At 35.0% G+C, this 64,369-nt stretch overlaps 1 protein-coding gene across 1 annotated transcript; it reads left to right on the top strand.

The window, feature by feature from the left end:
* The first annotated feature begins 12,450 nt into the window (after window positions 1-12,450).
* LOC111695760 (fat-like cadherin-related tumor suppressor homolog) lies at window positions 12,451-55,116 on the top strand. The gene is made up of 12 exons (XM_023465191.1): window positions 12,451-13,649; window positions 16,095-16,224; window positions 20,167-20,739; window positions 25,683-26,207; window positions 35,231-39,315; window positions 41,973-45,424; window positions 45,616-46,043; window positions 48,712-48,838; window positions 50,156-50,369; window positions 50,997-51,154; window positions 51,240-53,273; window positions 53,497-55,116. Exons 1-12 carry the CDS (start codon window positions 12,529-12,531, stop codon window positions 54,891-54,893), a joined length of 14,244 nt encoding a protein of 4,747 aa, XP_023320959.1. The 5' UTR covers window positions 12,451-12,528; the 3' UTR covers window positions 54,894-55,116.
* Window positions 55,117-64,369: the final 9,253 nt, after the last annotated feature.

Genomic DNA, 64,369 nt, shown 5'->3' with positions numbered 1-64,369 from the left:
TTAAGGGTTATAACTTGACGGACAACATCCTTCAAAATCCCCCTGGGTTGAGGGAAATCTGATGGATTGAGACAGACTCATCTGATTTCTAGATATTTATATATTAATGTCTCTTCTCTACATATGTATAGTAAACAAAACTGCACTATATATTTCGTATATAAATATATTTTAGTTAGGTCAATGTTTTTCATCCTAGGAAGGGTTAAAGAAGAGCTAGGATGCATTGGTTAAAGCACTGAGAAAGGTTTGAATCCCCACCTATCCTCCAAGCTATAGTTAGATACACATGCACAGAACCAGGTGATGTTGAGTGGAGGAGAAGTGAGGGATACGACTCATAAACCTACCCCTGGGGGGATCCTATATTTTAGTCGTTATCTCGACCCATTTATTTTTGTCACAAATCTTTATGAGGCGTGGATAAATGTTCTACTTGATCTAGTAATACTGGATACATAGATAATATACAGGGTACATGGATATGTAAATCATACATAATACACAGATATAATTCTGGCCACCAGGCCGATTTATATTTATTTTTTTAAGGTAAACTCTTTTCAGATTAATGTTTAGAAAATTGTTCGATGCATGGTTTTATTTCGAATAATTGGAATCGGAATGTCAACCTCTTTTTTGATTTTCGGGTTCTAGATTTTTGTTAAATTTGATGGTAAAGAAAAAAAAACTTCCTAGAACTAAAATTTTCTATTTCTACTTCTTTGCAACTTGATGTTGTATATCTTTAACATGTCTAAATATGTACTGTGCTCGATCAAATAGTTTTTTAAATATGAAGCTTTATAGCATCCAGTTGAAAAGATATATAGGGGTTAGAAAATTTGAAAATATAAAAAGATTAGGGATTATAAAATTATAATATGGAGGCAAATGTTCAATTCCGTTGTAGTTTCTATTTGACTTGACACCAATGGGGGTTTATAATTTCACACCCGAAAAGTTTCCTCTGCATGGGTCAAGAATGTCTCCTGGCCTATCTGGAGTTCATGCAAATTATACTCTACCCTATCTCTCAATCTTCACCAAAAGATGACTCCTTGTGATTAAAAATTCTGTAAAAACTGAACACTACTTCTTAAGTTCAGCTTCCCTAAAAATATAAGTTCAGTTGCAAAACTTAGAAAGTTGACGCTGTAATGAATTTGAATGAGTTTAGCTAGGAAAAGTAAATATTTTTCCACCAATATTTTGACTAAAATAATTATTTCCTTCACGAACAAAAAAAAATACAATGAAAGTCAATAATTTATCTGTAGACTCTGAAGTAACCCTCCTTCCATTTATAGAATGTACGATTCACAACAATAGCCTTTAAAGCTTCAGATTCAGGTTGAAAGGGTACCGTTGGGAAGTCCCCCCTAAAAATGGGGGTCCCCTAAAATTACAATAGTAGTCCCTTTAAATTTTAAAAGTCGCGATTTTAAAACAAAAAAGTTATGGTAAAAAAGCCTTTTTAAAAGAAAGTTTTATATCAAACTAAAATCAACCAAGTCTAAATTCGAATGTTTTTAAATTTTTAATATTTCTGATTTTTTTATATAGATTTTTTTGTAGAGAATGAATTATCCAATTGTTTGTACATGGGTATAAAAAAATCTTCATTTATTCTAATTACATGAGTGCTTGTTGCGAAATAAATATAAACTATACCATGTTTGTACAGGATTTGAAAGTGTTCTAAATACTATAAAGCAATTAAAGAAACAGGTTCTAAAAATTAGGTAAATCTTTAGTACATCGACCACACCCTCCATAAACTGAAAATAGAAATACTTTTATTACAAGTTCAAATAAATTTATTTCAAGTTAAAGGAAAATCAGAAAAATCTGTCAAAATGCATTTTTCTCTTGTCTACTAAGGATTAGAATGCGTAGATCTAAAAGAGAGGAACAGAAAACAGATGTATGATCAGCTAAAAAGAAGATACAACAGTCAGAGAAAAAAATTCATTGCTCTTTTTAAAATTTTGTTTTAAAAAATTATTTAAGAATAAATGTTAAAAAATGTATTTCAAGTTAATGGTTCTAAATTGGATTGTAAATATTTCATGAATATTTTCATATCCCCATAAAGAAAATAAGTCGAAAGGATTTGAGTCTTTGTACAAGCTGATTTTAATACCCTATATCTTTGCAACCTAATGTCGTAGACCCTGATATTGAAATCTATAAATTCTGTTAAATAAACTAAGTTTAAATATAAAAAGGTTGCAAAGATATAGGGACTGTAAAATTTGAGTTGGTGGCAAAGAGTCGATTCCTTATCAAACCTACTTGTTAAAACAGAAATTTGCACATATCAGACAGTTTTAACAAACATTTATTATTACAAGAGACTAAAATCTGTTAAAAATTAAGAATTTTTCAGATAATGTATACATGTATGTAAACTAGTTTTCAGATACACCCTGTATAATGTATGCATGTATGTAAATTAGTTTTCAGATACACCCTGTATAATGTATACGTGTATGTAAACTAGTTTTCAGATACACCCTGTATAATGTATACATGTATCTAAATTAGTTTTCAGATACACCCTGTATAATGTATACATGTATGTAAACTAGTTTTCAGATACACCCTGTATAATGTATACATGTATGTAAACTAGTTTAAACATTTTTTTGTTAAACTTCCTTTCACAGCAGGGCAAAAACATGGAGGAAAGGATTTGCATAAAAAGCGTAGAATTGAAACTATCCTGTACAACCTACACTCTGCTCCTTATATACATACAATTTATCATTGTACATAATTTTACAATTATGTAAACATAAAAAGCCCTCTTAATATAATTTGATGAATCCAAAAGCATCATTTAATAGTGTTGTACACCGACCTGTAATAAATAATGATGATAACGCTAAAAATTTCTTCATGTTGCTCAGAATTATGCGTAAATTGAAGGTTTTAAATTACTTCAAATCTTGCAGTAGGATTTTAAACCAAAGGAAAATGATGTCTTGGAGAAAATAAGGATAAAATAATAACACAGCGCTATTTATTCTTTCACTTAATTATAATCAAAAGTAATTTAGTGTTAGAAAATAAAAACTATCAAAATTGGTGGTTTGGGAAACTGACTATTTATGATGATTTGTTATTCAGGTTAAGTAAAAACGCCCTCCACCCCCACAATTCGTCTTAGGTTAGTATGAAAATGACCATCTTTAGATTTAATTAGTAAGCTTTACACCATTAATTTTCAGATGGTAATTTAAAGAATGCAAGTTTGAAGCATTTAAAAAGAAGGTCACTTTAATTAGATTATTTGTTTAAACTTCTAAAAAAATCTTTTTGGTTTGACTTTAAGATTACTAATGCCAAATACTGCATAAAAATCCTGATGAAAAATAAGCAAAACAAACCCGTACACTACTTTGTATTTACCATGTACACATTTTACAATGTACATACACGTAGGCTGAATGATCAGCAAAATATAAGTTCACCGTCATTGGTAAGAGTTCTTAAATCCTTTTCTTACCACCGACTTATCTTTAATAAGCTTGCTGAAACTGGAAGAAATGTAGATAGATAGATAAAAAGGTTGGTATGATACCAATTTCATTTTCAGAAACTTTTTCTCCCCAGTCCTAATCCCAAATAGAGCACACATCATGCATCTTTACATTCTTATGGAATAAATATAAGAAATAAGAGACCCTTGTCTACTTATAAGGTGAATAGGTTTCTTTTAATAGAACAAAACATCAGAGATTGGACACGTTTTATATATTTAGTAGATCCGCTCTTACACAGTAGATCCGCTCTTAAATCCCAGGTTCTGATTTCCGATCCCTGGCTCCAGTTTCTAGGGTCCTGGTTACAGGGTTCTGGTTTTAAGTTCCTTTTTTATCCACGGTTGCCTATATATTAGGTTCCGAGTTCCACGTGGTATGCTCTTGGTTCTTTGTTTCTTGCTCCAAAATCCTACCGTTTTCCCGATTTTTTTTAGTGTCAAGCATTATTATTACACCGTATTTTAAATTTTAAAGTTGTTTGAATTTTAAGCAGCGTTAGAAACGCCTAGTAAGTCTCATTATTTCCTATTATTATTCTCTTCACTATTTCATTGCATTCTACAAAATTTTGGCTCTGATTGAAGATTTGCGATAGTTAACAATTAGCAAAGAGCAATAAAAGCAAAATGTAAGAGAATACAATTTTAAAATATTTTGTAATCTTCAGATTTCTAGTCAAGCTTCTTCAAAGTTTAAAATAGTATCAAAAGCGGATCAAAAGCGATCCTAATAAAAGTTTTATTTGATCCTTGTTTATTGTTTTCTAAAGGCCTGGTTCATTCTTTCTTGTACTTCTTCCTTGTTCCTTGTTTCTGCTTCTGAAATCTTTTCTGGTTTCTAAAATCTGGTTCCAATTTTCGAATATCTGGTTCCAGTTTTCCAATATCAGGTTCTGGTTCCAGTTTTCAAATATCAGGTTTCGAATTTCTGGTTCCAGTTTTCAAATATCAGGTTTCTAATTTTTCGTTTCAAATTTCTAATCTCTGGTTTCATGTTTCTAATTTCTGGTTCCACGTTTTTAATTTATGATGCCTGTGGCCGAATTTAAAGAATTTGAGCGGCGGTTTAAATTTAAGCCGCGGTTTAAATATGGTTGGTTCCACTTAAAAATTGTATCAAATGTTTCAAGATTTAAGCCGACGCTTAATTTAAATCGGGTTTTGGCGGATTTAAACCGCGGCTTAAATTCTTTAAATTCCCTCTCTGGTTTCTAATATCTGGTTCCAAATTTCTAATATCTGGTTCCAGGTTTCTAATTTCTGATTCCAGGTTTCTAATATCTGGTTCCAAATTAATAATTCTGGTTCCAGGTTTAAAATTTCTGGTTCTTTGATTGACTTTAAACATCTAAGATATCTCTCATTTTTTTATTATATCACTCTCTAAAAATTTGATTTTTATTGCATTCTACAAAATTTTGGCTCTGATGGAAGAATAATGAGCGTTAGAAATTAGCAAAGTGCAAAAAAGCAAAATGTCAGAGAATACGACTTTTGAATATTTTGAAATCTTCAGATTTTCAAGTCAAGCTTCTTCAAAGTCAAAAATAGTATCAAAAGCGGATCAAAAGCGATCCTAACAAATGTTTTATTCCAATCTGATCCTTGCTCCTTTTTTCATAAGGCCTGGTTCATTCTTTCTGTTCCTTGTGCCTTGTTTCTGATTCTGGTTCCTTGTTCTTGAGCCTGGTTTCTAATTTCTTGTTCCAGGTTTCCAATCTCTGGCTGCAGGTTTCTAATATATGGTTCCTGGTTTCTAATTTCTGGTTCCAGGTTTCTAATTTCTAGTTCCAGGTTTCCAATCTCTGGCTGCAGGTTTCTAATATATGGTTCCTGGTTTCTAATTTCTGGTTCCAGGTTTCCAATCTCTGGCTGCAGGTTTCTAATATATGGTTTAAGGTTTCTAATTTCTGTGCCCAGGTTTCTAATTTATGGTTCCAGGTTAAAATTGGTTTTTATTTTATGGTTCCAGGTATTGAATTTCTGGTCCCATAATAATGAATAATGAAATTCATTAAATATATCCCCCCCAACACCTAGTTCCTGCTCCAGCAGCTACTGAAATAAGAATGTTAATAGTTATGTTTTGGATTGATCATCAGACTAATGAGATTTTTATGCTTATCAGGTAAAAAACATTTTCTTATGTTATTATGACTACCCCGTCTCCCCCCCCCTCTCCCTAATCTTCTCCTTCTCTTTTTTATATCTTAAATTTAGGGCAGTCAGGGCAGCACATGCCTCTGTTCATAAAAAAAAACTTGACCTCCCTTAACCCCCCTTCCTTACCTATCCGTGTCATGTATTTCCCTAGTGATTGCGTTCATATATATCATGAACGTATATAAGAATAAAGAAAAAATTATGTATAAATACATGTAAACTGTACAAAATGAAATATATTAGATTCTATGCATTATTTTGGACCTTCAGGGTACCGTAAATAAATGTGCTTTTTTGATTTATATAGAATATTAGCTTGGAAACCAAAGCTTTATACTTTGCACTTTCTACCGAATTCCCACTGAAAATTTGAGGCAAATCGGTTTAGTATAATAATATATAAATTTTAATATAATGTTCTAGCCCTTTGATATCAGAAAAGATAAGGAAACAAAAAAATCTTTTAGAAAATATAATTTTGAAGAAAACTTTTTAAGGAAAATTTTCTTTAAATATGTTCGAAAACATAGATTTAATGACATTCCATATTCATTTTGAAATTGGTTTTCAGTTAGACACGTTGTAAGGGAGTTAGTTAGAAGTGATGCCCTTTCCCCCCCGTTTCATCAAAACACTGCAATAAAATTACTATACTGCTATAAACGAATTATACCCATATGTTAGCAAAAAGGTGTTTAGAATCTGAACAGGCCCAATTTAAACATTATCCATTTTTTCGCATTAGAGTATACCTTCTGGAAATATTCCAATATTTTTCTTTTGCTTTTTTTATTACAAGGACTGTAAACGTTATTTATAGACTGGTATGTCCTTTTCTTGAAGGTACCCCTCAAACCTTTTTCTGAGCAAACATTACGTTTTTTTCTTTTAAAATTATTTCTCTTTGCGTTTCTCAATCAAGGTGACTTCTAGATTAACGGAAAAGGAAAATAAATTTGAATATTTACGATAATTAAAAGAACGAAATCATACTTATTGTAAATCCGATAAAGAATAAAAGGCACTGCTGGGAATCAGACATGTAACATTTTTTTTTGAATTGAGAGTCATTTGAAACAAAGTTGACAATCGCTTAAAGGGAGTGACCGGCAATGTATGGTGGTTGAACTGAATATGTAGTATTGTGGACAAATTTTTTAGGATTCATTTTAGACATATAAAAAGGTTTATACTGCATACTCAGTTCAACCACCATACATTGCCGGCCACTCCCTTTAATGAGATTGTAATTGTAATTTGGCGGGCCTTCATTTAAGGTTAATTTGAGATTTCTTTATCTGAAATTAACCTTAAATTTAATCTTTGATTTCTTTATCTGATAGACTACGGTGGATATTTGTATTAGTAAGGTTTACTAAATGGAGCGAAGATCGTTTCTGAGAATATAGAGGCCGTGAATCGTTTCTGAGAATATAGAGGCCGTGAATCGTTTCTGAGAATATAGAGGCCGTGAATCGTTTGACAATTTTCAAACAAAGGCTCACGTAAAATTACCTTGACAGTCCCTTTAAATTTGTTGCAGTTGTCATATTATCCCTTTTTTGCTCTGCTACACTAAGATGAAGGAACAATAAGATTCTTCAATCCTGCTCCAGGTGTCCCACTGAGCTGAGAGGTTCAGGTTTAAGTTGATTGATGCAACCTCTACTAACCTGTTACAAAACAATGTGTTTTTCAATCTAATCTGTATCTCAGCTCAGTGTTTTCTCATCTCTCTCTCCCTCTCTCTTACTTGTTTCTCTTCTCGGTGTTTTAAGATTTTTTGAAAATATCTTGCAATTCAAACTATATTATGATAAAAAATGAAAAGGTGAAAATATGAAGTGCATCATGCGAATACTCCCTTCATATTAACTCAGTAGATTATTTTTTGTCAATTCGCTTCCATATTACATTAAAACCTCTCAAATTCAAGGCAACCGTTTACTTCGTAAAAATGATTCCTAAAAACAATGTGAAATTTCTTGAAAATTTCTGTTAAGACGATTTCCGAAAATTTTTTTGAGGAAAATTTTGACCGGCCATCTTCTTTGGAATCATATGTTCAAGTTAGACAAAAAGGCCAAATATATAATTGTAAATAATTCAATTGCTGCTCTCTGAAATATTTTCTCTATGGTTTGCAACCACAACACTTATGGTTGGATAGTATTGAGAGATCCACCTGAACAGTAGTCTTATCCTTACCAATCCTTCCGAACCAAAACAAAAACAATTTGTTTGTCAGGAAATATCTAATTCCCCAGATTTATTGAAATATTCGTATTTTCTCAAGTTTCAATGAGTTCTTTTATATCCAGAGACATAAATGTTTACAAATTGAGTCTGTTTTCACTAGAGATTCAGAGTGCTCCGCACCAAATATTTCAATTTATAACTTTAATCTGTAATGTCTTATAAAACATTGTCTCTAGACCTAAAACGGCCATGCACGGCATTTCAATTTGTTTTCTTCGTCTAACGCATTAACACAGTTGCCTAAATAGGATTGTATGCTGGCCAAAGTGGTCGAAAAAACCCGAGATAATGTTAATTATTATTAATTTCTCGAAAAAAGCAGTTTTATCCAATTTTATCGTTTAAAAAAAAGATTTGAGATTTATTTCACGTTGTTATTTCATTTTTTGCTTACTAATTTCAATCTAGGAACATAAATAGTACAACATCCCGCCATAGCAATAAAGGAATTGAGTCTTTGTCACAAAATCTACTTTTCTAATCTCTATATCTTTGCAACCCAATGTCGTAGACCTTAGATATTTCAAACTATGAATTCTAATAGATCAAACAATCTAAGTTTGAAATATCAAAGGTTTACACCACCAGGTCGCGAAGATAAACGGATAAGAAAATTTGAGTTTGCAGCAAAGACTCAGTTTCTTTGGGGATTCATGGGTCGGTTATATTTTTTCCAAAGGCTGTTATATTATGAAACATTTGAATTTAGACAAAACAATTAATTTTTTAAAGTTAAATTGCACTGTTTACATGATCGATAATTACGGTGTCAAATATATTGATGTTTTCTGTGGTAAAAACCGTTTTCTCCAGCAATAGAAAATATTGATTTTGCATAAAAAGCTGATAAATACATTTTATAATAGTCGATGCATGCATTTATTTTTAATGATGGAAGCTGGGGTTAAACACCAAACAATTTAACGGGGTTCATACAGAGATCACAATAATCTCAAAAGAAGATGATTCACATGGTGAGTATACTGTCTACAGTATCTATCTTCCTGAAAGATGGAATTTTAAATGAATCGGAGTAGACAGAGGATAGGTAAATCAGAGATGTACAGAGATTTAGTCATGCAGAGATAAAGAGAAATATTATAGAGATACTGATATTTTCAAATAGAGATACAAATACAGATGTAATAAAATAAAAGTTTTTGTTGGCTTTTCTCTTGTGAGAGATACAGAAGAAATACATATCTCATCATTATTCAATTTTTTAAACTTTGGACATTTTTGGAATCTATGGAACCTTTCCTATCGATATAATAGTCAAATTTAAAAATGTCCTAACTTCTTCATTTTTTGTGCTGCAATACCACAATAATTGATATCATTGGTTAAAAAAATTTCCAACATTTGAAACTTAAATTTTGTCTTAAAGGGCGTTGTTTGGGACACCCTGTCCATAGAGATACAGAGATGTTCATACTACATCGTACTATATAGAGATACAGAGATGTTCATACTACATCGTACTACATAGAGATACAGAGATGTTCATACTACATCGTACATACAGAGGTAAGGGATATGAATATGTAGAGATTAAACAAAACTGTACGAGCTACAATATTCTTCTCCATCCCATTTGTATTGTAAACCTCCTTCAATTTTTTTTCTTTTAGAAACGAAGTTCTTACCACAAAATCAAATTTTTTAATACCTATATCTTTGCAACTTGATTATGTAATCCTTTGATATTTCAAACTTGACTATATAATCTAACAGAATTAATAATTTGAAGTATAAAAAGTCTACGACATCCGGTTCCATAGATATAGGGATTAAAAATCAGAGTTTGAGACAATGACTCGAAGTTCCTTTCTCCTGTTTCTGTAACAAAATCCGTTATGTTTCAATCTTTGAACTGTGTCTGGTTCTCTTCCTTAAAACAATTATGTCTCCACCTAAAAATGTTGTCCTACATTTTTTTACACTTGCACAAAACATCTGTTAATTATATTATATTATTTTTCCCTCGTTTTCTTGTTTATTTTCCCTCTCCCAGCGCGTTATATTCTCGTTATCTTCCTCTCTAGAAAATGAACATATATGTAAATTGTTGAGACCGCAGTGAACAACATCATTAAGGATAATCTTTGTTGTCTAGTGGGACGGATATAGCTGGAGAAGGAGGATTTCTATACCGGTGATTGAACCAATTTAGCCCTTGGAATAATGTCGGTTATCCTTTCTCTTCCCTGTACCAACCACCCACCCTTTCCTCTTCTAGGTTTCTAATAATAGATCACTTTGTATATCTACCCTATAGTTTACTCTTAAAGTCTTTACTAACCAGATTCAGAGTTCATATTTTAAACAGATCATCAACAGAAAATGGAGATAATGGAGAATATATGAAAGATAATAATTTTTAATCTGATTCAACAAAAATTAGTTAAAATGCAGAATAGTTCAAGGTTCAGCGCACATGCTCTTATATATGACATTTTTACAGATTCATGATTTTTTTTCAATAGGGCTAAACATTCATTATGTCTCACATAAATAAATGTTAGGGTCTAAACTCTTAACTAAGGAAACTGTGCCATTTTTGGACCAATTTTAATCAATTCGATTATCTTTTATGTGTAGTAGTTATTTCGAAAACCTTATGATATATAATTTATAATATATATCTACATAGTACATTGTACATCTATTTCTAGAATATATATATGAGAGTTGGGAGTTTATAAATCTTGATATGACTTAATGAAATTTCTCTTAGTTCTTTCATGATAATCAGAACAGTAAATGTTTCAGCTTACTCACTCTACCAGATTCCAGATTCAGCTTCAAGGGGTTCAATACATTTCTCGGAGAGAGTAGGGTGGCCCTGAAAAAAACCCTGTAAGGTGGTCTTTTTCTTCAGAATAGATATATATATGAAACTAAGAAAATATAAAATATTTTCTTTTTTGACCATTATTTCGCGTGCCGCCAGAAAAAACTTGATTTTTTGTTTTTGGCCATTTTTTAAGTTGAGAGTGAAAATTTTCGCCAAATTTTCAGTTTTATATAATTTTGGAAATCACCTTGGCAACTTAAAAAATGTGTTTTTCATTTTTTCTGTTTTCTGTTTTCTGTTTTCATTTTTTTGTTTTCTGTTTTCAGTTTTCTGTTTTCTGTTTTCTAAAAGAGTCAAAATTAATGACTAAAGACTAAAAAACTAGATTTTTAAATTTTAAGGAACAAAATTAAAGGATTAGAACAGGAATTTAGGAACAATTAAAAGATTGTTCAGGAATTAGGAACAAAAATAAAGGATTAGGACAGGAATTTAGGAACAATTAAAAGATTGTTCAGGAATTAGGAACAAAAATAAAGGATTAGGACAGGAATTTAGGAACAATTAAAAGATTGTTTAGGAATTAGGAACAAAAATAAAGGATTCGGACAGGGATTTAAGACAATAAAAAGATTGTTCAGGAATTAGGAACAAAAATAAAAGATTAGGACAGGGATTTAGGAACAATAAACAGATTGTTCAGGAATTAGGAACAAAAATATAGGATTAGGACAGGGATTTAAGGTGGGTCGGACACAGGAACAGGAACAATAATAGGAACATTAGCAATTTAAGAACAAAAAGAAATTACTAGCTATACTTAAATGCATGAAAATTAGGAACAATATTACAATTTTGATAGATGAGTATTGATTAAGGAACATTACTAGATATCAACAATATTATAACTTAAGTCTAGTTTCTTACAAATTTCTGATTCTAAATTTATCGTTAACAATAACATTTATCAAATTGGGAACATTTTTTGCCTCAAAATCTCAGTCAGGGGGGGGGGGCGAATGTCCCCCCGCCCCCCCCCCATTGTATCCGCCCCTGGTCCATCAACCTTCCCTGGGGTCACGTGAGTTCCAGTTTTGTCATTTTGGATACAAACAACAGACAAGACAATATTTTTTCTTTTTTTGCTTGTATGCAATGATTATAAAACTTATTTGATATTTATGTATATTGTATATATAGGCAATATATTTTATATATTTATAAACATTTTGTTACATTTACAAAACCACTTTATTAGGTCACTAAATTTTTTATTTTTGTTAGGACTTTCTCGCCAAATGTTGACCCAGAACAATTGGGCTAGCAATTTAACAGCGGGTTCTTTGTAGAAATCATACGAAGGCATGATACAGGCAGGAGATACGGGAGCAGAAATAAGAAATGATACTATTCTTATTACTTTTTTACTATGAGAGAGCAGAGTTTGTGTCTTGTTTCAGTCCTTCCTACAATTTGAACATTTTTTAAACATAAATTTTACCTATGTTTACGTTATGCTATATTGTAAATATATCATATAAAAATTTAAGAAATAGGAAATAAATTTGGGTATTTTTAATATATAAAAAATCTAACTATTTAATGGAATGTATGAGGGAAAGGCTGTGCCGGGTGTACCGTTCCGACCAGACGTCCCGGCCTGCTCACTACTACTTAGTCAGTAGACAGACAACCGCCACCAAGAGTAGGTTAATGTAGTCCAGTCTGTGGGCCAGTTAGCCCTAGACACAGGCTTAAAATGTTGATAAACCTGGACCCTCGGGGGCCTGGTCCTCCATTAAAAATCCTTCTTTTTCTTGAGCTTATAGTGATCTCTAGTTGTAATACATTATTAAACTACGACGACGTAGATATTGAAGAAAATCTGACTGAAACTGATCTAGAAGAGAGTTCAGAGTTTCAGTTTACAAGTCTATCTTACAACGCAACCATCGGTGAGAACAGTGTTGGAAAGGTGTATGTGGAATCCCACCAAAAAATGGGAATATTCAACGCTGATCCTGATGTTAACATTAAATATAAGATTGTCGACGGTGACCACGAATTCTTTTTTAAAGCTGAATCGGAGCAGGTCGGAAACTTTGTGTTTTTACTCATCCGAACCCGAACCGGGAATATAAATGTTCTCAACCGAGAACGAACTGAATCCTATCAGCTAACAGTGAGAGCAACTTTTCGTGATTCAACCCGGCATAGGATTCGGGATATTAAAGCTCGTACGGTTGTGAATGTCCAGATCTTGGATACTAATGATCTTGATCCGTTCTTCAATCCTTCCTCTTACAGGGTTTCAGTTCCAGAGGATCATCCCTTACATGCCAGTATTCTCAGGGTAAATGCTGAGGACGCTGATAGTGGAATTAACGGAGAGATTTACTACAGTATTGCAGAGGATACGGATATGTTTACAATTCATCCGGTTTCAGGACTTATATCTCTAGCTAGGAATCTTGTGTACAGTGAGAAACCCAACCATAGGATAACAGTAGAGGCCAGGGATAGAGGAACTGTTTATTCCTATGGTCCAAGGAGGGTGGATACAGCCACGGTTTCTATCTCTGTGGAGCAAGTGAACAAGTTTGATCCGATTATGAAGATTCAACATCTTCCCGAGGTAGTGGAACAATCCCATACAGATATATACGCGATCATTCATGTTACAGACCCGGATCCGGGTCAACACGGAGAGGTAGCAGGACTAGAGATCATTGAAGGAGATCCTGATGCTCATTTTAGGGTTAGACCCGGAGCTGATCCTTCCGAGTTCAATATAGAGGTTCTCAAACTACTGGATAGAGAGATAGCTCCTAAAGGATATAATCTCACTCTTAAAGCCATGGATAATGGGATACCACCCAGGTATGTAAAGAGGACATGTTTAAAATTGTAATTGATCTAGAATATATTTTAGATGATTAGCTGTGCAAATTTTTCTAAATTTTTTTGTCTAGGTGGTTAAGCCTTTTCAAAATAAACTGAATTTATGTACAAGTACGTGGGTTTACAAATATATAAATGGAAAACAAAATATCATTGAGATAACCAGAATTTCTTTATTCTGATTTTCACTAAAATTGCATTAAAAAGTATATTGGTTTTAAATCTGACCTGTGTTGCCTAATTTGATAAATAAACCGTTGGACTTTTTCAATAATTCTTTTTTTAGAAGGTGTTAATAAATGTTATCATGTTGACCCAGAATACGGGTTGTATGTATGTATTGTGAATGAAGAGAGGTATTTGTGAATCACAAAAGGAAATATTTACTTAAACCGTGAATCATTGTAAATTGTATTGTAAGAATACGATCAGCTGATCCTGTATTCATCTTATACATTCCTTACACTTTGTATACCGTACTTATTACAATATATATACAAAGGGATGTGCACATGTGGGGGGGGGGGGTCAGGGCCCCCTGATGTTTTTGGTAAGCTTTTACCAGATTATAAGGTCTAGATATAATTTTAAAATATGTTTGATGCATGATGTTTTCAATTAAAATGTATTAATGGTTAATATATCTTTCTGTTTATTTTTCATTAATTAACGAAAAGGGAATATTACATTGAACATAATTCATTTAATTTATTTTTGAGGATTTTAATGCAAGTTATAATCCTCCAGAGCAAGATTACTCCAGGTTTTGTTTTTAATTTATATCAACTCTAGAAATAAAGTTGATAAAAAGAAATGAGAAATAGTTTAGAATCAACTATTAGAAGCAACCTTTAGCTTGTACTTCTAATTGAACAAGTAAATTCTTAAATAACAAGTTGTTCAGTTTTATATTACACTGGCTTTTTTAAACATTTTTGGACAGGGTAATACAAAGTATGACGGGTAATGCAGAAACAAAATGTTCAAGCTAAATTTACATACATACATGAACAGCGTAATACAAAAATAAATTGATAAAAGACATGGTAATGCAAAAGTAAGATGTTCAAGTAATATATGACAAGGTATGTAGCAAATTAATGTTCAAACAATATGTAATAGGTTATAACAATAACCAAATATATTAATATATATTTAACGGCGCTTAGGATCCATTTGATTTTGATTCAGATCTTTGATCCGCACTGGAAAAAAATGGATCCGGATCCAGGTCATGAACATTTCTTTAAGATTTACTGATTTTTTTTTAACATAAGAAGAATTTTGAAATTATATTTATTCTTTTTAATACCAAAACTTAATGAACCTCACAGAGATCATGACATTTTTGATTATCTCTATTTTTTAACAGTTCAGGTTTTGGTTTTAAGAGCAAAATATTTTTTCTCTCATTTTTTTGATGATATTTTGACCCTTGGATCGGGATCCGTAGATCCGTTCATTTTTACGGATCCGAATCCGGTAAGCCAAAATGTTGCGGATCCAACGGATCCGGATCCTAAGGACTGATTTTAAAATGGTAAAATATTTCCTAGTGTAATGTGAAAAATGGTATTTACAGACTCGCATGTTAATCGACATCGAGTTTTATCCTATAAATTCTTGTGTTTATAGTTTACAGGTTCTAATTAAATATGTATAAAAGTATTTATCGCTCCGGGTTTCATGTTTAGCTTGTAGTAGACCTGTGTTTACAGGTTTATATTAGAGACCTCAGGTTTCAAATTTTAATCATGAACCTTTCACCTTTAGCTTGAAAGCTTTACACTTGGTTTATATTATATGTAAATATGTAAAGGTTAAGTATAATTTATATGGAAACGAATCTTAAATCTAAGAGTTAATAAATGTATAAACAAATTTCTTATAAATCAATTTTTCTTAATGAAGAATTCAATATGTTATGCAAGAATGTAATGCAAGGAAAGTTAATTGCAGTTGCGTATACTCTGCGTACATATTGAAACCAGTTCTCTCTGGGCGGAATTTGTAAACAAGAAAAATTCCTCAGTGTTCGTTTAGTATCCGAGGAGGTTAAAAGCATTGAATTTTGATAATTTTCATAATTCACATAATAGTTTCCTATGACCAGAATTTTTCATTGATTATTTATGTGAAACATGGATCCCATGTCAGGCTTCGACATCCGTCTTGTGTTTACATTACCGCCCAGTGACAGTACACTGCAGTACAAAAGATGCGTACACCTCTGAAATAACTTTCCTTGCATTAAATCCTTGGTCGCAACAGTGCACTGTTAGCAGTGAAGGATAATTTTAGATTTTTTGTTTTGTTTTATTCTTTGTGCAATGCAAAGTATTCCAATTTCTTTAAATGTTGAAAATGTAGAATTTGAGCTCTGCTGCTGCAGACATTAATGAATTTAACATTTAAAATATTTAGGTCGAGCTATAAAGAAGTGCATGTTAGACTAGCAGATCTCAATGATCACCCACCAGTCTTCGACAAAGAAGAATACGAAGTTAGGATTCCAGAATCTGCTCTTCCAAACACTCCACTAACTAGGCTTAAGGTAGAAATATCTTAATATTATTCTATTTGCATTTTTCAGACTATTCGTAGACATCGCTACCTTCACTCACTCGTCTAAATTCCTAAATCATATCCCATAACTCGTATCCTACTCCATTTATTTAATCTTACTCCCTCCTTACTCCAATTTTATCAAATGTATCCTAGTCCCTCCATGACTCATATCTAACTTCTTTCATATAGTTGGTGGAAGGTTGAACCAACTCAGATTAGAAATAAACGATGGAGACCACTTTTCAGTTTATATATTTCTACACTCTAGATCCACTAAATTTAAGAACAACTTCTTTCACTCATCCTACTCCCTCCACTCAATTCCTACTCCCTCCACTCATATCCTACTCCCTTCACTCATATCCTACTCCATTTAGTCACATCCCACTCCTTGTATTTATATCCTACTCCTTCCACTCATATCCTACTCCATTTACTCACATCCCACTCCTAGTATTTATTTTCTACTCCTTCCACTCATATCCTACTCCATTTACTCACATCGCACTCCTTGTAGTTATATCCTACTCCTTCCACTCATATCCTACTCCATTTACTCACATTCCACTCCTTGTATTTATATCCTACTCCCTGGACTCATATCCTATTCCTTCTACTCATATCTTACTCCTTCCACTAATATCCTACTCCATTTATTCACATCCCACTCCTTGTATTTATACCCTACTCCTTCTACTCATATCTTACTCCCTCCACTCATTTCCTGCTCCCTCTACTCATATCCTAATCTCTCTACTCATATCCTACTCCCTCCACTCATACCCTACTGTCTCCAAATGTATGCTACTCCCCCCTACCTACTTTCTTGACTTGTATCCTACTCCCTCTGATTCTCCTCCCTATATATTCAATCAATTCTCTTATTGTATCCACCCCTCCAACCTATTCATCTCTCAATTAATTTCATTGTAAAAATCCACAATATCTTGGTTGGAACGTTTCTATTTTTTCCTCCCCCCCATTCTCTTAGAATTGAGATAGAACTAGTATAGACCACCCCGCGGCTCATCGCTCTCCTTCGAATATGTGGAGATTCCCGTCTTTCTTTCCAGAACTTTATCCTCCCTTCTTGCCTGTGAAAAGCTTGAAAATGAGTGGGCGGATTTCAAGGCCTTTCGTGGAATTGTTTCAGTTTCATGAAACGGTCAAACTTGAAGAGCGTTGATTTAGAAAATCCGTTAAAATTTTGTTAATTCCTGGACAGATGATCTGTTTTATATTAATTGATATTTATGCTGGTATAAAACAATGAAACTCTAAACCCGATGAATCAAGATGAAATAATAACGTTTAATCCTGGAATCAAAACTTGATTCACATTTATCAATATAAAATTATCCAACGGAGATAAATTAGTCTCATTCCAGCTCCCCTATCTTTATAGCAGTTGGAAACCACTTATTTTATATTCTTTAAACTACTGCACGCCCTGGAGTAGAACTTGGATACACTCGTGTGTTTCATTTACATTTTGTAATATTTGTCTTTTTTCAGGCTGAAAAGTCCCCAATCTATTTTAACATTAATAAAAACAAAATTTTTGCTTTTGTCACTGACCTTTTTTGTTTCAAGATGTAGCGAGATAACACTTCTCAAAGATTTATTTTGTAAAAAACGAGAGGTTTTTGTGTAATAATTCCCTTTCTGTCAATTATTCCCCTGTTTCCAATCCCGTTCTCTCTGTTTCTGCGGGGATACAGAGATATGAAGGAAATTCTTATTCCCTGAGTAATCTTTACTTTATGCTCTGTTTATTCCAAACATTTAAAATAAATTTCAATTCCGAAAGTTTTTGTGTCGTTTTACTATTCTCTGAGTTTAGCTGTAAATTTGAGAAAATTTTATTCAGCTCGAATTAAAGAATATATCTAGGCTTGTCTTAACTATCTTTTCTTCCGTCTCTCATTATACAAGTTCTACGGAAAAGCCAGAATAAAAAGATAAAGAAGACAATTAAATCTGGAGGTTGAGCTCTGCTTTAGTCTCGGGGGAAAAGTCAAAAGAGTAATTATTTGTTGTTGTTTACACTGTTGGGTTGGGTTGGGTTATTATAAGTTTTTTATCCATTTTATTGTCTTGATATTAGTTACAATAGAGGTTGTTATTACACGGAGTTAAGCCTTGGTTCTCTATATTCTCCGGGTCTCCTGAACTCTCCGGGTTGGTTTCATGAATACATATTTCACCGTGTCCCAGTATTATCCGTCCCGTCAGACTTTCCTCAGATATTTATTCAAACTTGATAAATTCATTTCTTCTTCCCGAGGTTGTTGTCTAGGTTCTAGATCTATATTGTACAATGTACAATCTTGTTAGTTGTTAGTTTACATTCTAGGCGTGAAGCATTTATGGAGGGGGGAGGGGGGCATATTTGGTTTCCCCTGGCTAGAAATTATAATTAAATGATTGAATTACAAATCTTATATTGTGTTGGGGTTGGTAGGAGGGGGCAGATTGATTTCAGGGTTTCGTGCTTCAGAGAAAATTTCCCTCATTTCCTTCAGATTAAACTAGGAAGGAGTATTCAGTTTTTAAAGGGTTTTAGGAATTATGTTTTTATGGATTCTGGAATAAAATTTAGTTTTTTGGTAAATTAATATTTTAGCGCTGAAAAAACTAAAATGGGACTTTAACTAATGTCAAATTTTTCTTGAAAATATGCAGTATTTTCCCTGACAAAAAAACTTTGAATATATTTTGCCACTTTGCGCAAATTTTCATCAAATTTAATATAAAAAATATACATGGATCATGTATTGATCAGTGTCTTACTAAGATTATATGCATTGATCAGTGTTCAGAATATATTATTAGAATCCCACGAAGTAATTCGACCTATTCAGGCAGAAAGGGATTAATTGTTTTTATCTTGCATTTCCTGAGGCAAGAGAGCGAGGGGAAAGGTGNCAAAGCATAATCATGTTTACTACCTAAAAGTGAAAATGTCATTAAAAAGATTGAAGAAAAGAGAAATTGTAAAAGTTGGGTTTAACGGGGTACCTATTTAAGTACAAAGCTTATATAGATATGATACTAGTGAAATGTTTGAACAATTTTTTGCTAAATGAAAAGTTTCTTGTAAAGTATCAAACCTTCAACTATTCTTTTCTCGTTATTTATGAAGCTCCATCAAGAGAAACAAAGCATTGCCTCTGTTTAATACTTTAGTTTTTATCTAGTTAACATTCAAATGAAGATGGTTGGACAAGTGGGCATTGTTAAAAAGTAGGTAGTAATATTCAAAAGTGAAAAATAGGTAGAATTTAACAGTAAATGGTATATTGGGGGTTTTAACTAAATGTTAGTAAATATTGGGAAGTGTAGAAAGGCTTAAATAGTGAGGATTAAGAAAGGAATAAAGGATTGGAAATTGAGTAGGATTAAATAAAGAGTGAATAATAGAAGTATAGTAGGATTGAATTATGAAGTGTGGGTAGGATAGAGGAGTAGGGTTCAAGTATGAAATGTGGGTAGGATTGAAGTATCAAGTTTGGGTAGGATTGAGGAGTAGGATTAAAGTATAAAGTGTGGGTAGGATAGAGGAGTAGGGTTCAAGTATGAAGATTGGGTAGGATTGAGGAGTAGGATTACAGTATCAAGTGTGGGTAGGATTGAAGATATTCCTTTTCAATTGTTGTGAAGAATAAGTTTAAATCAGATTTATAACTTAAACAAACAATTTGTAAACCAGTACAATATTTTCATTCTAGACACAAAAAATTCATTTTATCAAATCCATTTATGTTTTATCATCGTAAACAATATATTTTCGATAGTTTCTTCTTTATATTGTTTGTTGTTTATTTAAACAAATTGAAAATATAAAAGCAGTGGTACGCTCGTTGAGTTAACTTATTGTAATGCTGAGATACTTGATCTAAATATTAAATGTTTTTATTGTGTTAAGGTGACCGATCTGGATTCTGGTAGGAACGCCAAGGTTGTGTTGAAGATAACTGCTGGTAACCCAGATGATCAGTTCAGGATTGATCCTCTCTCCGGAGTTCTATTCGTAGCTCGACCTCTGGACGCGGAGACTAAGAGTAGATACACCCTAACCGTCTCCGCCCTGGATATGGCGAATGCCGGGATGAGAAAACAATCCTCCGCCCGTGTCAGTATCTTCATCGACGACGTGAACGATAACACTCCTGAGTTTGAGAACAAAGAGAAGGAGATATTCTTCAATGAAAACGAACCTTCCGGGACGCGTGTTATGAGATTAAATGCTCAGGATCTAGATTCTGGCGAGAACTCTAGGATAACCTACAGTATTGTAAATATTCACGCGGACGAACTTCCCTTTGAAATTGATCATTTCACGGGAGTGATTAAATCCCGCTCCGTGATAGATTACGAGTCTGCACGACGAGATTATGATCTGATTATCCGAGCAAGTGATTGGGGAACTCCTTTCCGTAGAGAGTCGGAGATGAAGTTGATGATTCATATCAAGGATATTAACGATAATAGACCTCAGGTACTTAAATTTATAAATATTTACAATCTTGAAATAATATCTCTGTCCCCCTCTCGATGGATCATCTTGAATAAGGGCTAAGGATCTTCTCACGAAATATTTGCTAAGCTTAAAGATAATGATCTTCTCTAGTTTATCCTCTCCTATAAACTCCAATCTTTCTTCTTTAAAACTTCGCAATCTCCCTTCAACCCCCTCCCCCCTCATTCCCTTATCCAACCTCTAGCATCTTTCCTCCCCTGCTCCCTCAACCACATTACTCCCTCCCTCCCCCTTCCCCTTGACACCTGGCTAGCCCTGAATATTATTGATTCTTGTTCTTGTATTTAAAGATAAGAGTGTCGCCATAAATCATAAATAAATCATAAATAAGCCAACATGCTCGTTCAATCATTAAATTAAATCATCTCAGAAATACATTTTGACAATATTTTCTTTGTTAGTTATTATTATTCTAGTTTTTGTCCAGGTTTGAGGCTGTTGAATAAATATACCCGGGGTCAAATTCAATTTTGAATTTTCTATTTCTGATTATATCTCGTGATTATTTAACATTAGGCATAATACTGACGGATTCATGATTTATTGATTTTTGATATTTTGTAGATCTACAAAAACATTTTTTAATCTTTATTTATTGCCGTTGTGTAGATTCATAGGTACTTTATACGTTGTATCATGTTAATTAACATTTCCAATAGGGGTTTTTTGATCCATAGCCTATCAGATGCTATATTCAAAATAGAACTGAGATGTATATGTATCCCGTCTAACGGCCGATTATGAAGTTATCTTCTAAAGTCGATTACAAAAAAAGAACATTTATATACCTATATAAAAAATTAATAAATATACCCTTAAACAATAATTAACCGTTCTAACACCCTCTCCCTTCTCCTTCAAGATATGATGTAATGATAATTACATGCAAACTTGGCATATATGTTTTTGTTAAAAACAGTTTTTCAAGTTCAACCAATTTGATGATGAGCATGGATAAATAACATTCACACTCTCATAGATAATTTTCATACTAAATACAACAATTCACACTTTATTCAACATATCACACTTTTTAGATATTGTTCACAACCCATACAACATCTCACACATTGTTCACAATCCTTTCAGCATCTCACATTCTCATAGATAATTCACACTCTTATATATATTGTTCACACTCCGTTCAACATCTCACACTTACATAAATAATTCTCACACTGCATTCAACATCTCACACTCTGATATATATTGTTCACACTCCATACAACAACTCACACTCTCATAGATAATTCTCACACCATTCTACATCTCACACCGTGATAAATATTATTCACACGCCGTTCAACATCTCACACTCTGATATATATTCTTCACAACCCATACAACATCTCACACACTCAGAGATATTGTTCACACACTATTCAGCCTCTCATGCTCTCTTATATAATTCTCACACTCATAGACAATTCTCACATCTCTCCTAGCGTCACACACTAATTAATAGATAATTCTCACACTCATAGACAATTCTCACATCTCTCCTAGCGTCTCACACTAATTAATAGATAATTCTCACACTCATAGACAATTCTCACATCTCTCCTAGCGTCTCACACTAATTAATAGATAATTCTCACACTCCAATCAGCATCTTACACTCTTATAGATAATTCTCACACCTCCTAGCATCACACACTCGTACTTATTTTCACAATCCTTTAAACATCACAAACTCATAGATTATTCTCACACATTCTAAAGCACTTGTTCACCACTCAAGCCTTGCAGTAAAAACAAATATTAGCACTACAATCTACATATCTGTCAGTAGAGGAGTTGAACCGTGTTTTCATTTCCTCGCATTAATGTTTGTTTTTGTGTCCAGGTTTCTTAGATCATTGTTCGAAGAATAGTCATTGTAAAGGTTACAGGTTTCTTTTGAGAAGGGTTAATAGAAGGGGTTTCTTGGGTTGCAAGGGAACAAAATACATGTAATTTTGATATTATTTTTACGGATATATATCAATTCACCAATTTCACCGTCTTTTATGCATTCAAAGTCATAGTTTTTATTGGTATCTGATGGGTTGTAACGTCCTGAAAACTAGATTTAGGACACCCCAAAAAAGACTTAGATTTGGCGCGGAGTAAAGAAAAAAACGTGCTATTTATTCCTTATTACATTATCAAATCCTTACATAATTAAAATCACTGTTTATTATTTGAGTTTATTTTGAGATTGAATATGAAATAAATATGACGAAGATGTTTTTACCTATATTTTCCTTTTGAAATTGATAACTTGTGCACTGAGATTTCTGCAAAAAAAATTGAGAAAATGGACAAAATTTGTAACGCCTCAATCGTTTCTTGGATGTTAAAAGATTTCCAATGTGAACAGGGGCGTATTCAGGAATTTGTCCAGGGGGGGGGGGCATAAAACCCCCCTGAAATCAATAGATTTCACTGGTCAAGGGGGGGCTTAGCCACAATAGTTACCCCTTTGAATACGCCTCTGGTTGTGAATCGTTAACGACATTCTTTAAAACAATGACAATGTTGCTTGATGAAATGTAGTTTTATGGTTTCCTCTCTTGTTCCTTAGCACTTCTCAGTACTCCGTAGGGTTGTCTAAATTCAACTCTCTCAATGTTATATTCAAGTTAAATATGTAAATCTAGGTTTAGTAGAGATCAGAGCTCTGTCTCCACAAATATTAAATCCTGCTTTATTGCATTTTAACTGGTTCAACGATTTTGCATTGGCAACCCATTTATATAGTCTTTCAACTTTTATTAGAATCCCTAGGGGCATACTTTATATTAATCCCAAAATTCCTCCCTCTCCTCCAATTGGTATTTTTACGCAGTAGTTCTTTTTCACCAGATATGAGCAGAGCGAAACAAAATAAGATGGATTCTTACTTTTAATCCCCGTTTTTCCCTTTTTCTTTTTGTTAGTTTATCTGTAGCGTATTAACTTGAGGGAATAGGAAGGAGCATTTCTGACTCATGAAGTAGTGAAATACAGTGTAAAGTATTGTATACAAAGAATAAGCTCCGAAACAAACTGCGGATAGAGTAGGCCGGGAAAACTTGTTGACTTGGAAACCATGAGAATAAGAAAAATTTATTTATTGTAAACATGATTTTTTAATGTGTCTGAACCCTGGAGTAGATATGCTACAAAAAAACCTGACATATATGGTCGAGGGGGAGTCAGCGTAATATAAAAAGTTTTCACATGTCAGTTTCCTGCTCGTCAAATCTGGTTAATATATTGTATATAGGCTCAATAGTACTTTTTCCTCTGTAGGCAGGGTTCATGCTAGACATCCCTTCAATCTTCTGCACTTTTCAGTTCAATGCACAGGGGGGGGGGGGTCTGGAGAAATGGAAGGGGGGTACAGAAGAAGGGGGATTGTCTTGAAGAGAGCAAAGGAAAGGGGCGGTTTTAGAAAGTGGCAATGGTTGCAGAGCAAGGAATTAATGAAAGCTAAAAGGTTTCAGAGGAAGGGGGTTGTAGTAAGCTGAAAGGTTGCGGAGTAGGCTGGGATGAAGAAAGCTAAAAGGTTGCAGAGTAGGCTGGGATGAAGAAAGCTAAAAGGTTGCAGAGTAGGCTGGGATAAAGAAAGCTTAAAGGTTGCAGAGTAAGTTTGGATGAAGAAAGCTGAAAGGTTACTGAGTAGGCTGGGATGAAGAAAGCTGAAAGGTTACAGATGGGCTGGGATGAAGAAAGCTAAAAGGTTGCAGAGTAGGCTGGGATGAAGAAAGCTGAAAGGTTGCAGAGTAGGCTGGGATGAAGAAAGCTAAAAGGTTGCAGAGTAGGCTGGTATGAAGAAAGCTAAAAGGTTGCAGAGTAAGTTTGGATGAAGAAAGCTGAAAGGTTACTGAGTAGGCTGGGATGAAGAAAGCTGAAAGGTTACAGAGTAGGCTGGGATGAAGAAAGCTAAAAGGTTGCAGAGTAAGTTGGGTTGAAGAAAGCTAAAAGGTTGCAGAGTAGGCTGGGATGAAGAAAGCTAAAAGGTTGCAGAGTAAGTGGGGATGAAGAAAGCTAAAAGGTTGCAGAGTAAGTTGGAATGAAGAAAGCTAAAAGGTTGCAGAGTAGGCTGGGATGAAGAAAGCTAAAAGGTTGCAGAGTAAGTTGGGATGAAGAAAGCTAAAAGGTTACAGAGTAAGTTGGGATAAAGAAAGCTGAAGGTTGCAGAGCAAGGGGTTAAAGAAAGATAAAAGGGTTGCAGAGCAGAGAGCTTGTAGAGACGGGGAGAGTGTTGATCAGTTGGGGGAGTCTAAAAAGTGATTGAGTGGTAAGGATCTAAAAAAGTGCAGAAAGCATTAAGGTGGAAAATATAAGCAAAATATCTAGATTCTAATGGTTTACGGAAATTATTCAGTTCTCTTCTAGAGGTTACACGTATTTAATCAGGGTGTTTTTTCAAATTAGGCAATATAATATTTAATATTAAGTCTCTTTATTAATTAACATCCATATGTTTTGACGATTAAAACATCCCTTAAAAAAGCATGACAAATTTAATTTTGATTAAACGTAATAGATCACCTTTAACAAAGAATTTAAAATTTTCTGCTGGGGTAAACCTTGTTTCCCCGTATTAATATCCGTCCTGCAGGTTTTCCTGTTCCTTGTTTTAGCTTGAGATACACTGTCTGCAGAGCTAGAATATTTACCTCCTAATGATTCATTCTACCCCTAAAAGTTCCAGTTTCACACCCCCCCTGGCCCCTCTTCCTTCTGTTGCTTACTAATTATTATCTGTCTCACACGCTTCTATTGCTTAGTTTCATAATATTATTTCAACCCCACAATTGTCAAAACAAAATCGGTTCATTTCGACATTTAACAATAAATATACATCCTCCCTTAGAACTATGTTTATTAAGAATATTTTAGAAGAAATATAATTACTGTAATTATTTTAGTTTGAGCGAGACGGATGTATTGGAAAGGTTTCCAGGTCCCTACCCCTGGGAGGAGAAATCATAACCCTCTCCGCCCTCGACTACGACGTGAGGAACATCATCAGCTACAGGGTTGTATCTGGGAACGCGGACGGATGTTTTTATCTGGACGAAACAACAGGTGTTCTTAGTGCCAAGTGCGATCTAGGACGTTTACCGATGAAACGGCGGATCCTAAACGTAACGGCCACTGATGGACAGCATTTTGCCGACGTAATGCCGATAGAGATAAACCTGGTTGAGACGGAGGGGTTCTACAGGGATACCAGCCTGGAAGGACGCATGCTAGACTTCAACTGTAGGAACACTAATGTAGCACAGAAGCTGACGGAATTGATGGCTGAAGCGGAGAAGAATAACAGAGGATCCTTGGAACCAGAGTCAAACCCGGTTCTTCTTCATAATATTCATTATCCAACCTTTCAACGTCTTCCCAAATCCTTCTACCTCAACGAAACTGATCCCGTCGGTACTGAAGTATTCAAGGTAAGGAACAGGTTGAAATACTGGAGTTTTGTAAACTTGGAAAACATGTTGAAATGTCGGTGTTTTTATGATGGCGGAGAGTGTATACATGAGATAAGAAGAGAGGATGGATCGGGTTAAATTTGAACAGTTAACACCTGTTCGTCACAACATTTAAGTTTTCTGGGGGGGGGGAGTCTAAAGTAGGNATCTACTATACCTCATTCAATACAATATTTCATCTACTATACCTCATTCAATACAATATTTCATCTACTATACCTCATTCAATACAATATTTCATCTACTATACCTCATTCAATACAATATTTCATCTACTATACCTCATTCAATACAATATTTCATCTACTATACCTCATTCAATACAATATTTCATCTACTATACCTCATTCAATACAATATTTCATCTACTATACCTCATTCAATACAATATTTCATCTACTATACCTCATTCAATACAATATTTCATCTACTATACCTCATTCAATACAATATTTCATCTACTATACCTCATTCAATACAATATTTCATCTACTATACCTCATTCAATACAATATTTCATCTACTATACCTCATTCAATACAATATTTCATCTACTATACCTCATTCAATACAATATTTCATCTACTATACCTCATTCAATACAATATTTCATCTACTATACCTCATTCAATACAATATTTCATCTACTATACCTCATTCAATACAATATTTCATCTACTATACCTCATTCAATACAATATTTCATCTACTATACCTCATTCAATACAATATTTCATCTACTATACCTCATTCAATACAATATTTCATCTACTATACCTCATTCAATACAATATTTCATCTACTATACCTCATTCAATACAATATTTCATCTACTACCTCATTCAATACAATATTTCATCTACCACCTCATTCAATACAATATTTCGTCTACTATACCTCATTCAATACAATATTCTCATCTACCACCTCATTCAATACAATATTCTCATCTACCACCTCATTCAATACAATATTTCATCTACTATACCTCATTCAATACAATACTCTTGAATCCCTCATCATTACACAATTTTAATCTCCAATTAATATTTTTTTGATTTATAAATTTGTTGTGTCTTCTAATATTATTTTTTTAATATTCATGTGTATTTATCGATCCATAATAGTTATAATTAATTAATTTGACCCCAATCAATGATGATTTTTCCTCTTATTATTCTTTTTCACTATTATCCCTAGATCTGCTCTTCGGTATATATCCCCCCGGCCCGGTCCCCCGATCTCCTGGTTCGGTTCTGAAGAATGCACATAAAATACTGAAATATATACTACTCCAGTTAAAATAGACAGTGCCAAAATTATATTCAATGTTCCGGGTATTCTTGGATGGACTTGGAATAGGAAGAGATGGTTTTTATGTCTAAACTTTGATCAGTTTTACTCCTTGTTCTTTTTATGTGTCTTGGTCAAATGTTTGGGAGTGTCTGAAAGTGTCAAGTTTCTGTTGAGTTTTCTTTAATCTACTTGTACCTACTCCTAGCTTGTCAACTTTTTACATGTCTTAGTTTCAAGCAAAGAACGTGTCATGGGTTGATTGATTGATTGACTACTCCCTCCCCCTCTAACCTGCACGGACATACTCAACCTAAAGAACAACTTTTATTAAATTAAATTTTAAGAATACATTTCTGTTCAATTTCTTCTTGTCTGTCTGGTTAGTAAAAGCAGGGTGGCGGGACAGAGTATATTTATCTATATTAAGTTTTGGTTCAATGGATTGCCTGACTGTGAAGTATAAATGTTAAAAATCTTTTAGCTGGGCTGAATTAACATTTACAAACTTGTTTAAAGCGCTTATTACGTCCCCTGCACTATTCTTAAACCTATTTTCAACTTAAAAGTTTGTTTTATTACTATAATCTGGGGTTGTTGGATTCAGTCCTCGTAATAATTCTAAATTTTCTCCAAACTTGAAGCTAAAATTTAAATGGAAATATGACACTTGGTTTAACATGAATTCACATCATTTAATTTTTATCAAGCATTTTATTCAAATTTGATAGTTTTTTATGAAACTAATTTTATAGAGAGGAGGTGGTTACGTGGTACTCAATTCTTAATTGATTTATTTTAGATTGAAGATTTATTATGAATATCATTAAATATTAAAAATTGTGTTTATTTGGATCTTTTTGTTTGACAAAGTCTTGACATTTCTAAATTTTGTTCAAATTTTTTATTTTTATCTTTTGAGGGCCCTTCTTTGTTTTAAAATAATTCTTTTTTAAATTTTTTTTATATTTTGGAAAATTTAGCTTGTTTATTTCTTAAATTATTTAATTCAAATTTCAAATTAAATATTAAAAGGTATTAAATTTTTGAAAATCATTTCTGAAATTATTTTCACTTAAAATTGTTACCTTAATTTTGCAAATTTTCGGTCTGGACTCCTGAATTACTTTTAAAAAATAACACTGATCAGGTGCATTCCTGAGATCTAAAACTGATATTGTTTCACTGATGAGAATATTTTTATCTCGTTTAGGGTTAGGTGTGTATAAAGGAGAACTGAACATAATCTAATATTCCTAGGTTAGAAAAATAAACATGTTTTTACTCCAGTGTAGACACAAGTCTAGACCTGTATAATCATATCTTGAATACTAGTATCTTAAATCTGATTACAGTCTATTATTTATATCAAGCGATGCATTCTGATCAGAAAGAAAATTATATCTTTCTTTATAATAAAGCTCTTCACTCATATGTTAGCTATAGCTGCCAAACGGCTAGATCAAATTGGCTGGAATTTTTTAAGGGAACCTATGGGTACCCTGAGGGTAACATAGGCTAAAAAATCAATTTTTATTTTTGAAATTCCTAATTTCGAAATATTTGATTTTGAAATTCCACGGGCAACGTTTCGGACACTTCAGCTATTATAATATTAATACATACATACATTTGTTGTGATAAAACAATTAATTCAGTTTTCTATTTTTAACGATACGCTAAATGATTTCCCGGTGAGATTAGATCCAATCAAATTCCTCTTCTGTCCTAGGTTCCTCCAGACTATCTCCGTAATTGGAGAATTTTACGATAAAATCTTAGATATTTGGCTTGTTTTCTTTTGGACAGTGCTGCATTCTTAAATATAAAGTTTTATTCTTTCTAATTTAGTTTTATTGTCGTTTAACTCTTTAGTCTTGCTTATCTTTCATTTAACACACGAACTAGAGACACCCCCTCCCCTTCCCCATTACCTGAACTCATTTCAACCCATTCTCCATCTCCCCCCCCCCTCTCCACTATTAAACTCATCTATTCAGCTCTTATTTGAACTAGACATAAAAAGGTCAAAATAACATAGAAAATAATACATCAATGCCTGTAATGAATATACCCAATGCCCATATCCAGAAATGTACTCTGCTTTAAAATTCAGTGATGGTGATGGACCAAACCTCTGTAGAGTAAAAAAGTAGATGTTAGTTCCACATTTATTGAAAATATATTTCGGTCTGGGTTGACCCTCGTCAGTTCTTGAGATTGTTTCTTCACAAAGATTATTTATACAATATACATACATACACACATACATTTTTATAGAAACCCAAAACCTTTTTTCTTACGTTGGAATTAAATTTCAATTCTTTTTATTTATTTATTTTAATGTTGAGATTTTAATTTCTATTTATAAACTAAGATCTTTTTGTGTGTATGAGTGTGGTTTTCATTCCAGGTTTTATTTTTTTCAATTTCTTGGTTTAACTCTTGATTGTATTTTTTAGTACTTCTGTATCAATAATACTTCTATTCCCTCCTGTGTTTAGATGTAACCTTGCTCCTCCTCCAGGTCTAGGTTAGGACTGCTCGCTGATAGTTTGAATCATGAAATATATACCAATTATTTAACCTAATTGATGAAAAGATGGAAAGATATATAAATTCTCCCACTCATGTCTGGGTCTAGGTTTTAGTATGAGAATTCATTCATTCGTTCATTCTTGCTCACCTAGTTTGGGTAAATCCTGAAATGAACATTCGCCACAAACTCTAAATTTCGCATCCCTATATCTTTGCAACTTGATGGTGTAAACCTTTGATATTTTAAATGCTGACTATTAAATCTAGCAGAAGTTTTAGTTTGAAATATAAATGGGATACGATCAAACAATTGGTGTGATCGTATTCTAAAATTATTATAATCTAATCCGGAAACTTAATTTTAATAATTTAATTCTGAAACTAAATCCATGTGATACAACCCTGAAGATTAATCCTGATAATCCGTGTGATGAAATCCTGAAAGAGAACCCTAAAATGTAACCCTGTAAATCCTTACTGAATTCTAAGATCTTAAACTAAGCCCTGGAGCTGAAATCTGTTGCTTCGCTAATCTAGATTTTGCAATAACACTGACAGATGTATGCAAAATATCTAAACAGTATTCACTAACATTCTACAACAAGAGATCAAAGCTAAACTATTTAAATCAAGATTTAGAACAATAATAAGAGAAAATTGTCTTGTGAGATTTAAAATTAGAACTAGCATCAAGATTATTTTCAAACAGGACTGAGTCAAGCAAGCATGCAGGAATTCTTTTAGACAGATTCAAAGTCAAACATGCATAAAGAGCAGATAAGATTACCCCCCCCCCCTTCCCCCCTCCCTTCCTTTCTTTCTCTTCCGTCAGGCCAGGTTTATCTTTTATCAAAACTTCATCGTGTTAATTGGGTGTACGCAATAGTCCTGTTTCGTCCCCCGGGGGGGGGGATATGGCTGAATGTATTGTTTTAATAAGAAATATTGAATATTGATGAGAGATTAGTTCCTGACAGTTGTATTGGGATTGATATCTTTCTTTTGTAGTGGAAACTAATAAGATTCTCAACTTTTGTGTCAAAACTTTCGTTTTATCTTGTAAGATAAAAGAAAAAATTAGTTGTTATCTTTCTCAGACATTCTTTTATTCATTCCACTTGTCAAATCCTTTATCCTTCAATCATTGTTTGATTGAGGGTTTAGAGATATATCTTTATCCCGGATTCTATTCATATTATCAGAATACAAATATAAGGACTTCAATGGGAATAAAGATCATTTCAAAAATATATTAAGATATTCAGTTTTCAAGATAAAAACCTTTGTACACTGTGCACCACAGGCCAAATGTTGAATTGGTGACAGTTGCTAAGATCATTATTTGATTTTACTCTTATAAAATCCTGCTCTGTCATCCCTGTTTATTCTTTTCTAATCCGTGAAGCAAATGCTGGCCATGTTTCTTACTTAATAAACCCCGACTTCAATCTATCATGATCTATGGAACGCCGAGTTAATAGAAACCTAAGCTCTTTGTTAAACCCTGATCCTGTCGCGTGCTGTCATTAGGACCTGGAGCTGGTCTCGTATTTATATTTATCATCTGGGTAGAGATTATGTCTGGTTTCAAGGGTTGATATTGAATACAAGTTTAAAATCTTCTTTATTCCCCTTGTATTGTGGTTAGTACAGTGGTAAGCGTAGTCAGTTTATACTTAATTAAAGATTAAGTCTATTCATCGCTTTTTCTTTTTATCAAAAATGAAGATGATTTTTTTTATTTTTATCAAATATTAGATTTTACATTTAATGAAAAGCAACCTTCTTAGCATTTTGTGTGTGAGGGGGGGGGGTGATTTAGAGTGTAAGGATACCATATTATTGGACAAGTAAAATTTAAAATGACCATCATTAGTTAGAGTTGGTCTTTGACCTATCCTTGAGTTGAAAGGTTCATATCCTGGCTCCAACTTGATAATTAATTATCAGCAAGACGATTATTTATTTTAAATTCCCTGTAGGTTTTTTTTGTAGGGTTCGTTCTAATTCAGAGTTTATTCTTATCCAGTCTAGGTTCAGCATTCCTGAATCTCTCTCCCCACGCCCTGATCAAAATCCTTGATATTTATTCATACATTCTTGTTGATAATACTTTCCAGTTTTTATACTTCTTCATTTTCCAGATATTCACTTCAAACACTTTATTTCTTAACCTTCCGTCCTTCAAATTTTCTCTGATGTCGTCAAATCTTATTTACATTTTATTCTGTCATTCTTCTCCTACGTAGTCCAATAAACTCTCCTCAGCTCTCCTTAAGTATCTTCTCCGGTATTCCTAAATTACTACCCTTGTATACCGTCCTACACTTCTAGCTCTTGAATTCCGTCCTATCCGGATTAATATCTTCTCCCGTATCCCCGTCCTATCCGGATAAATTACGTCTCCTGTATCACGTTCTATCCTGCTAAATTTCTTCCCCTGTATCCCTTCTTTTTACTTCTTGTTATCTTTTCCTGTATCCCGTCTTACCATGCTTAATATCTTCTACTGTATCCCGTCCTACCCATCTAAACATCTCCTTTACTCTCCTACTCCTGCACCCCGCACCCCCTGGAGATTAATGTATCTTCTCCCAACTCCTTTTCCAGGTTAATACCCTCACCTCTCTCCTCTCCCTGCTGGAGCTGAAGCATGGAACCCTCCAACCTCCCACTGGGTATCTCCTCCCTAAAGATCCCTCCCCCACCACAAAAAATATGCCTCAAGATACCCCCCCCCCCTCTCCCCCTCACATACATAACCCCTCAGAAGCATTCCAGTATTTAATGTTGTTGCTAATGATTTCTAGTTTCCTTCTAATCCTTTACAATAATATACAGAGAGCAACCTGAACCTAACTAATCCTATAGCGTATAATACTAGTTAAATCATCAATATATTGTGGAAATAAAACTTGTCTTTTTTTACATATTATGATGAATTGACCGTAAATATAGAAAGAAACCAATCTCTGATCTAAAATTATTTTATAACAGTTATTTGTTAAGAGGTTGGCGATTTCTTAGAATTCGCTTTGTCGACATACCCCCTCTCATTTTGTTAAATTTTGTTTTATAAAAGAAAATACTGAAACTATTGATAAAATTATATAAATACATCTTTACACATCCAGGTGGTCACAGTCCCCGACCCCCTACCCTATCTTAGTCGCGGTGCTCGGTTTTAATTTTATCGACTGAGATTTCACATTACACTAATTAGATTTTATTTTCACTCTACATTGTGTGAGCGTGTTGATGTTCTTTTATATATTGCTTTTGATGGATAATGATTAACGGTCATTACTTTGTTTACGAGTAATTTTCCTAATCGAAAAAGTTGAATAAATGGCTGAAAAGAACGTAGAATTGTATGCAGTTAACATATATTTATAAATAATGACTTCAATTTACCAAACTAAGTAAGTATATTCTGTATACTGTGCTTGGGACGGATTTAAACAAGAACTTGACAGATATCATTTCAATCCCATCATTGTATTTTCCACAGCAGTTCATGCTTAATTGAGTTGTTAGTCAAGAGGGTTCGGTTTAATTTATTCTTTATGTAGGATTTGAAGGGCGGTACTCCAGACCTATTCTTATAGTATTTGGTGCACATTTTTACTTAACAAAATATAGTATTTAATACGTATTTTATTTTATATGTATATATATATTAACTTTAAAATTAAGTTTTTTTAACCATTGAAACCAAGGGGCCCGGTCTAGGCGTTAACAAGACTGTTGGCTAGACATGTATAAATTAGTATCAAACCTTTTCACGTATTTAACTTAGTATATTAAAGCAACAGAGCTAACCCAGGGCCTGATTCCAACAAAACCATAATTAGAGACAACTCAAGAACAAGAGTGATGCGCAAAATATACAATCCTAACTTAACATGATTTAGCTCTCCTCTTTTTTGACAATCAATCCCAAAAGTAGTTTGGAGGTTGGGTACTTCAAGCTTTAAAGACTGATGGTTTATATGATCACTAAGAATAATTAATTAGATATATTAAGTAGAAGGGGGGTGTGTAGGGAGAGGTTGGAGGGAGGGTTAAAGGGAGGGTGGAGTAGGATGGCGGGAAGTGGGGGGAGAACTAGAAGGGCGGGGATGGAAGGAAAGAGTTAGAGGGCGAGGATGTGATAAAAGAAGTTCGAGTTCGGGAGATAATGAATTGGTAGAAGTAGAAAAGAAATTAGAATTATGACCAGGAACCATGTATTGTGTATGGATGTCAAGTTTCATGTAAGCCTAGGGTTTTGTCGGGGTAAACCACATGTAGGACTAATTTCATAAAAATCCTTGATGAAACAGGATACAGGATACAGAAACAAATTATGATTAGAACACACAGGATAATCACATTCCCAAACCTAGAAACCCGTTTTCTGTCCGAGCATTATTTCATTCCTTGATTTACTTTTTTACTTGTGTCCGTTGAAAAGGGATAGGAAGATTTAAAAGTAGAAAACTTATGATTTTTATACTTTTACTTCGCGGTTATTGAAACTCAAATCTATGAATCAAAAACAGTGCATTATTAAATCAACTAATGATAAATTAATTGATTTTCATGAGATTTCCGTCCCATGGAGTATAATCTTTAATACATTTACTATAATTCATTAAACAGTTGCTAACCTAAATTTTTCATATATTTAACACCATTAGTTAAAAACAACGATTAAATGGCAAATCAAACATCTTCGTGAGGATTTTTTTAATGGATGAATAAGGGGGGTGTTATATTTGGTAATTCTATTAGAGAAGGATAGATACTAGTCTTTTTTGTGACGAATTGTGCAGAGATTTTACAAATTTTATATTCTAAATATTTTATCATTTATCCTAGTTGGGGAAATATTTTCATGTTTATAATGAACTAGCGGGATCCATTAATTAATCTAGTTTGAGAGAAAACATTCCTCATCTATTCATCGCTTTTTCTTTTTATCAAAAATGAAGATGATTTTTTTTATTTTTATCAAATATTAGATTTTACATTTAATGAAAAGCAACCTTCTTGTTTAAACCCCTGATATTAGGTATCATTTAGAATCACTCATCTGTGAAGGGTATGGCTGTCTTTGAAGCTTCCCAATTCATGTTTTTAAAGTTTTAACATATTTTTTGTTTCAGGTGAATTGTGAGGATATGGATCCAGGATTCGAAGGATTCCTCGTGTATGCTATCTCCGGAGGGGATCCTGATGCTATATTTGAAATCAATATGACCAGTGGAGTTGTTAGGCTAATGGCTCAGGCGGACCGAGAGAAAACCCAGGATTACATGCTGAATATTACCGCCTGTGATCTAGGTATTCCTCAGAAGTGCTCCTCCATACTTAGTCATGTCATAGTTGTGGACCAGAATGACAATTCTCCGGTTTTTATCAAATCTGCATTTTCATTCTTCTTTCCAGAGAATACGAGGAACGGAACCCCTGTCGTAACTCTTAACGCTACGGATCTTGACTCCGGACCGTTTGGTCAAGTAACCTACATTCTTGAAACAGAGACAGAATATTTCTCCTTAGACCCTAGTACTGGACTCTTGATAGTATCCAAGGAGCTAGATCGGGAGACCAAGGAGTTCTATGACCTAACAATACGTGCAGTGGATGGAGATTTGAATGCTCCTCTGTCCTCCCTGGCCAAGGTTCGAGTTCGAGTTCTGGACGTGAACGATGTAGCTCCAAGGTTCACCTCACAGGAGTACTATGTGAAGACTAGAGAGGATCTTCCTGTACGGACAATGGTTGGATTTGTGGATGCATATGATCCTGATCTGTATCAGGGCGGGCAAATTACTTACTCTATAGATTATGGAGCAGAGGATATGTTTTTTATTGATAAGTTTACAGGAGCAATTAAGATTAAGAAGCAGTTGGACTACGAGACTAAACAACTGTACAACCTAACCGTTCTCGCTATAGACGGGGGATCACCGTCCCTAGTCTCTGTATCCTCGTTTATTGTCGAGGTTCTTGATGTAAACGAAAACCAGCATCCACCTAGGTTTGACTCCGTGTTTGAATCTGCCAGGGTACCGGAGAATCTTCCTCCTGGTTCTCTGGTGACAAAAATCACTGCAACTGATTTCGACACTGGAGCGGAAGATAGAAGGGTTTCCTATTCTATCAGAGGAGGAGACGGACTCAACAGTTTTACTATTGATGATTCAGGGAATGTAAAAACCTCTGTGGTTCTGGACAGGGAATCTAAAAGTAACTATTGGTTAACTGTTTACGCCCAGGATCATGGTTCGGTTCCTCTCTTTTCTAAACTAGAAATATTTATTGAAGTTCTAAATATAAATGACAATATCCCTCTCACACTCTTTCCAGTTTATTTTCCATCAGTTCCGGAGAACTCAAAGCCATCAACTCCAATTGTAACTCTGGAGGCGTTTGACGGGGACTGGGACCCTGAACAGAAATTAGTGTTTGAGATAACTAGCGGGGATCCACAATCATTATTCACCATCAACTCTATAACAGGACAGATCTTCACAACTCATAGAAAACTTGATAGAGAGGTTCAAAGTGAGCACGAGTTGGAAATACGAGTAAGTGATTCATCTCAACCACCGCTTAACTCGACCACAAAAGTAATTGTATCCGTCCTAGATGAGAATGATAACACGCCACAGTTCCTAGAACGATATTACAAGATTAAATTGCCCGAGATTCTCCTGGTAGACGAGAGCTTGCAGAAGGATCAGGAAACCCTACCGGCCGGCCAGAACAAATCTATGAATGAGGCAAAATATGACCCATTGTTTGAGAATACAACATGGGAAACTTTTAACATTGCTGATCTGGACGGGAAGCCTGTGTTCCGTGTAATTGCATTAGATAAGGACGAAGGTCTCAATTCCAAGCTTTCCTACAGTATAAACAACGGTGTGGACGGAACTGGAAGGTTCCAAGTTAACCCTGAGACAGGAACAGTCCACACTACAATATCTTTGTTGGGAGGAGAAATGTTTGAACTCCTTGTGGAATGCAAAGATGGAGGTAATCCGCAATTATCCGACGTTTCTAGGGTTTCAGTCGAGATCATCCCAACCGAACCTGACACCAACCAAACAATATCAATCCCAGAGAAACATAATGTAGAAGTGTTTGAAACGGATCCTGTTGGGCATCTTGTCATTCTTCTCCAACCTGAGGTAGAAATAGACAATTTCATTTTCTTTGAAATAGTTGGAGGCAACGACGGGTTTGATTTTACCATATCCGGAGACAAGGGAAGCTTACTGATTGCAAACCCTTTGGATTGGGAAAGACAAGGAGAGTATAGTTTAAATGTGAGTATATCTGATGGAGCAGTTCAAGAATTCACTCTACTTCACATCAAGGTGATCGATGTTCAAGAGGATCGACCTGAATTTTCCGCTGCAGAATTTGTGATCGACGTTCCGGAAAACTTTACTCTCAATGGTGAGATTACACGCCTGACATTGACAGATCGGAGTGCAGAAACAAAGAAACTCTTCTCCGTGCACGCTGCTCAAAGTTTGGAGTCTTTTCATACCTTTAAGATAGACCCGATAGACGGAACTGTATCATTAGCACGTAAGTTAGACAGGGAACAGATCTCCCGCCATATATTGACGGTTTCCGTCAAGGATGAGGGATCCTTGTCAAAAAAGAATTTTGCTCGGTTGGTTATAAATGTGGAGGATAATAATGATCATAGTCCACAGTTCCTATCCCAGCTCATTCAAACAAAACTTTTTGAAACTGCTGATATCGGAAGTTCCGTTGTTCAAGCTCTAGCTATTGACAATGATCACGGAGAGAACGGACGGATTACCTACTCAATTCTTACAGGAAATGTTGGAAACTCTTTCTTTATTGATCCTGATCTAGGAATACTCCGGGTTGCCCGTGATCTGGATATTCGTGTTCAACCAGAGTATATGCTCGTTCTTAAAGCTACAGACAATGGTATGGTTCCTCTCTCCGCAACTCTTCCTGTTCATATCCTACTTACTATGGCAGATTCAGCTCCTCCAAGGTTCCTTGAACCCCACTACGCTACGGAGGTTTATGAAAACCTAGCTCGGGGACACTTCGTAATTCATGTAGAAGCTCGGAGCCAATCCTCACTATTTTACGAGATCTCCAGTGGGAACCAGGACGGAGTTTTTAGAATAAATCCCAGCACTGGAATAATTATGACCCAACAAAATTTGGACTTTGAAAAAACTCGAGTTTACAATCTGATTGTTCAAGTGTCTAATATGGTTGGAGCTAAGACAAGTGTGGGAACAGACATTCATGTTCTAGACATAAATGACAATAGTCCTATGTTTAAGAAAAACTATTTTGAAGGGAATATCAGTGAATCTGCTCCTGTCGGTTCCTTAGTCCTCACGGATAACACGACTCCTCTTGTTATAAAAGCAACAGATGAAGACTCAGGACTCAACTCTTTACTCATGTATGAAATTCTTGGTGATCAAGCGAGCAAATATTTCACAATCGACTCTAGCACTGGAGCGCTCAGAACTATTCTTAATCTGGATTTTGAAACACACTCCGTGTTTGAGTTTAACGTAAGAGTCTCTGATATGGGAAAACCTAGATTAAGCGCGGAAACTACAGCTCATGTCAAGCTTTATGTTAAAGATGAAAACGATTCCCCGCCAAGGTTCTCTAACAGGGTGTATGATAAAACTCTTTTGCTTCCAACGTTTAAAAATGTGAGCGTGGTTCAGGTGAATGCCAGTGATCCTGATATAGAAATAGTTTCAACCCTTCAGTACTCAATAGCTGGCGGTAATCTAGGAGATCTGTTTGGACTGGATGAGAGAACTGGACGGATATTTGTGAATAGACCTGACGAGATAGAAGGGAACCCACGGTATTCTCTCGACCTCATGGTTTCAGATGGAAAGTTTACTGATCTCTGCAGGCTTAACATTGATATTAGAAAATCTGAAAACTCCGGACTTGCATTTAGTAAATCCAAGTACTATGCTACAGTACTAGAGAATTCCACCAAATCTGATGTTATTCTGGTTGTCAATGTTCTTGGATCAGCCCTGAACGAGAACCTTGAGTTCTCTATTCTCAACCCAACGGATTTGTTTAATATCGGGAGAACATCCGGAGCTCTGTCTACAACTGGGAAGGTGTTTGATCGAGAGAATCAGGAGAACTACGAACTAATCCTTGAAGTGAGGAGTGAGGAAAGAGCAAGATACACTCCAAGGTAATAATTGTAATTATTTATTTACATAACTTACAAACCAATTGAATCAACTTGTACTGCAGCATTTGAAGGTAAATACTAAATACTAAATACATAGCAGTGTAATAACTGTTTCCACTGCAATATCCCTTTTCCTCCATACTTCTCCAAATAATTGTTCAAAAGCAGAGCTGCTCGTATTCATTACTACATACTAGACTCGTTCATTCATTATATATCTGTCTCTAGCTAGTATATCTGTTCTCTAGCTAGTATTATATCTGTTCTCTAGCTAGTATATCTGTTCTCTAGCTAGTATATCTGTTCTCCAGCTAGTATATCTGTTCTCAATCAAGAATATCTGTTCTCCAGCTAGTATATCTGTTCTCCAGGTAGTATCTGTTTCCTAGCTAATAAATCTGTTCTCGAGCTAGTATATCTGTTCTCCAGGTAGTATATCTATTTCCTAGCTAATAAANGTGAAGAATAAGGCTCAATGTTGGGTCTTATTCTCATCAAAACCCGGAATGCACCAATTCCAACTATGAAAATCCGCCAACTACAACATTAAACCGGTTTAATGAACTAAACTCTGTTAAAAATTAGATGCAACTTAAATCCGAAAGCCCGAGCCGTAAATAAGGCTCAACGACAGCTTAGACCCGAGTCGTATTTTATTGAATTTTTTAAATCGCCGGCTCTGAAATAATTTCAGAGGAATGTGTAGCATAGAAAGAGTAGGGGGATAAGAAAGCGTCAACTGTTTTTGTACAAAAGATTGTTTCGTCTTGAAATTTTACAATTGATACAATGTGACTGGAACCTTTTCTGTGTTCAATTAAAATATTTCAAAATTTCTAATCCCCATGTATTTGCAACCTGATGGTTTTAACCTTTGAAATTTAAAACTTGACCTATTTGATCTAACAGAATTCAAAGTTTAAAATATCAAATGTCTACGACATCGGGTTGCAAAGATATAAAGATTAGAAAATCAGAGGGTGTGGCAAAAACTCAGTTCCTTTATATTTTGAATTCGAATATTACACGGTAAATAGTCCTCTTGGGTTTTGTATCACCACTAGCTAGAGAATATTTGGTTTGCTATGTTTGTATCTGCTTATTATACATACATGCAATACAAGTAATGAGTTTATATCTCCACCTCAAACTAGTTCTACATATATATTCAACTTTCAAATATGCATAAACCTCATTATACTGTACAGCAATATATCTTCTGCACTTTCTCTAGATATGTTGTTATTGCTGTACAGCAATATTTCTAATGCATTTTCTCTATATATGTTCCTTATTGCTGTACAGCAATCATTTTAGTGCATTTACTCTATATATGTTGTTTATTGTTGTACAGCTATCTTTCTTCTGCACTTTCTCTAGAGATGTTGTTATTGCTGTACAGCAATATTTCTAATGCATTTTCTCTATATATGTTGCTTATTGCTGTACAGCAATCTTTTTAGTGCATTTTCTCTATAAATGTTGTTTATTGCTGTACAGCAATCTTTCTCCTGTATTTTCTCTATATATGTGGTTTATTGCAGTACAGCAATCTTTCTTCTGCACTTTCTCTAGAGATTTTGTTATTGCTGTACAGCAATATTTCTAATGCATTTTCTCTATATATGTTGCTTATTGCTGTACAGCAATCATTCTAGTGCATTTTCTCTATATATGTTGTTTATTGCAGTACAGCAATCTTTCTTCTGCACTTTCTCTACAGATGTTGTTATTGCTGTACAGCAATATTTCTAGTGCATTTTCTCTAGATATGTTGTTTATTGCTGTACAGAAATCTTTCTTCTGCATTTTCTCTAGATATGTTGTTTTTGCTGTACAGCAATATTTCTAATGCATTTTCTCTGTATATGTTGCTTATTGCAGTACAGCAATCTTTCTAGTGCATTTTCTCTATATATGTTGTTTATTGCTGTACAGCAATCTTTCTAATGCACTTTCTCTAGAGATGTTGTTATTGTTGTACAGCAATATTTCTAATGCATTTTCACTACATGTATAATACATTGCTGTACAGCAAAATTTCATGTTAACTTTAATATGTACGTTACATTGCTGTACAGCAATATTAATGAGTACTTTATCTAAATAAACATTACATTACATTACACTGCACTGTGCAGCAATATTTTAAGTGTTGTTGTTTCATTGTTCGGATTAAAATAAATGGATGATTTTTTCCCTAAAACAGTATTTTTTATCCCGGATATAAATACTGGTGACGCTATTATGGTACAAAGTCGTACTGCTAACCATTTATCAAATGAGCTACTAAAATTTTCGAATCTTAGAATCATTTATTGAATTTACAAATAAAGATCTTAGCAAACTATTAAATGAAGATTTATTTCAAATCTTATTTTTAAGTTTTTATTTCTTAATTCTGACATTTGTTGGTATATGCTGGGTTAGCAAGGTTTGAACAAGATTAGAATTGCTAATATTAAGATTGTATTTAATAAATTCTCAACTAGTTTCTGCTCCTGGAGCAAGAATGTTGAAATCTGATAAATGAGATTTCAAGATTCTACTTTCTTCTCCTGTATAAAATATCTATTGGATATAAACGATGGATTCTTAATTCTGTTTGAACAGATCTGATATCTGAGATTTGATTGATTAACCTCTCTGTTTTTCAGGATTGCACATGTGGTTGTCGATGTGACTGTGATGGACTTGAACGACAATCCTCCAATGTTTGTAAACAAACCGTACTACGCCGTGATATCCCGGGAATCTGAGAGGGATACTCAGGTTATCCAAGTCATGGCTGTTGATCTTGACAAGGGCTCCAACGGTGACATTTACTACCAGCTGGTGCGGGGGAACGGAGATTTATTTAGAGTCGGCAGAAAATCTGGACGTATAACACTTAAACGAACCTTGAATAGTCCCCGAGAGGATTATATTCTAACTATCGCTGCATATGACGGTGGGAGTCCTCCCTACTCCTCAGAAACCCAAGTTCTTGTTAAAATTGTGGAAAAATCCGTCCCAACTTTTAGTGAACAGAGTTACAAAACCAGTGTACCGGAAAACGCAGAAACCTTTTCTCCGATCCTAACTACATCTGCAGTGAGTCCGACTAAAGGAGAGCTCATCTATACCCTGGAAACTGGAAACGAACTTGAAATATTCTCCGTGGACCATAGTGCCGGAGTATTGTTTGTAACTGAAGGGTTGGATTACGAGACTAGGCAACAGCATCAGCTCACACTCAGGGCAACAGATACAATATCCTCAGGGTATTCTGAATCTATAATATTCATCTCTGTCGAGGACGTGAATGATTGTTCCCCGAGGTTCCTTAATGATAGTTACTTTGTCTCCGTGTCTGAGGCTCAACCTCATGGATCCAGGATAATTCAAGTTCAAGCCGAGGATCTTGATTCAGGGGTGAACCAAGAGATACAGTACAGTCTTATGTCAGGACCAAACCAGTTCTCCGATCTCTTTTCAATAAACCCCAATACAGGAGAAATATTCCTGCTCCGGAACCTTGACTATGAAAGAGAAAAGTCTCATCATCTGAAAGTGTTAGCTACTGACAAGGGAACCCCACCAAGAACAGGAGATACAACAATTCAGGTATATGTAGAGGATAGTAATGACAACCCACCAGGGTTCGAGGAAGCGGAGTATCAGTTCTATCTCTCCAACGAGGCCAATAGAGGACAGTTTGTTGGGAAGGTTCGGGCCGTGGATCCAGACTTTAGTGATAATACCAAACTTCTATATTCTATAATCGGAGGAAATGAACATCAAATATTCTCTATAGAGGAGGAGACTGGAATGATAAGTTTGGTTAATCTGCACAACTTTGATAAAGTTCCAACTTATTCATTAAACATCACTGTATCAGACGGAGTTTACGCCACTACAACTAAAGTTAAAATTAATCTGTACTCTGGCAATAGACACAACCCTGTATTTGATAAATCTGTCGTGGAAGTAAAGTTCAATGAAAATTCTCCGGAGAAATCTAAGATAGTGAGAGTATTCGCTACAGACCTGGACGGAGATACGTTAAAGTATACAATTATCTCAGATGAAGCAAATAAACTGTTTGGATTGAATCCTGACACCGGAGAACTGATAAACCTAAAGATACTAGACCGCGAGGAGAAGGATAACTATGATATCCCTGTGATGGTGTCTGATATGAAGGGAAGGAATGGGTTCAGCAGGGTCAAAATAACAATAACAGATGAAAACGATAATATGCCTGTTTTCCCCCTGTCTGACTATAAAGTAAATATCCCGGCTAACCTGACCGCAGGTTCACAGCTTCTCCAGGTTACTGCAGAGGACAGGGATATAGGAAGAAACGCTCATCTCAAGTATTCCATCTACGATACAAGATCTTCCGGTGTAGATGATATTTTAAAGATCAATAAAGAAAATGGTCAGATATTTCTAAAGAAAGGAGCGAAGGAACTGGAGAACGAAGTTTATCAATTCTTTGTACGAGCTGAAGACGGAGGGAAGGAAACCCTGCACTCAGATATCCCTGTAGAAGTTTATATTATGAGTCCTGTAGACCATCCTCCCAGGATTGAAAAACGAGATTCTATATATTTGGTAGACGAGGGGAGTCCCGTAGGGAGGACCATTACCCAGCTCTCAGCAGTGTCTGCTCCAGATAGTCAGATACAATATAAAATTGCGTCAACTCAATATTCGGGTCCAGACGCTCTCTTCCAAGTAGACAATTCTGGCAGAGTAATTATTTCCAATTTATTGGACCGGGAGACTGCGGCTGTCCACAAGGTTGTAATACTAGCGGAAACAGATTCTAGCCCAACACTGAATGCCTACACCACCCTGACTATTCAGCTCCTGGATAATAATGATAACAGTCCTGAATTTATCTCATCAATGTATGAAGTGACGGTTTCTGAATCTGTTTCTCCGCATACTTCTATCCTGCAGGTGCACGCTACTGATCTAGACTTCTCAAACAATGGCGAGGTAACATACAGCTTTGCCGAGGAATCAAAACATTTAGCTCCATTGTTCAACATTGATCCACATAACGGTTGGATAACTACACAGGGAAACCTAGACTACGAGCAGACAGAATCCTACATCATAACCATCGAAGCAAAAGATAATGGAAAAGAGAGTAGAACTACGGAAACCAAGGTTTATGTAAATATTCTGGATACTAATGATAATCCTCCAGAGTTCAGCCAGAGGCAGTATTCTGCTGCGGTTAATGAAGGAGCATTGCCAGGAACTATTATTTTTCAGCTCCAGGTCCGGGACGTAGACAAGGATGCAAAGAGTCAGGTTACATTTTCCATAACCAACGGGGATACTCGGGGCAGGTTTCAGATTAAGCAGAACGGAGAGGTTTATGTTGCCCGTAGTTTGGATAGAGAGGAGACGGCAGAGTATCGATTAGAAGTAACTGCAACAGACGGATTGTTCGTAACAAGCTGCAGGGTTTCAATAGAAATATTGGACGATAACGACTCCTCGCCAACCTGCACACTATATAATTACAGACAAGAAGTCTCCGAAGGGATTCTTCCAGGGACGAATATACTAAGAGTATCTGCTGAGGATCAAGACGAAGGACAAAATGCAAGACAAGTATTTTCTTTATTGGGAGAAACCAAGGAATTGTTCAGCATAGATGCTGATACCGGTTTATTGACTACGTCCTTACTCCTCGATAGAGAAAAGACAGGACACCACTTACTAACAGTTAGAGTTGAGGATGCAGGGAACCCGGAATGGTTTTGTGAAAGTAAGATTGAGCTCACACTTACAGATACCAATGATAATCGTCCTAAATGGGACACGAATGAGTTCTCGGTCAGTATCCCTGAGGATGCAAATATCGGTCAGATTCTCACCAAGGTTCACGCTACGGACTCTGATCTAGGGGAGAACAGGATTATCACATACTCCTTCTTGGACTCTGCTGAGGGACAGTTCGAGATAGAATCCAGGAACGGTGTGATCACCCTCGCCAAGGGATTGGACAGGGAGACGGTGGATCTGTATAATCTCACAGTGAGAGCAATGGACTCTGGTAGACCCAGACTAACTGCAATCACTAATCTCCTAGTTCGTATCCTTGGTAAGTAAAAATGTCTATTTTATTTATCTAAATATGAGTCTTAAATGTTTTCTTGACATATCTAAAATATAAAATAGATGCAAAATTGCTAATAAAGTTTTGAACGTGTTAAAATGCAGTACCACATGTCATACAACTGTCAATTTTATTTTATTTTTTATCGACTTCGTTTTAATTTATTTTATTTCTAGATGTGAACGACAATCCACCCGAGTTTGCGAGTAAATATTACTTTGCTACTGTCACTGAAGGAGTTCTCAAGGGGACAGATGTAGTTCGATTGCTAGCTAGCTCCAGGGATACCGGAGTTAATGCTGAGATAAGATATTCTATCTCCGGTGGAAACCAGCACAACAAGTTTACTATTGACCCTTTCTCCGGCCTGGTCTCTGTTGCTGGTGAAATAGATTATGAGAGAGCTCGCGAATATTTCCTAACTATTATGGCGGAGGACGGAGGAACCCCTCCTCTCAACAACCATGCCACCGTTAATATCACTGTACTCGACGCTAACGATAATCTTCCCATCTTCACTTTGGCTTCCTACTCTGCCAGTATTAATGAGAAGTCTCCTGTAGGACGGAGAATAATCTCACTAACTGCTACTGATTTAGACAAGGTTAGTTTCACACTATTAGGTTTATTAATGTGGTTTATACAATACAATTGTTTACTGGTTCCACTAATCATCCATAACAGGCAATAAATTAAACCTTTCTTAGTTTAAACATTTCTCAATTTTATTGTTGAATGAATCGGCATTTTATTGGATATGGTGAACCATGGGTGTGGGTGGTTCCGGAGAGAGGTTCGATGTAAACCGTTCCACCCCTAACCAATCCGTGCAATCAGATTATACTCAGAACCATCCAAACAATGGAACTGTTAATTTATTTTATTGTCTCCGCCCAGGTTTTTGAAGATTCTATATTGGGGAGGGCGTTTTATCTTAAAAATATATTTTATTCATTTCTACTATACTAGACTTTTAGGGCGCTTCGCGCCCATCTTCTATTTAAATTTTAAAACAAAGGAGAAAAAATCCCGCCCCCCCCCTCTCCCTCGAAGTTTATTCTTAAATTGATAAGAAATGAAAGTGTGAAGCGTGTAATTACCATTTTAAAGTATTTAATTCAATTAATTTATTCTAAGACTAGTGCACTTACATAGTCTTAATTCCCACCTAACCCTGCACTTTGGACTCCACAGTCTCAAAGCAATGTTTCGAAATTATTAATTAAAATTTTCAACTTTCCTTTTTCAAAAAATTCCACAAGATCAAAAATATTCTTCATCAAAATTTTCTTTAAAAGTTTTTGCTTGTTGTATTTGTCTTCACTGATATATTTGGTTATTTATTTAGTTCAGTTTTTTTGTTTGTTTGCATCTAGATTGGTAGTTTCTTTATTGATAATCCTGTTTATTTGTGTTTGTTGATATTTATATTTGTGTTAGATCTATTGTTAAACTTGTTGTATGGATACCATTTCTAGTCCAGTGTTTAGTTTTCAATTCCTGGGTTGTGAACAGAATATTTAGCGAAAGAATGTTTCAATCTGAACTATCTTTGACAGGCGAGGAATTAAGGATCGTATATATATTTATAAGGATGAATATGTCGACAGGTTTGATAAGGGTATACAAGATGAATATATAAATATTCATGTTTACAGCGTCCATCAACATACTTTTATTTTATATCCGGCCTCCAGGTTTACAGGATTCATCTAGACATCGTCCAGGTTTATAAATCTTAGTTTCCAGAATTCATATGAGGCATCATTGTTCCAGTTTTATGAAACCTTAGTTCCCAGGATTCATGAAGATATAATTCCTCCAGGTTTCTGAAACCTTAGTTCTCAGGATTCATGAACATATAATTTCTCCAGGCTGCTGAAACCTTATTTTCCAGGATTCATATAGACATATCTTATACAGGTTAATGAAACCTTAGTTCCCAAGATTCATGTGTAGACATATCCACTTCAGGTTTCTGAAACCTTAGTTTCCAGGATTCATATAGACATCTTCTACAGGTTAATGAAACCTTAGTTTCCAGTATTCATGTAGACATATCTTTTTCAGGTTAATGAATCCTCAGTTTCCAGTATTCATGTAGACATATCTTCTACAGGTTAATGAAACTTTAATTTTCAGGATTCATGAAGACATAACTTCTCCAGGTTTATGAAACCTTAGTTTCCGGGATTCATGTTAACAAAGTGGTCCAGGTTTTTGAAATCTCAGTTTCCAGGATTCATGCTGACATAATTTCTCAAGGTTTTTGTTAGTTTCCGGGATTCATGTAGACAAAGTGGTCCAGGTTTATAAAACCTTAGTTCCCAGGATTCATATTGACATGATTTCTCAAGGTTTATGGTAGTTTCCGGGATTCATGTAGACAAAGTGGTCCAGGTTTATAAAACCTTAGTTTCCAGGATTCATGTAGACATAATTTCTCAAAGTTTATGGTAGTTTCCAGGATTCATGATAACATAGTTTCTCTAAGTTAACAAAGTTTCTCTAAGATTATGAAACCTTAAATTTCTTGGATTTATGTAGATAAAACTTCACCAGTTTGTTTAATACAACTTTAGCTTCCAGGATTAGTGTTAGAAATGCTTTCTCTGGGTTTGTAAAATCATAGTTTCTATAAGTGATGTAGAAATATTTCTCTAGGTGTACGAAACTCCTCAAAGTTCTACATAATTTATCTAAGGCTTCTGGATTAACAAAAACAATTAATAGTTAATATATTGGTCATGATATTTGTTCTCCGAGGTCTATAAAACATCTAGCTTAAGTTTCAATGTTTTCTTAAGATTTTTCAGCTAAGTTCTTGAAAATGTTTCGGGTTTATTGTTCCCCAAGTAGTTTCGGTTCTTTCATACATTTAAGTTTTGTTTGTTTTTACTCCGCAGGAGTATGTGAAGAGAGGGGAAAACTTTCACGTGTAAACTATTTTCATTCTTGAAAACATTTTTCAAAGTATCTTTTATGTTGGGGGGAATTTCAGACCGGCGGAGACAGAAAAATTGTATTTGCTAGCGAGTGTGTGTTTTTAAAGGAGGGGGGGGGGGGCTAATTATGTCTTCTCTTAAGTTAAAAATCTGAACGATTTCTCTATTAGGGATTATATAAAATTTAGCTTTTTCTCTTTCTGTTTATATTCACGATCAATATTTGAAGATGTAAACAATCCTGAGGGTTATTCAATACCTCGCTTCGACTGCTTATTCATCCCAGCCATAAACAAACTTTAATAATTCATTATATTTATATTCCAGGGAATGAACGGAAAGATAGTATATGAGCTGGTACACGGAGACAGGTTGGGACAGTTCAGGATAGATCCAAACACTGGAGAACTATTTCTGAACCAGTCCGTGGACAGAGAGATGGTTTCCAGCTATGGTAGGTTCTTTTGATATATATATAAAAAAATTAAAGACAGAAATAGATATTTTATAACACCGATCTTTAGTCTTTCTCATTATGACTGACCAGCGCGCTACTNAAAGGACATATAACCCTCTACTCCCTCCTAAAGGACATATAACCCTCTACTCCCTCCTAAAGGACATAAAACCCACTACTCCCTCCTAAAGGACATATAACCGTTACTCCCTCCCTAATTACCTATAATCCTCTACTCCCTCCCTAATTACCTATAATCCTCTACTCCCTCCCTACACCCTCTTCTCCCTCCCCATAGCCTCTACTCCCTCCCCGTATACTCTGGTTCCTCCCCAAGGACCTATTTTGTTGTTATAACAGTTTCCGCATTATATTCCCGAACTGTAATAAAAGAGCCAGAGAAAATTGAGAACGGTCTGGGATCTAAAAAAATATTTTTATATTCTTGATTATTTAGTATCAAGTCTTTCTTTTGTTAACTTGTTTGGCGGTTTTTATTCATCAAATTTTAAGTTTTTAGTTTTTTTATTTTGAAAATGAGAAAGTATACCCAGTCTCCTTTGTTTTATTCATTCAATTTGATGCATCCCAAACTTTTTTAGTTTATGCATTACATCCGTCCCAAGCTATTTAAGATAATGTGTTCAATGCATCATGGCTAATATCTTAGGGACACTAATGTTCTCATTTATTTAGGTCTGCGGGTTTCAGCAAAACTAATTTCAATTTTATTATTTAGTTGGGTTATTTTCTTTCTTTTGAACAGAGACCATACAAATAATATATTCAATTTTCAATTTTATTCTTCTTACGACTATATTTTTCTAACTGAGATAACCTCCACACTATTCTCTTGTTCTTCTTGTATAATATCAAACATGGAAGATACAGAGCTAGACAATAAGATGAAACCGAACCCGGAGCCAGGATTTCCTGTCGTCAATCCTATTCATCTCTCCCTGGTTTCTTTCCATTTGTTTTAGAAATGAAATATATTTCTAAACCTAGTTAAGGATGGGTCGGAGGAATAGCATAGTTTAATTCCTAGTTTAAATCTGGGAACTCTGGGCCTAGCAACAGAATCTTAAAGCGCATATTTGCCAAGTTTTGGTATTTACAGAAGAGTTTCAGAGCTTAAACTAAATTTGCTGATTACTCTGGCTAAACAACAGGAATACAAAAATATAAACAAATCTGTCCTTGTAAGTTTGTGTACTCAACTTGACAGAAACTATGATTTCTTTTTTTAAAAGTATGTATTATAATAGTTTATGAGTTGTATATGTTTATAATAAATCTAACCTATTATTTCAGTTCTTGAGGTTCAAGCTCGCGATCACGGAGATCCTGTCCTTACATCCTCCGTCCTGGTCAACGTGAAGATTGAGGACGCCAACGATAATCCTCCAGTTTTCCCTGAAGGGAACTATACTGTATATGTCCAGGAGGATAAACCCTACGGACACATCCTTCTAACCTTCTCCGTCACGGACGCAGATGAATCTCCGAACGGAGTACCATTTTCCTGGTTGGTATTTATGCTTATTCAGAATAAGATCAATTAAATTAAAATCAGTCTGTACACCAATTTTGTGTACATACTAGTGTAGTGGTGTTATTAAGAGGAGTACATATATTAGACAAATTCAGTGCAGTACACAACTCTTCGAAGATTTTATCTTTGTCAACATTATAAACAAATATCTAAATTCTAGAACACTTAATCCAAAAAATGAAATTTAGTTCAAAGGGAGTGTTTATGAATTTTGAACTGATTTCAATATAATGTTTCTGAAAAAAAATGTTTTACATAAACTATGTCTGGGCCACTTTTTTCAATGGTTGCTGTGGATAATTTAATTCAAATATACGTAATTTTCACAATCCAAATGTAAAGATAAAAAGTACCGATTATCGCAGTGTCATCTTTAAAATCTGAACACTCCCTTTAAAGTTAACCGGTAATGGTAGTTCCCCCGGGGTTTGACATTTGAACAATCAATCTGAAAAGGAATTGAAAGTTTCCCTTCTTTCATTCTAAACTCTAAACCCTGTCATATTCGTATATTCGTAAGAAGTTGAAAACTTGTATTTAACCTCGTTTTTACTGGAAAACTTGGGATTTGCAAAGTTGACCATATTTCAATTTATCCAGGGATATCCGGGCTGGGAACGAGGATGGTGGGTTTCGGATGGTTCAGGACGGATCTCTCAGAACGGCGAAGAAATTCAATCACAAGCTGCGAACCCAATATATTCTGCAGATCAGAGTTTTCGACAATGGAGCCCAACCTTTGTACTCAGACACATACGGTAGTTATAAAAAGATATTATGAATAACTTGAAAAATTATTAGAGTTTCGTTTAATAACTTTTCTATCAAACTTTTTTGTTTTAGTTACTGTGAATATCATCGAGGAGAGTCAATATCCACCCGTCCTCACCCCTCTAGAAGTTGAAGTTTTTTCCTTCCAGGACGAGTTTCCAGGATCTGTTATCGGAAAGGTTCACTCCTCTGACCAGGATCCGTATGATGTTCTGGGTTATGAAATTGTTCCTGCTTACAGTGTTCCAAACATGCATTACCATCTGAGGATGTTTGAGATAGATCGGCGAACTGGAACCTTGTTGGCTATTCAAGGTTTAGACGTGGGAGAATATAATCTTAACATCTCAGTTTCCGACGGAAAATTTGTTTCCTTCCAGAAGACCCGAGTTACCGTAAACCTGGTAACCGAAACTGTTCTACAGAACTCGGTTGTGATTAAGTTCTCTCAGGTTTCTCCGGAAGAGTTTATTCGGAGTTATAAAAAGAATTTTGTGGGTATTGTTAAAAATCTTTTCAATGTGAGATCAAAAGATGTTGAAGTACTAGGGCTTCAGCCAACCTTCACAGGAGAAAGGGGAACAAGGACCCTAGAGGGAAGAGAAAGAAGGGAAACTGAAGAAATAATTAAGAATCAATTGTCCCGTCAACCCAACCTGGAATTGCTCCTGGCTGTAAAGAGGGATAATTCAATACACTTCTCAAGGGACGAAGTAAAAAAATCTTTGAATTCAAAACTGCTCTCCGTGTCTGCTCAAGTAGGATTGAAGATACTGGAGATCAGAGAGGAGCTGTGCGAGGAGACTTCCTGCGTGAACGGAAAATGTCGGGATTTAATTACAATGTCCGAATCTCAGGTTGTAACAGTCGCGACGGACGTGAGTTCTCTTGTTTTTCCACAGTTTGAATACCGAACCATCTGCGAGTGCAAAGTTGGTTTTTCTGGAGAGCACTGTGATAAGATTGCAAACGAATGCCACCGTGAGCCCTGTCCGTCCTTCAAGGTTTGTGTCCCTGATCAAACTCCTGAGGGTTACTCCTGCCTATGTCCGACTGGCTTTACCGGTACAGCCTGTACTGTAAATATTTCTACCTGTGCACACAGTAAGTGCACGGTTGTAAATCCAATACAGTTCTCAGGACGAAGCTATGCTCAGTATACTCTTAAAAGAACCGTGGAACGTCACCTTAGTGTTAGTATTGGATTCAAGACTCTATTCAGCGTAGCAACACTGATGTACGCTCAGGGATTAGTTGATTACAGTATCCTAGAGATATCCGATGGCAAGCTTCAGTATAGGTTTAATTTTGGCAGCGGAGAAGGACTGGTCAGGTTGAATGAAAAGATAGTAAATGATGGAGAATGGCACGAGGTCAAATTAGAGAGACATGGAAACAGTGCAGAGCTTGCTGTTGATGGGAAGTGGAGAGTTCATGGAGCAGCTCCGGGTTTAAATGATGTTTTAAACCTGGACCAAAGTGAAGTTTTCTTCGGAGCAGATACATCTGTACTAGACTCATCCAAGGAGGGCAGAGCTGTTACTAGAGGGTTTGTTGGATGTATGGATGATATCAAGCTAGACCATGAACCTGTCCCTCTCCACGTCAGTGGGGACAGTCCTGTAGCAAAACTGAAAAGATTCATGAATATCGAGTTTAAATGTGAGGCACTACTTCCTCCTGGAGTCTGCGGTAGTCATCCTTGCAAACACGGAGGAACCTGTCTGGAGCTTGACACTCCGTCAGGGTTCGCTTGCACCTGTCCGTCCAGGTTTTCCGGAGCAACCTGTGAGTACGACCTGGACCCGTGCTCCTCCAACCCCTGTCTCCATGGTGCCAAATGTGTAAATTTAAAGAATGACTATCACTGTGAATGTCCGACGAAGCTGAGTGGGAAGAGATGTCATTACGGGAAGTACTGCAACCCCAACCCCTGTGAGAATAAGGGTGTATGTGAGGAGGGACAGAACGGATCTATCTGTAAATGTCGAGGTTTCACCGGAGAATTCTGTACTATTGATGTTAACGAATGTCAGCATCAGAATCCTTGTCATAATGGTGGAACTTGTGTAAATTCTCCTGGAGGTTTCCATTGCATCTGTACAGGTACAAACTATTATTTTTTCTATAGTAAAATACGTTCATTGAGAGCGGTTTAAATCATACCTTTACTAAAACTGAAAACAATGTGTGTTTTCTTTCTTAATAAAAGTTTAATTCTAACAGATAATTCAATCAACATAATTCTGAAAATATCTAAAATTGAATATTGAATTCTTGAAATATGAATTCTACTTCAGTTAACATAAATCATAAACATATATTTTAGGAAATAGTACGGGTGTTTACTGCAGTGAATCCGCCCATGTATCATTGGTTCCTAGAACTTATGCACTCACCCTAGAGGAGGTTGTTGGAATTATTCTCAGTCTTTTCATCATAGTCGTTATAGTCGCTCTCTTCGTGGGATGTGGTCGACTCCGGTCTAAGCGTGACAGTAGGACGAGGAATAATACCATGAATATGATTCAGAATGATATAAACCGAGATACAAAGAAGAAAGGACGGAACGGAGTTCAAAAGATGAATAATTATGAACTTACTGCTAGAGAGCAGGATATACCATTACTCCCACAGAGACCCGTTTCTATTTCTCCGTCTGTAAGTGAAACCCCATTCAATTATATGGATACAGTGCGGAGTTATGGATCCGCTGCAGATGAGCTTGAAACTCTACCTAGACTTCCGAATGATTACTTTCAGAATATTCAGAAACCCATCGCTACTGTTGCTCCATCAATGATTGCAGATCGTGACATGAACCTCAAAGACAACTACTTTTTGAGGAAAAAGAGTCCTGGCCTAGATTCAACCCGTCCTAGCTCCTCCAGCAGTTATATGTTTAGAGCTAACAAACTTCGGGTGAATCTTCCACCAGACGGCGAGGAAACTTGTCAATCTGAGTTGTCAATGGAAGACGATTGCCAGAGATATCACTGGGATTGCTCCGACTGGGCAAACCAAGCTACTCTTCCAGCCTTGTCTGAGCTCCCTAACGGCGAGATCCTTGAAAACTGTAGTTGGTTGAGTGGTATTCAACGAAACAGTTCTCAAGGGATAAACCAAGCTGACAGACCATTCAACCCTGCCGAACCTGTTGATCCAACACGTGATATTGAAACACTGCCGGAGGATGATACAGAGACACCAGAGGATCCAGACGGAGTATCTCAGTATAATTCAGAGTGCGAGTCTCAGCTGGGAGCTGTTTATCCTGATGAAGACAGTCCTGTTCATGAGACAAATAAATCAATCGAGGAACTCATGATGATCAATGGAGTCAATTATGTTGATGACGATGAAGAAAGTGTGGAGATCCCGAACAGCTACGATTACAAGCTGCACCTAAACAATTACCTTCCAACCTATCACCTTGGGTCGGATCCTGATACAGACGAAGCAACTCCGATGCTAGGACGCCACCAGATGGGTCGTCTTTACCAGCAACGAAGCCCAGACTTGCAGAGATACGCAGTTCTCGGAGTTTCTCAGCTACCAATATCTCAAGCTAAGAACTCAGTTTTTCCAGTTCGTGGAGCTGTACTGTCTCCGACCAAGAGTGGCGAAGACGACGAGGACCAAGTTTGTGAAATTGAAGACGCTGGAGAAGAAAACGAGGCGAGTGCTTTCAGGAGACCTCCAAGTCCCAGAGTTACACAAGTTTAAAGTTAATTTAAAAGACTTTGCAACAAGTTTTATCAAGGTTTGGCGCATTTAACTAACCCACTATCACTTTGATGGCCAGAAGAGAAGACTTATATGTCCTTGTAACATGAGAATCAATGCAATCGCTTCAAAATTCAAGCAACCTTAATCGGTATCATACATTCAGCTGCTAAACTACATTATTTGTTAAATGTCATGGGTAACAATAAATTTATCGTATTTACTTGTTTTTATTCATTTGCAATATTGCGAGTAAATTTTTCGAATACAAAAAAAATCAAAATAGGTTAAGTACCCACCAAGAATGAGACATCATGACCTAAGATTTTAAATATATCAGTTTAAAGGTTAGATTTTGTCCACTAATATGAAAATAGTCGATTAAAGGAGCTATACAATTATTTTGCTAAAAAAGTGTAAAGCTGCGGGGAACCATGGTTGTTAAAAATGGTTCCTAACTATGTACAGCCGTTTCTGAAGTCTAGTTATTTGCAAGTAACCCTATAGGTTAAACCATAGATATCGTCTAAATCCTGTCACAATTCTGATGGTGTAATCTCAAGTTGGATTGGATGGTTTTAGTGATCAAGTGTGAACTTGCTAGGTTATCGTTCCTGAATAAAAACTCTGGTTAATCTTCTTAGCACGTCATTTATCTTTATTCGATTATTCCTGGTGTATGCCAACCTTGAGTATTTGGCATTTGGAAACCTTTCTCTGGGAATCACAATTAGCAGGAGAAGCAGAAAATCTCTGTTTGTCCTAATCTTCAATCCTAACTTTTTCTTTAATGTTAAGCAAATAAGTTCTTAGACCATAGTTAATTTTTTTCATAGAAGTTAGAATTTTCCATCCTGTATCATAGAACCTCACATCCTGTATCATAGGATCTCACATCCTGTATCATAGAACCTCACATCCTGTATCATAGGATCTCACATCCTGTATCATAGAACCTTCCATTCTGTATCATACAATCTTTCATCCGGTATCATAGAAACCTTCCATTCTGTATCATACAATCTTTAATCTTCTATCATAGAACGTTCCCTCCTGTATTATCGAAACATCCATCTTGTATCGTAGAACCTACCATACAGTATCATAGAACTTTCCATCCTTGATCATAGAAACCTCCATCCTGTATCCCACAATCTTCAATCTTGTATCATAGAAGCTTCCATCCTGTATCATTTATACTACCATCTTGTATCAAATAGCTTTCCATTCTGCATCATAAAACCTTCCATCCTGTATTATAGAACCTTCCATTTTGAATCATTAAACATTCCATCTTGTACAGGGTGTCCCAATAAACATGGGAATTCAGTGACGAATTCTATATCGTCTTTTTAAGTAATTCTTTGATTTAGTATAGTGATACCTACTGTAGAGTAAACTTGTCCGTCTTCACTGTTCATCTTGCGGAGACATTATAGACACATCTTTACAGTCTTTTACCCTTTTCATAAAATAAACTCTAGCAGACATAATAATATTAAGGCTTTTGAAATTAGGTATTACAATGCTAATTCATNATTATAGAAACCTCCATCATGTATAATAGAACCTTTCATCCTGTATCATTGAACCTTCGATCTTGTTTAATGAGAACAAGAAAACTGGGGAATAGGATGATGATACAAAGCAAATATGTTACTTGTAAATTATAGATTCACTTGTTAAGTTAAGTTTACGCTAAACAATTGCTGTGTTTCGTGTTAATTGGGCCATTAAAAGTCCTATCTTGAGTCTATAAGTCGTCTCCCTTTCCTTTTCTTGTATCAAAGATCAAGTTTTCCATTCTGTATTATAGATCCGTCCCTCTTGTATCATAGATCAAGTTTGCCATTCTGTATCATAGATCCGTCCCTCTTGTATCATAGATCAAGTCTGCAATTCTGTATCATAGATTTATCGCAAAGTAAATACAGTGGAAACCCGGAGGCAAAATTGCGTTTAAATTTGCTAGCACCGAGAATCTTAGATTTTACAGAGAATGAAGTTTAAACACAAAAATTAAATGGTTCTTGTGAGAAAACTTGAGCTAGTTAAGCTTTAAGACTTGAAGGCATTATTCAGATTTAGATTTTTATTTATGGGAATTTCAGGAAAAATTATTCTAGCTCAGTTTTCATCTTTATCTGATTTTACAAATCAGATTCAAATTTCTTGATAAAGTTTTATTTATAGATTATCTAAGACATTGCAACGTGACGTTTGGTTATCCTTCGATGAAGGATGCTAGCAACATTTCATGAGATTACCCATTTATCTATGTGGTAAAGTTATGAAAAAGAGCGCCTGGTATCGTAGAGAAAAGCTGTTCACCGTTAATTGTCTCGTCGGCTAGAATTTAGAAATAATATAACATTATGAACTTATACTGTATTAAAAACAACAAAATATATTCATATATTCACAATATTTTAGCAAAATGAGAAAATGTTGTGAAAGCCATGAGTTTTAAAGCTGCAATAATTAATTGCTTAAAAGAACTTGTGGAATTCTTTGTTCTGATAGCTCAATATTTGAAGTTTTGTTATGTCATATAAATAATTTCTCTTCCTTTACTTTAATTCCTTTAATAAATGTTTGATGAAGAAAATTTGATTTCACTAGCTATCTTTTTAAGTTTCCGAATTATTTTGGTTCTTCCCGTAGTAGATTTTATTTTGTGTTTTAAGAAGAAAGATCTTAACGGTCGAGAAAGTATTTTCAAGTAAATCTATGAATTGTCTGATGTCTCCTAGTCGTTCTTAAATCTATATTTATATTTTGTGGTTATCCATCAATTGGGCTCGCGGATAAATCCCTCTTTGGAAATGAGTCTTGTATTCTGAAAATTTAGTCTTTTTTGATGAACTTTCGCCACCTTTTCGCTAAAATTTCACATTTGTTTTGAAAAATTCGCTATTTTTAGCGTAGATTTTCGCATTATTTTATCGTGAAATTTTCGCACTATTTTTTCGCGTCGCATTTTTTCAAGATATTTTCGCATTTTCTTTTTCGCGAAAATGTCGCATTTTTTCGTGGAACAGATTGAAGCGAAATGTCGTATTTTTCGCGAACGAACGAAATGCGAAAATGAAGCGAAATTTTCGCGTTTCGCGAAAAGCCTTTTCGCTGGAAACCATAGATGTAACCTTATTGTAACTTTGAAATTAGGTATTTATAATGTCAAGTCTTAACAAACACGATCTTGAATTTGTCACTCAATTCTAAGATTAAATTAAGTTTTTTTCTAGGAACTTAGTATTTTCATGGCCTTTTTTAATGATTGCAGCCAAAAAATAACCAAATTTACAGTTGCATGCAATCATGAGTTTAAGGAAACAGTCAGTGTTTATTCTGTAAAGTCGTCTCTGAAGTTTCTTCCTTTGTGGGTGACCATGTTTGACATCCGAAGACGCAGCTTGTCAATTTTGATATAAAATCGGTGATATCCCAATTATGCATGATCTGGTAAGTTTCAGCGTATACCGATGTGACTGTTTTTGTATTTATTATTACTATATGTGTATTGTGTACATGTAAAGGAAGGGTTATTTGAAATAGTGCAATAGTCTCTTTAACATTTGATTATAAAGTATTCTGTTCAAAATCCGATAAAAGTCAAAGTAAATCTGACACAATGTCACATTAATCAATAATCATTCCAAATATATTTCCAGAATTCTGTCCGCTCACCTCAGATTCAGAAGAAGAATTAAAAGGAAAAAAAGAAAAAAATCTTCCCGTAAAAAAACTGAGAGATAAAAATTGCTCGCTGGATTCTTTCTTTTTCCACATTCTGAGGTGTTGGGATATTTAATAGAAAGACATTTCTTAGATAACAAAATCATAGATAGGACATTTCATAGACAGAATATTTAATAGATAGAAAAAGAAATTCATAGATGGGACATTTCATAGAAAGGATTTTTCATAAACAGATAATTTCATAGACATAGAAAATTTTTCATATATAGGTACGAGAACTTTATAGACAGAAAAGTAACGTTAATTCATTAGATAAGATTACTTTAATAAAAAATATTCTCTGTCAACGAAATGTACAATCTATAAAATGTCCTGTCTATAAAACTTCCTGTCTATGAAATGTCCTTTCTATGAAATTTCTTCTATAAAGTGTCCTATCTATGGAATGTCCCAACACCCATTCTGAAACTCGTTGGATGTTTTCGCCACTTTCCTGGACTAGCTTAATTTCTTCGTATCTTATTTGGTGCTTGCTGGATATTTCGCCATTTTCTGGGACTCGCTTTATGGTAGACTTGGTAGATTCGTTGTCAATCTTCTAGGGCTCGCTGGATTTTTCATTCAAATCGTGAGTTCAAGGTCGTCGTCTCAGGTTCTGTAAAGAACCTTGAGAGAACTTAAAGTCTTTTTAGGTTTGGTGTACACTGTAGATACATACAGTGTTTATTTACAGAAAAAAATAACAGAATTCATTAAAGAGAGAAACATTTTACAAAATGGTTTCCTTCTGCCAAAGATCTTTTCGTTAGTTTAGTTTATGGGATTGCAATCTGCAAGTGCAGAGCTGCAGACAAATTATTAGATTCAGAGAGAATAAGAGTTTCTAGAGCCTTTTTTCACCAATTTTGTAGATTAGAGTGTGGGGGGGAAGGCAAGCCGCACCCGTATAGCCTCCATCCCGCAATTTACTCACAAACATAGACTTGCGGCAGCGAGCTCGCCTGTGGCGCTTCCTTAGCTGCACCCATATGTCTTCCGGCAAAATTTCTGCGAGTGAGCGCGTTGCCTAAAACCTACGTTTGTGAGTAAATTGCGGGATGGAGACTATACGGGTGCGACTTGCCTTCCATCCCTCGTAACTGTTCACCAGTTGCAACATTTGACTAAAGATGATTAATTATGAACATGAAATATATTTTTGAAGTTAGTTTCAGGTTGTAAACACTGTTTGAACATAAACGATTCTGATCATTAACAATGTGTGTTGTTAGCGACGGCTAATAGGTGACGCTCCCGTCTGACAGATTTCATGGTTTAATCCCGTTCAAGTTTTTTAGAACTTGATATTATCATTTGTAAAGAGATATCAGTTTATAGAACTTAATATTATCTTTTGTAAAGAGATATCAGGTTTTAGAACAGTTTCAAATATAAAATTACTAACAGCACTTTTTTGTTTTAACAAAGTACCCGTTCTATGACTTTAACTGCCTTTCAATGCCAACTCTGTAAATCTTTCTCCTCTCTGATTTGATTTGAGGGCCAGGTTTCTGGAATTGCCAATTTTCAACTATTTCTGGTTTTCATACACAGAGTTATCCAAGAGTTTAACAATTAAATTAAAATGGAGAGCTACAAAGTGCCATACAAAGAACTCATCATATAATTTTGAGTTATTTTGTGTATATTTTATAATTATATGTATTACCTACAAAAGGGTAAAAGACTGAAAAGATGTGTCTATAATGTCTCCGCAAGATGAACAGTGAATACGGACAAGTTTACTCTGTTTGTATTCTGCAATTTTCTTGTTTTACTAAGTACAACCGGTTGCAGTTAAAACATAAACAAACAAAATGTAAACATAGCAGACGAAACTCTTACAGATTACAGCTTTCTCAGTAGGTATCACTATACTAAATCAAAGAATTATTTGAACAGACGATATCGAATTCGTCACTGAATTCCCATGTTTTTTGGGACACCCTGTAGTACCACAACATACAATAAATAAACTATATGAGTAATTACTGCGCCACAAATGCCATTATAAACCAAATCAATTAATTAAACAATTTATCTACAATATATATTACTTCAATGTTAGTAAGGAAAGAGAGTTTCTGATACTACAGTGAAACCCTTAATAACGAATACATCGAAAGAATTCATCAAATGTCACTTTCTGATAGTGGAATGTTGCAGATATTTAGTTTTTTAATTAAATGATTACATGGAACTCTTTAAAACTGTTCCCACATATTCATGGCTATTTATTTATTTTCGCAAATACTGAAATTTACATAATATAGTATAAAACTCATTGAAAAATTGTCATGATGACATTTGATAAATTCTTCCGATGTATTCGTTATTAAGGGTTTCACTGTATATTAAGTACTAGCTTAAGATCCCAGTGTTACCCCCGCCGTTTACCTGCGCTTGGTCATAAATTACGATTTAGCTATTTTTTCCTAAATATGAGTTATAGACCCACTCAACCTAGAATCTCAATCTCAAGCTAAAAATATCCCCTTGGTTCTCCCGAGTTCCCCAATCAAAATTTGAGACAAGTCAGTCAAGGGGTTTATGAGTTATGATCGGACATACTAACAAACAGACAAACAGACATTACAACTTTATAGATATAGATAATATTAGGGACAACTGCATGAGAATATACATTTTACAGAGTACAATTTCAGGTAGATTATATTAATCTAAGCTTGCAATCGTGTATCTTCAATGCAGTTTCACATGCATAGCTGGACTATTACAAAACTTCTAGTCCATCTAACACCGTCCAAATTTTTTTTAAAAAAGTATCTCATCGTCATTCACACTCGTTGATCATATTAACATGTTGTGATAAAGCTGAAAAACCGACATCCCTAATGATCTAGGATTTTTGAACTCATTAATTAACAAATTTTGATTTTATCTTCAATAAATGTTTCCGATGAAATAGTTTTACCTTTATTTAAAAAAAGTTTCGTTTACAACGATCACTTTTTGTGCAGGGTTGTTTTTATTGCCAATAAAAGAAATCTTGGAGGAATTATAGTTGCAAATATTTTATAACATTTTTTTATGGAGTTTACTCTCTGCTATATAAACATAGAACCACAACATACAATAAATAAACTACATCAGTAATTACTGCGCCACAAATGCAATTATAAACCAAATCAATTAATTAAACAATTTATCTACAATATATATTACTTCAATGTTAGTAAGGAAAGAGAGTTTCTGATACTACAGTGAAACCCTTAATAACGAATACATCGAAAGAATTCATCAAATGTCACTTTCTGATAATGGAATGTTGCAGATATTTAGTTTTTTAATTAAATGATTATATGGAACTCTTTAAAACTGTTCCCACATATTCATGGCTATTTATTTTTTTTCGCAAATACTGAAATTTACGTAATATAGTATAAAACTCATTGAAAAATTGTCATGATGACATTTGATAAATTCTTCCGATGTATTCGTTATTAAGGGTTTCACTGTATATTAAGTACTAGCTTAAGATCCCAGTGTTACCCCCGCCGTTTACCTGCGCTTGGTCATAAATTACGATTTAGCTATTTTTTCCTAAATATGAGTTATAGACCCACTCCTAGAATCTCAATCTCAAGCTAAAAATATCCCCGTGGTTCTCCCGAGTTCCCCAATCAAAATTTGAGACAAGTCAGTCAAGGGGTTTATGAGTTATGATCGGACATACTAACAAACAGACATTACAACTTTATAGATATAGATAATATTAGGGACAACTGCATGAGAATATACATTTTACAGGGTACAATTTCAGGTAGATTATAGTAGTGTCCCGAGTAGTATCTCGAGATTGCCAAAATGTAGTCTATGATTGTTGCACCTTCTTTATTGTATAGTTTTTTTCAGAGGAGAGAAGACGATATTCATAACCGCCACAAAATACAAAAAAAAACACATTTTGGAAAGCTCATCAGGCCTACAATTTTTTATCAATAAAATTTTGGTCTTTATTGATTATCAGGAATCAAAAAAGATTTTTAAATGTTTTACTCTATATCAACCAAAGTACAGGGTTACCCATACAGGATGAGACTTTGAAAGCGACTGTACGGATTTTTTTTGCTAATTTTATTACATCTATTGATTCATCTCCTCTCCTAATATCCTCTCCCACCTCCTTTCTTCTCATTTTCCCCCTCATATATCTCCCCTCTTTCCCTCCTCGTCCCTTCTTACCCTCCTTCTACTCCTCCTCTCGCCTCTTCTCCTCCTCTCATCTTTCACATCCTTCCCCGTCCATTGTTCTTCTTCTCCTTCTCTCGTCCCCTACTCTGTTTTCATTCTATTTCTTCTACTATAATCCTCGTCACTACTTATCTTCGTTTTCTCCTCTCTTATCTCCTCTTTACTCTTTTCCATCCCCTTCCTTTTTCTTTCTTCATATAATTCAAAATCAGATATTAATAATGTATTTTACCCAAAAGCTTACGAAACCTCAATACTCGGATATAATTTTGTTCTCTCTGCTCCTTTTTCTCCTCCCTCTCTTCCTCTGTTAACCCAACCAAAGAAGTAAAAAAAGGAACTGACAGATGGTGTACCAGGCCAGATATATTCCAAAATATTAATATTCCATGAATTACCTCTGAAACCCCATGTTAGTCGATTGTTATCATTTTCCCTAAGAAAATAATTGTGTTAATAAGCGCCCTGCAGGTTCCTGTATCAACCTTCAGTGTTCAGCAAATAGTTGAAATATTATTGAATCAGGGGAAATATGTCATTCACTTGACTAAACATAGTATTCAAATCTTTACTGTAGTTTTTCCTATTCCAACAACTATGTAGAGATAAGGAATATTATGCAAATACATCAAGATTATGTGCAGGGGGAGCCATATCACTTTAGATTGCCACTTTTTCACGTAAAATATCAATATGTTCTCATTGTGGAAAACTTTTTTTTCGTTTGCGTATCAAATCATGATAAAAGTTTATCATGGTCTAAGAAACTCTAACGGATATTTCTAAAGTATTATTTGACTAATGCTGATCCGGAGCTGATGCTTCCTGATTGGTTGTATTTATGATTCCGTGCAATAGGACGGAATATCCGGAGCTGATGCTTCCTGATTGGTTGTATTTATGATTCCGTGCAATAGGACGGAATATCAGGTGATGCTTCCTGATTGGTTGTATATTTATGATTCCGTGCAATAGGACGGAATATCCGGAGCTGATGCTTCCTGATTGGTTGTATTAATGATTCCGTGCAATAGGACGGAATATCAGGTGATGAGAGGTTTACGTAAACCGCACAAAGGAATTGAGTTTTTGCCACAAACTCTGATTTCCTTATCTCTATATCTTTGTAACACAATGTCGTAGATCTTAGATATTTCAAACTATGAATTCTTTTAGATCAAATAATCTAAGTTTGAAATATCAAAGGTTTGCACTATATATTCTCATTGTGGAAAACTTTTTTTTCGTTTGCGTATCAAATCATGATAAAAGTTTATCATGGTCTAAGAAACTCTTACGGATATTTCTAAAGTATTATTTGACTAATGCTGATCCGGAGCTGATGCTTCCTGATTGGTTGTATATTTATGATTCCGTGCAATAGGACGGAATATCAGGTGATGGGAGGTTTACGTAAACCGCACTGTAACAAGTTAAAATATGGAACAGTGAAGTTGTGTCTAAATATGTCCAAAAATTAGATATTATATTCTCGTTTGAAAATTGAATGAAAAATGCAG

The sequence above is a fragment of the Eurytemora carolleeae genome, unplaced genomic scaffold (genome assembly GCF_000591075.1).
Source record: "Eurytemora carolleeae unplaced genomic scaffold, Eaff_2.0 scaffold11, whole genome shotgun sequence".
Classification (NCBI taxonomy): Eukaryota; Metazoa; Arthropoda; class Copepoda; order Calanoida; family Temoridae; genus Eurytemora; species Eurytemora carolleeae.
The sequence above is the reverse complement of the archived record's forward strand: the minus strand, read 5'-3'. Positions and strand labels throughout refer to the sequence as shown.

Bases quoted from the DNA above. Each gene is read 5' to 3' on its own strand.
- LOC111695760 (XM_023465191.1), top strand. From the start codon at position 12,529: ATGTTGATAAACCTGGACCCTCGGGGGCCTGGTCCTCCATTAAAAATC. The intron at 26,208-35,230 runs GTAAGGAACAGG...TTTTTGTTTCAG, and splicing joins TCGGTACTGAAGTATTCAAG to GTGAATTGTGAGGATATGGA. The intron at 48,839-50,155 runs GTAGGTTCTTTT...CTATTATTTCAG, and splicing joins AGAGATGGTTTCCAGCTATG to TTCTTGAGGTTCAAGCTCGC.